This window comes from Magnolia sinica, chromosome 1 (assembly GCF_029962835.1).
Source record: "Magnolia sinica isolate HGM2019 chromosome 1, MsV1, whole genome shotgun sequence".
Classification (NCBI taxonomy): Eukaryota; Viridiplantae; Streptophyta; class Magnoliopsida; order Magnoliales; family Magnoliaceae; genus Magnolia; species Magnolia sinica.
This window is the reverse complement of record NC_080573.1, coordinates 127660485-127732573: the sequence shown is the minus strand read 5'-3', so window position 1 is coordinate 127732573 and position 72089 is coordinate 127660485. Positions and strand designations below refer to the sequence as shown.

At 40.3% G+C, this 72089-nt stretch overlaps 2 protein-coding genes and 1 long non-coding RNA gene across 11 annotated transcripts; 1 reads left to right on the top strand and 2 right to left on the bottom strand.

Moving 5' to 3' along the window:
* The first annotated feature begins 15291 nt into the window (after positions 1 to 15291).
* Positions 15292 to 54485, top strand: LOC131258044 (pentatricopeptide repeat-containing protein At3g06920). 6 transcript variants are annotated; one of them, XR_009177823.1, is made up of 4 exons: positions 15303 to 15592; positions 31729 to 34621; positions 53913 to 53987; positions 54081 to 54485. XR_009177823.1 is itself a non-coding variant. In XM_058259110.1 (2 exons), the coding sequence occupies exons 1-2, from the start codon at positions 15461 to 15463 to the stop codon at positions 34404 to 34406; spliced, it is 2706 nt and encodes a 901-aa protein (XP_058115093.1). In that variant the 5' UTR covers positions 15292 to 15460; the 3' UTR covers positions 34407 to 34822. The 6 variants fall into 6 exon arrangements, 3 of the variants coding, with proteins under 3 accessions (XP_058115093.1, XP_058115073.1, XP_058115096.1); XR_009177824.1 differs by lacking the exon at positions 53913 to 53987; XR_009177825.1 differs by lacking the exons at positions 53913 to 53987; positions 54081 to 54485 and adding an exon at positions 34652 to 34822 and having other exon boundaries at positions 31729 to 34563.
* LOC131258068 (uncharacterized) lies at positions 35857 to 42514 on the bottom strand. 3 transcript variants are annotated; one of them, XR_009177847.1, is made up of 5 exons: positions 42276 to 42514; positions 42112 to 42177; positions 41945 to 41999; positions 37276 to 37328; positions 35857 to 36372 (listed from the first exon to the last, which is right to left on the bottom strand). It is a non-coding gene; the product is annotated as an uncharacterized LOC131258068 (long non-coding RNA). The 3 variants fall into 3 exon arrangements; XR_009177854.1 differs by having other exon boundaries at positions 41945 to 41989; XR_009177851.1 differs by lacking the exon at positions 37276 to 37328.
* A 3769-nt stretch (positions 54486 to 58254) lies between the features above and the next one.
* Positions 58255 to 68363, bottom strand: LOC131258039 (homeobox-leucine zipper protein ATHB-15-like). 2 transcript variants are annotated; one of them, XM_058259080.1, is made up of 19 exons: positions 67644 to 68363; positions 66572 to 67559; positions 66303 to 66462; positions 66106 to 66206; positions 65926 to 66016; positions 64793 to 64888; positions 64576 to 64689; positions 64410 to 64493; positions 64103 to 64258; positions 63922 to 63996; positions 63536 to 63642; positions 63266 to 63458; positions 62598 to 62783; positions 62364 to 62444; positions 61329 to 61463; positions 60777 to 61102; positions 60120 to 60225; positions 59786 to 59935; positions 58255 to 58552 (listed from the first exon to the last, which is right to left on the bottom strand). In XM_058259080.1, exons 2-19 carry the CDS (start codon positions 66781 to 66783, stop codon positions 58406 to 58408), a joined length of 2520 nt encoding a protein of 839 aa, XP_058115063.1. In that variant the 5' UTR covers positions 66784 to 67559; positions 67644 to 68363; the 3' UTR covers positions 58255 to 58405. The 2 variants fall into 2 exon arrangements, with proteins under 2 accessions (XP_058115063.1, XP_058115057.1); XM_058259074.1 differs by having other exon boundaries at positions 66572 to 66834.
* Positions 68364 to 72089: the final 3726 nt, after the last annotated feature.

Below are 72089 nucleotides of genomic sequence, written 5' to 3'. Positions count from 1 at the left end.
AGAAAAGTATTTTTTCAAAACAACTTTTTATATTATATATTATTTTATTATTAAAATATTTTTTATTAAAATCAATATTTTTTTGCAACAATCCCCCACTTGATTTTATAAAATTATTTTCTCAGTTAAACAATACTGACAGAATAATCAGCTTATATGCATAAAGAAAGATATCTTTCGATTTTAATCTTTCCTTAGTGTAAGTATTTCAAAACTCTGTCGAAATGACTGGTAGCCACAGCTTTGAACTAGTTATTCCTAGATAACAAAATTGAAAATACCACACACATATTCGCTATGTGTTTGTTAGAGTTCCCACAATTTTACTCAGCACAATTAATGGTCATGTGCTTATCCTAATTCATGAACGATCCCGAGAGAAAACTCCTAACTCTCATGAGAGACGGCACCATCTCTACGTTCATATATGTGAAATCCTTCCAGTGTCTCCATTACTATAAGATACTTGTCTTTATAGACTGGATTTCATTAAGACTCAACCCTCTATCGTAACGCTCAGCACTTATCTATTATGGATAAGGTTTTATAATTTAGTGCTGAAAACTTTCCACATATCAGTGACTTGTTCTTACCCATTAAATCTAAAATTAGAGATTTTTCTAACTTTAGGTTGGGTTACCATCACTGGTGGAACTTTGGTTGAAGAGTTTCAACCCCATCCCTCTAGATGTAGCCTTTACTACCTCTCTCGGTAGAGGTTTAGTGAAAAGATCTGCTAGGTTATTGCTTAATTTAACATAAGAAATAGCAATGATTCCATCTCAAATCAATTGTCTGACATAATCATGTCAAAGACTAATATATCTAGACTTACCATTATAAGTGTCGCTATAGGCTCTAGCTAATGTGGCTTCACTATCACAATATAGTGACACAGCCGATATAGGCTTTACACAGAAATGAATTTCTAATATAAGATCCCTTAGCCACTCAGCCTCTTTGCCTGTTGCAGCCAGGGCTATAAATTCAGACTCCATAGTCAAATGCGTTATGCAAGTTTGTTTCTTAGATCCCCAAGATACAGCTGCACCTCTTAGGGTGAATACCCACCCTGTAGTAGACTTGTTATCCCCTGTACTCGATATCCAGCTCGCATCGATATATCCTTCCAATATGGCAGGAAACTCTGAATAAAATAGTCCTAAGTCTTTGGTTGCTTTTAAGTAACTAAGGACTCTACTTATTGCATTTCAGTGTTCAGTACTGGGGTTACTAGTAAACCTACTAAGTTTACTCACAGCATATGCGATATCAGGTCTAGTGCATTGCATAACATACATAAGACTCCCTATAACACTCGCATATTCTAATTGTGCAACTATTCTTCTAGTATTTTCTTTTAGCTTGATACTTGGATCAAATGAGGTCTTTGCTTCTTTTATATTTAGATGATTAAACTTGTTTAGTATCTTTTCAATATAATGAGATTGACACAAAGCATAACCCCCACAATGTTTTTTTAACTTTGATACCAAGAATGATATCAACTTGTCCAAGATCCTTCATTTTAAATACGGAAGATAGAAACTTTTTTGTTTCAGTTACACCTTCCATTTTATTACTTATTATTAACATGTCATCAACATACAGATAAATAATAACAATGTAATTACCATCTACTTTAGAATATATGCATTTGTCAGCTACATTATGCATGAAACCATGAGAAAATATTTTAGAATCAAACTTCTCATGCCACTATTTTGGTGCTTGTTTTAATCCATACAATGATTTGACTAATCTACATACTTTGTTTTCATTTCCTGGTAGAACGAATCCTTCAGGTTGTTCCATATATACCTCCTCGTTGAGGTCACCATTCAGGAATGCAGTCTTTACATCCATTTGGTGGATGTAAAAATGATGTATGGAAGCTAGCGCAAATAATATCCTAATGGATGTTATCCTAGCTACAGGAGAGTATGTGTCAAAGTAATCTATCCTTTCTTTTTGTCTAAAACTCTTAGCTACTAGTCGAGCTTTAAAGGTTTGGATAGTCCCATCAATGTGATATTTCTTCCTAAATACCCACTTACAACCTATGAGTCTAGAACCTGGAGGTAAGTTAACTAGTTCTTATGTTTGATTTGATAGTATAGATTCCATTTCATCGTTTATAGCTTCTTTTCAGAAAGCTGAGTATCTAGAGGATATGGCCTCTTTATATATTTTAGGATCATCTTCTATAGTCATTACTATATGTATTTTTCTTATAACATTTTCTCTATCTCCTTCTATAAGATGGAAAATGACACATTGTGAGTCTATATAGTCATCTCCTAGATTCTTCTCTATTCTTGTCCTTTGACTTCTACGAGGCTCAATAGGAGCTTCCACCATCTGTGGAGCTGTGCTATCTGGTTCTCTATTAGGAGTTTGGATTTCATTATCCTTTGACTCCAAGGATAGTATGTTTTCAAAGAACTCAACATCTCTTGATTCTATTATTGTATTAGACTCTATGTTTAAAAGTCTATAAGCTTTACTATTTTGTGCATACCCTACGAAGACTCACTTAATAGCTCTTGGTCCTAAATTAGTTCTTTTTGGATCAGGGGTTCTGCAATATGCAAGACACCCCCACACTTTTAGATATCCTAGGTTAGGTTTTCTACCTCTCCATGTTTCATATGGAGATATTTTATATTTTTTAGATGGAATTCTGTTTATTATATGGCATACTGCAAGCAGTGCCTCTCCCCATAGACTTAGTGGCAACTTTGCTCTTATCAGCATTGAGTTGACCATTTCTACTAATGTTCTATTCTTCCTTTCAGATATTCCATTTTGTTGAGGTGTGTATGGCACACGTACATTGATGTATCAATCCATGTTCTTCACAGAAGTTATCGAATTCATTGGAGAAGTATTCTCCTCCTTTATCGCTACGGAAAATTTTTATTTTCTTATTCAGTTGATTCTCAACTTTTGCTTTATATATTTTAAACATGTTTAATGCTTCCTCTTTGCTCTTTAATAGGTACACATACACATACCTAGAGCAATCATCTATAAAGGTTTTGAAGTACCATTTACCTCCACGAGTAAGAATGTCATTTAACTCACAGATATCACTGTGCACAAGATCCAATACTTGAGACAATCTTTCAACACTTGGAAAAGGTTTCTTTGTCATTTTGGATCTTATGCACACTTCACATTTTTCGATTTCATTATCTGTGTATAAGATTAAACCATTCTTAGTCATGAACTTCAAGGTACTATACCCTATATGGGCTAGTCTATCATGCCACAGTCCAGCGGATTCAACCATATACGCAGAAGTGCTACTTTCATTCAGAGAAAACTTAATCATTCCGTTACAAGTATATCCATTTCCGACAAAATTTTCATTTTTGGACAGAATTAGTTTACCTGACTCATACACCACCCGTATGCCTGGTTTTCCCAGAAGATCTTCAGAAACTAAGTTTCGCCTCATGTCTGAGACGTGCAGTACATTAGTTAGAATCACTTTCTTTCCAGAGGTGAATATCAGTTTGACAGTTCTTTTGTCGACGACCTTCGATCGGACTTCATTACCCATTTGGACTTCTTGACCATCGGTCAATTCCTCATAGGTTTTGAAGGCTGATTTGTCGTAGCACACATGTACAGTAGCAGAAGTATCATACCACCAACCTGAAACTTTGCCTTGGATGGTATTCACCTCAGTGATCATAGCCATGATATCGCCTTCTTTTACTGCACTTGCCTCTTTTTTAAATTTGCGATAGCGGCATACTCGAGCATAGTGTCCGGTTTTTCCACAGAGAGGCATGGGCTCTTGAACTTTCCGTTCTTCTTTTGGGTGTTCTTCTTAAATTTTCCTTTATTAGGTTTCAGGGAATCGTCCTTCTTGGGATGTTTGTTATTAGTGTTTTTTACAGCATATACCTTAGACGAGGTATTCCCGTTATCATTTTTTCTATCACAGTTACGGGATTCTTCCTCAATCCTGAGGTGTTTTTGGATTTGTTCCAGTGTATAGTCCTCGGTTTTATGCAGCAACTTCTTTCTATAGTGTTTCTATATCGATGGTAATTTGGCGATTATAGCCCCGACTTGGAATGATTCAGGAAGATCGATTTTTATCGCTTTGATTTTGTTTACTATTAGCTGCAGTTCTTAGATTTGGGGCAGTAGCGGTTTATTATCTACCATGCTGAAGTCAAAATAACTGGCGATGAGAAACTTGTTAGTACCTTCTTCTTCAGCCTTGTATTTGAATTCCAGAGCGGCCCAGATCTCCTTTGCTGATGACTTCTGTTGGTTCAGATCGTACAGGCGGTCGGAGAGTGTTCAGAATGTGTCCTCGACACAAGAGTTCGTCTTCGGCTCTTTTGGTGCGGGCAGCTACTTGTTCAGGTATGTTGTTGTCAGATGCTTCAGGTAGTGCTTGCAAATTTGGATCTAATATGTAATAGATCTTCAGCGCCGTCAGGAGAAATTTCAGCTTGTCTTGCCATCTTGTAAAATTGGTTCCATCGAACCGATCAAGACGTATCAAGTCCTGATTCATCAACTTGATGGATGAGACACCGTCGGCTTCCATCAGAAAAATAACGTTTTAAGATTGTTGGAAATTATACAGATTAATGTATTTCTATATAATGTGGAAACCGAAAACTGTAAAATAATAAGAAATCAGGACAGGCTGAAGCACGTCTGAAACGTTGTCCTTAAAGCGTTATTTGCCCCTACTCAAGTGAATTGAGTATGCTGATAGGTTACAGACAAATAGCTTCTAGGATACGACAAGTCTGGTGTGGGTCTACCTTCAGTAAACACGAAGGCCCACAAAATGGAACTCAATTACACGCTTTCTGGTAGTATTACAGTATAAAGGAAAAAATTCCAAAAGAAGAAGAAAAAAAGAGAAAAAGAGTTTTGACTTCTGCACAGGTCAGTTCAAATCATCAGCCACACGATTCAGTTGAACCGTTCTAGACCACACCGCTGGTCTGTTCTTCAAGCTAAGGTTTAAGCCTTGCTATGTTCCTAGAAACACTAGAATATATGAGTGGAGAGGAGCTGGCTGTCTCAGTTCGTATGGGTTTGCTAGAGTGAGTTGAGATGGTTTGGAAACTCATCCAGGTCCTCCTTTTATAGGATATGGTGGCTAGGGGGTTATGGTCCAGAGACTTAAATTCCATCAAGTCATTTCTGGCTGTTGGAAACCTAGCCATTTTATGGCCGTTTTCTGACTATTGTCCATGAACCATTAAGCTGCTGCATGCTGACTGTTGTGAGACAATAACTAGCCATTTTCTAGCTGTTGGGCTAGCCATGCAGCAGTTACAGCTGTACAAAGTGCGCCACTAGCGCCTCTACAGCCACACTGCCTCACATGCCCACCCCCTCGCACCGAGCCCGAGCCCGAGCTCGTGACCGAGACCGAGACCGAGACCGAGTTCGAGTTTGAGTTCGAGTCCGAGTCCGAGACCGAGCTCGAGCCCGTGCCCGAGCCCAAGCGTGAGCATGCGCGCGGGTGTATAGCACTGGAACATGCAAGGTCCATAGTCCACGGACTAGGTAAGTAAATATTATAATACTCCACATCCTTCATATAAACCACAGGTTGTTCTCTTCTCTTTTCCATGTGGGACTATTCCCAAAAACCCGCAGAAAAGTATTTTTTCAAAACAACTTTTTATATTATATATTATTTTATTATTAAAATATTTTTTATTAAAATCAATATTTTTTTGCAACATATAACACAGTTATTAATATTATGGTTAATTATATAAAGTAAAATTACTGACTTTTCTTCTAGTGATAAGTCAAATGTGCCAAGCAAATCATTATTTTCTTGTATCATGTCGCAAAGGTGAAAGAATATATCTTTGTGCATATGAATGTAGTTGAAGCACGCTGACCCTGGTGCATTAATAATCACATTCTCATCCTTTGTGCCTGTTCAGCTTTGTTGATATTATTGGGATTCTTCTAACATATTGTTTTTATTAATTCAAATATTCAGTAATGTACAAGCTGTAATCATTATAGACATCATATAAAAATTTATCTCAGAATCTGAATTCATTTCACAAATATATATATAAATTAAAAATTTATTAAGTCAAGAAATATAAAAACTAAATAAAATAACATAATTTCATTAAGCAATAAACATACAAAATATATAAATAGTTATTAATCCTTTATTATTTAATATGCTAAGTGCATAGAAACCTTTCCATATATGTAGGTATGATTAGATTTGTTGGATAGTTTAGATCATTGGATCTCAAGGCAACTTACTTATGCAAAGTGCATTAGACTTAATTGACAGTCCAAATAGATAATGTGGATGCCACATAATCCAAATAGAACCATCTGCATGGATAGTTTCCATACATTCATAGGCTGATCAGTTCAACATTTTCCTTTGAATTCAATGTAGCAATGTAGCAATGGTCATATAATCACCTGATTAGTTCAGCGTTTGAGAAGAGATAATGCCCTCTTGTTAATTGCTCTACATTATATGGCACGCATGTGGTATCTTGTCCATCCACACCTTAGCACACATTCTAATATGTCGCACATGTATGATATCAGAGGTTTTTTCAGGTGGGCCATATCGTTGAGATCTTTTGATTTTAAAAAAAGGCATTTTGCTCCTCAGGGGACCACAATTATAAAATCAATGGTATGAATCACTCAGTCTTGATGCTCGCTTATCCATTGCTGGAAGACTTTTCTTTCCTACTTCCTCTCGTGGAAAGACCCTTACCTCACGTAACTTGATCATGCAAAGTGGATATAACTGGTGATGAATGTCCTAGCGCGGATGGTCCATATACATAAGAAAATATTGTGAGACCGTCGTGATCAGGAGCAACGTGGCAAGTGTGTGCGAAATCTATGTCATTCATTTGGTGAGCCAACTGGTTTGAATTTTCAACTCACGGGACAAACAAAGTGGGACCCACTAGATGAGGGCACCGAAAATCTCCCAAGTGGAAAAATTCTAAAGGCCCATCATGAGATATATATCAATGTTTATACCACTATGGAAAAATGGTAGATATAAAATTCTCAAATACATATGATAAAAAGAGAAAAATAATAATAGCAACATTATAAACATAATACTTATAAAAGAATGCATGCAATTTTTACTGACTATTAGAATTATCCTTACGTTTATTTTTTTAGAATCCAAATGCATGAAAATAATTAATTAAAAAATTAAAAATATAAATGCATTAAAAAGAGAAATTTACAACTGTGGACCCCACCTTTTATCCAGTGGTTTTTACGAAGCAATACAAACTTAACATACGCACTTGGACTTCCTCGTATGGACACCGAATTTGAGGACGAAAATACCCCTGCCTTCCTCTGGCTGGCATGCAGAGAAGAGCGCTGACGGACGGTCCGGCGATGGGAACTCAGGTGGGGCCCACTGTGATGTTTGTGAGAAATCCTCTCCGTCTAAGTTCATTCATAGGGTCACAAAGACCTGGATGAAGAGGAAAAACAAATTTCATAATGATCCAAAACTTCTGTAACCCCTAAAAGGGTTCCAATGGTAGACGTTCAATTCCCCACTACCTTTTACAGTGTGGTCCACTTGATTGTTAGATCTATCTTATTTTTCGTCTCAAGCCTTAATATGAGCTTTCAAAATAGATGGACGGTTTGGATATAACACAGACCTCATGATGGGACCCACAAAAGTAATATAGCAAAAAAATAAAATAAAATCTATAGACTGCTGCGGCACTACCGCTGAACCTACCGCCGAACCGGCGGTAGTGCCGCGGCAGTCTGACAATTTTACTTTTTTTTATTTTTCTTTTTTACAAGGAGAACTTTTTCCTCCTTACATTTTTCTCTAATACATAATTATGTAAATATGTATATATAAGTATATAAAAATATTTTTCTATCTTTTAATTCATTTCTTTGTCTATTTATTTAAAAAGCATATCTCCTAAACTAAAATGATTTACTTAACGTACCACATATGATTTTGGGGCAGGAGAAGCTAATCTAGCCAACCAACCTAGTTATTTTCCAAGATTCCATCGGGTCGATGGTCGAAAACCCATTTCATTCAGTTCGTGGTCAATTTCAATCACTTCGCGGTCAAACTAGAAATTGAGCGGGGAAAACTAGAAATTTAGTGGGGAAAACATGAAATTGAACAAGGCAAACATGAAATTAGGGCTGAAAGTCGGGCGGGTTGGTTCGGGTTGGTGCTCAACCTTAACCCAACCCAAGGTTCCTATACCTAAACCTTGACCCAAACTAACTCAATCTTGGGTTGGGAATTCTCAACCCAAGCCCAACCTAAGAGGGCTCGACGGGTTGATTGGGCTGGTTGGGTGTATACGTGCTAATATTTTCGTTATTACATTAGTTTATTATATTTCAATATAGGACTTATTTTTTGTATCTATGATTTTATTAATTATATACGTGATTATTCATCATAAAGAACTTCATTTTTTTCTTTAAAAAACCAAGCTAAAACATAGGACTACTCCTTTAAAAAGTCATGTAGCATAGCACTCAATCTATTTGGGAGAAAGAAATCCGGCATATCTTGTTAGCTTGAGTCCTTGGAAATGACGTGGACAAATGAGACCCGACATCACTAGTGTACCTTCTACACAAACAATCCACACTCAATTATAATTTATAAGTAACTAATATATTGATCGGGTTCGGGTTGGGTCAAGCAACTTGAGATCTCAACCCAAGCCCAACCTAAGTTTTATCGGGTTGGTGTTTCTATAGTCCAAGCTTGAGATCGGACTCGATATATCCTGCCCGAGCCCAACCCAATGTCAGGTTGGTCACGGGTTGGTCGGGTTGAACCCGCCCAACTTTCAGCTGTACATGAAATTGAGCGGGGCAAACTAGAAATTGAGCGGGGCAACACATGAAATTGAGCGGGGCAAACATGAAAATCAACGGGGCAAACATGAAATTGAGCGGGGCAAACTAGGAAATAGGAAATCAGCAGGGCAAACTAAGAAATCAACAGCGGGGCAAACATGAAATTGAGCGGGGGACAGCGGGGTAAACTAGAAAATCAGCAGGGTAAACTAGGAAATCAGCGGGACAAACTAGAAAATCAACGGGGCAAACTAGGAAATCAACAGGACAAACTAGAAATCAGCGGGGCAAGCATGAAATTGAGCGGGGGAAACTAGAAAATCGGCGCTGCAAACTAGAAAATCGGCGGGGCAAACTAGAAAATCAGCAGGGCAAACTAGGAAATCAGCGAGGCTAACATGAAATTGAGCAGGGCAAACTAGACAATCAGCGGGGCAAACTTAACAGATAATTTCATGGCTTGAGCCGATAAATCTAAAAGTATCCAATGTTCAAATGGACCATACCAAATGAAATTTAGAATTGAACTTCTATTGTTAATCATTTCTTAGGGGCTACAGAAGTTTTGGATCAAGTTATAATTGTTTTTTCTATTAATCCATGTTTGTATGATCTTATGAATAGGTTTGATAACAAACAAACATCACTGTGGGCCCACTATGGTTTCAACGGTGGAAATTATTATGCCCACTGTTTCCCTTGGTATGATCCACTTGATCTTTTGATATGCTTTAATTTGGGGCTAAACCGCTAAAATTAGATGGAAAAATGGATGGAATGCGTGGATATACTACATACATTCAATGTGGGCCTAATTGAGTTTACTTAGTACAATGGGAGTATACTGACTAACTCAGTACGCAATCCGATTACGCTTGCTACGCTCCACAATGATGTTTTATTTGTAAGACATCATGTTTAATACCCCTCTATTTTCATCGGAATATGTATACACCAAAACCACGTATGTGGGAGGGAACCTAGACATTGAAGGAGGGAACCTTGACATTGAGCGGGACAAAGATGAAATTGAACGGGCCAAACATGAAATTCAGCGGGGGAAACATTAAATTCAGCGGGAAAAATAAGAAATTGATCGGGAGAAACATGAAATATGGAGTCCCGCTCAGTTTGCCTCACTAAATTTCATGTTTGCCCCGCTGATTTCCTAGTTTACCCCGCTGATTTTCTAATTTCCCCCACTGATTTCTTAGTTTGTCCCGTTGATTTTCTAGTTTGCCCCACTGATTTTCTAGTTTACCTCGCTGATTTTCTAGTTTACCCTGCTGATTTTCCTAGTTTACCCTGCTGATTTCCTAGTTTGCGCCTCTCATTTTCATGCTTGTCCCGCTCATTTTCATGCTTGCCCCGCTCTTTTTCATGTTCGTCCCACTTAATTTCATGTTTGCCCCTCTCAATTTCTAGTTTGCCCCGCTCAATTTCTTGTTTACCCCATTGAAATGGATTTTCGACCATTGACCCAATGAAATCTTGGAAAATAACTAGGTTGGTTGGCTAAATTAGCTTCTCTTACCCCAAAATCATATGTGGTATGTTAAGTAAATCATTCTAGTTTGGATCCTTACTCTTGCTCGGTGGTAGACTCTTAGGAGTTTCAACACCCGGATGCACTCACACTAGTGGAATTTCACCACATATGGATACTCGAATGCTTGACCGAGTGTTGAAACTCATAAGAGTCAACCACCCGAGCAAGAGTAAGAATCCTAAACTAGAATGATTTACTTACGGAGAAAATTTTGGAAAAAATTTGGTTCATGGTACAACCCATTAAATGACTGGCCTGGATCACCAAACCATGCATCACAGTTGAATAAACTCAAGACCCGAGACTACTATTCATATTATCTTGTCAACGATCATATCATTCCTCTCCAAGTTTTACTGTTGGCTTTGATTTTCATATTTATTTGAATAGGTAGGAAACCATTATGAACTCACAATCATACGGTTGATTGAAAATGTGAAAGCAATGGAGAAAATTAAAGAACACAATTATTTATGCAGTTTGTCATGAAAGTGACTATGAGATTATCAAGTAGAGTTAACCATATGAAGATTACGAGTAAGAGTTAACTCACAATTCATTTCTTTGTCTATTTATTTAACAAGCATATCTCCTATAGAATGATATACTTAACATACCACATATGATTTTGGGGTAGGCGAAGCTAATTTAGCCAACCAACCTCCTCAAGCACTATTACACTACCATAAAGAGAAATATCAGTACAGAGTATACAGCTAATGCAACAGTTACCTAAGGATAGCCTATCATGCTTAAAAGGCTAAATAGATTACCATACATGTTAAAAAGGCTTATATGACATAGTCTCAAATGTATCCTCAGACATGTTTATAGAATGAAAGTTCCATGGAAGCTTTATTCATGTATTCTCAACCCTGCATTTGGCCCTTCAGTTATATTTTCAAAAATTGATATTCTAATGGATTCTACAATTGGTTAAAACAATTAGAACAATGGGATATTTGTGGTGTAAACTCAGGTAATAAAAAGCTTCTCAGTTGGGTTTCTTTCTCAAGGTCCTTCCAAACACCGAGTGAATTTGGAAAGTGAGTACAACTACATATTCAACCAAATGCCAAGATTTGCACATAAATAGCCTTTTCAAGTTAGGTTTGTGTAGTTCAAACGCCAGCTAATGACATGAACGATTTGTGGCATTCGAGCTACAACGAAGGAATCCATACCAGTTTCAAGCTCTTTGAAAAAGAGTGGGGCAAGCATGGAAATGAGCGGGGCAAGCATGAAAATGAGCAAGGCAAGCATGAAATTCAGCGAGGCAAACATGAAAATGAATAGGGTAAGCAGGAAAAAGAGCGGGGCAAACATGGAAAAGAGTGGGGCAAACATGAAAAAGAGCGGGGCAAGCATAAAATTCAGTGGGCAAGCATGAAATTCAGTGGGGCAAACATGAAATTAAAGATCTAGAGCAATTGTCAAGCATTAAGTTCTATGTGCATTGAACTTGATCGACGAGCATAACAAGACAAACTGAAAATACAGTGGGACAAAGTATAAAGTTCATTTTATCATCCACCAAAATTATAAAGTATGTTATACATCATAACTTACAATTCCGGTGATTATGTAGAAAAATTTCAAAGTATGCTATTTAGTTTTCCTCGCTCCCTCTTATGCTAAGCTCGCATTAATTTCAGTTTTCCTTGCTCCCTCTCATGCTAGGCTCGCTCAATTTTTATTTTCCTTCGCTCAATTTCAAGCTACTTAGATAATATTGATACTATTTGATCCTCTTTGACACAATAGATCCTCATTACATCATAAAAGCATGAATGCTCGCTAAGGTACCTATGAAACAATTTCTATGTATTGTAAATTCTTTTCATTTGGCTTGGCGTATCCCTTCTTTCACTTCTAATGAAATTGTTACGTTGTATACCTACAGTAGTAGATAAGTAGCTTATTTGAGATAAGTAAGCTTGGTAAGCTTGGTTTAAGATCAATTACAAGTAACTTTTTTACTTAAAGTTACATAATCACTTCAGCTAGGTAAGCTTGGTTTAAGATACAAGTATCGACATATATCGAGAGTGTCTCGATAATATCGAGATTTAATCTTCGATATATAAAGTGTTGCTCGATGATATCGACTTTGCCTTTGAAATGCTCAGCATCCAACACTGAAATTTCAATAATTTCTCGATATATCGAGTATGTCCTGATAATATCAACATTTAAATCTCGATATATCATTCAATTTCGTGTTTGCCCCGCTTAAATTTCAGTTTTCCTCAGTTAATTTCAAGTTTGCCCCGCTGAATTTTTAGTTTGCCCCGCTGAATTTCATGTTTGCCCCGCTCATTTTCTCGATAAATTGTTTGAAGCTCTTTGAAAATGAGTGGGGCAAACATAAAAGTGAGCAGGGCAAGCATTAAGAAGAACGGGGCAAGCATGAAAATGAGCTGGGCAAACATGAAAATGAGTGGGCCAAACATGAAAATGAGCTAGGCAAGCATGAAAAAGAGCGGGACAAATATGAAAAAAAGTGGGGCAAGCATGAAAAGAGTGGGTCAAGCATGAAATTCAGCGGGGTAAGCATGAAAATGAGCAGGGCAAACATGAAAATGAGCAGGGCAAGCATGAAATTCAGCGGGGCAAACATGAAAAATGAGCGGGGCAAACATGAAAATTGGAACCCCAAAACTGAAGAGATTCTCAAAGAGCTGAATTCCAATACCTCAGTATATGATTGATCCCACAGTTACCATTTGTTAAATTCTGTGGTTCTTTCTTGTTGCTTTGTCTTATGAAGTAAGTTTAGCGAAGTGTTGCTCCTTTTGGACTCATGTACTTGAAAATAACCAAGCTACCCTCCTAGACTGCCTCTGGCAATGGAATTTGGTTAGTAGAAAAGGATAAACTCTTTATACCAGATGACATACAACTAAGGAAAATATTTATGAGTACATGGAAGCACACCATTAGCATCTCTAATTTAAACTTTCTGTTTTTTCATGCACAATGGCCTAGTTTTTTTACCAAATGATTCTTCAAGGTGAGTCCCTCCTTTAGCATGGCCTTCATGTCCCAGGCAGATGATAGGTTTACAAGTTAGATAGACTGTATTGTAAGCTATCCAACAACCAGTTGTAGGAAACATTACTCTCAAAGAAAAGATGTTCAAAGTTTCAAATTTATCAGCAAAATCAGATAGTTTGCCCCTCTCATATTTCAGTTTGCCCCGCTCATATTTCAGTTTGCCCCGCTGTTTTCCTTGTTTGTCCCCGCTATTTTTCTAGTTTGCCCCGCTCATATTTCAGTTTGCCTCACTGTTTTTCTAGTTTGCCCCGCTCATATTTCAGTTTGCCCCACTGTTTTTCTAGTTTGCCTCACTCATATTTCAGTTTGCCCTGCTGTTTTTCTAGTTTGCCCTGCTCATATTTCAGTTTACCCCACTATTTTTCTTATTTGCCCCGCTCAATTTTATGTTTGCCCCACTCGGGTGGTAGACTATTAGGAGTTTCAACACCCGGTCAAGCGTTCGAGTATCCATAAGTGGTGAAATTCCATTAGTGTGAGTGTGTGGGGGTGTGTGTGCATGTGTAAAAAAAAAAAAAATCATTCTAGTTTAGGAGATATGCTTCTTAAATACATAGACAAAAAAATGAATCAAAAGATAGGAAAATATTTTTATATACTTATATATACATATTTACATAATTATGTATTAGAGAAAAATGTAAGGGAGAAAAAGTTCTCCCTGTAAAAAATAAAAAAATAAATAAAAATTAAAAAAATTCTACAAACTGCCGCGGCACCGCCGCCGAACCGATGGTAGTACCGTGGCAATATGTAGATTTTTTTTTTGCTATATTGCTTTTGTGGGTCCCATCATGAGGTTTTTGTTATATCCAAACTGTCCATCTATTTGGCGAGCTCATATTAAGGCTTGAGACGAAAAATAAGATAGATCTAATTATCAAGTGGACCACACTATAAAAGGCAGTGGGGAATTGAACGTCTACCATTGAAACCCTTTTAGCAGTTTCAGTTTTGAATCATTATGAAATTTGTTTTTCTTCTTCATCCATGTCTTTGTGACCCTATGAATGAACTTAGATGGGAAGGATTTCTCACAAACATCACAGTGGGCTCCACCTGAGTTTCTAATGGTTGACGCTCATTCAACACTGTTTCCTGTAATGTGGTACACTTGAGATTTGGATATACCTCATTTTTGGTCTCATACCATAAAATGATCTAGAAAAATATATGGACGGCATGGATGAAAAAGATACATCATTGTGGGTCCCACAGACCACCCACGATACGCCATTAGCAGGTGGCAGGAGGAGTACCCAATCCGTTTCCATGAAAAGGAGGGGTATTTTCGTCCTGGAATCTATCGTCCTTACGAGGAGGTCTAAGTGCCTATGTTAAGTTTGTATTGCTTCAAGAATATCCAATGGATAATAGGTAGGGTCCACAGTCGTAAATTTCTCTTAAAAAAATTCAAGGAAGTAGATTAGTTGTTACCTGGGTATTCCCTAACCATGTGCGGCCCACTTTAATATATGTTTTGTATATCCAGGCCGACCATCTGTTTTTTCACCTCATTTTAGACTATGGTCCCAAAATTAAGCATATCCAATTCTAAGGCGGACCACACCATTAGAAGCAGCCTATGGCTCCTTTAAGCTAGTCACAACTGTTTCCTGTGGTGGGATCCACATGAGATTTGGATCTTCTTAATTTCTGGTATTCTGGTACAATTTCGTAAAATGAGCTGGAGAAACGGATGGACGGAGTGGATATATAACAAATCATCAATGTGGGCCCCACGGCAGGGGTATCACCCACTAAAGTGTTACCCGAGTAACAACCGATCCACTCCCGTCTTCGAAGAAAGATTTCTGGGGGAGGAGGAGAGAGGGAGGGCGGTAGTTGCAGAGAGAGAGAGAGAGAGAGAGAGAGAGAGGGGTAATAGTATTGTAGGATGTGGATTGGCTGCACTGCTGCAAGGCCTGCTGGAGTTTCTTCAATGGCTGGTGCTTCTTCATTGGCTGGAGCTTCATGGCTGTTAATGGTGGTTGGTGGGTTGGTGCGTTTCTCCCTCCTCCCCTCTTTTTAAACATCCGAAAGATTTCTGTTTCTTCACTTCTACTGGGATGTTGATGCTGAGACGCTTTGGCCATCTTTCTTCGGGTAGGGTTGTCTTTTCACGATTTTCCTTTGATTTGGGACTGCCATGTTGATTTTCCCATCTTGGTCTTGTTTGATTCCTGGCTAGATCTTGTCTTGCAAGTTCCAGGGAAATGGATTCCCACCCACAGGTCGCTTTTTTAACTTTTTTTTTTTTTAAAAAATTAAATTTATTATTATTATTTTGAATTTTAATTTTTATAAATAGACACATCACATCATAGCCCCCTTCTTACCCGGTACCCAAAATACAATTTTCTGGGTTTCATAGTAACATGATTTTCAGAATCTCTTTCTCAGGGAATTTGTTTCCTGGAAAGAAAATGTCCAGGCTTTAGCAGGTAGATCAAAACCTGTTGCGGATTGATTGAGGGACACAACATCAAAACAATTGCTTAGCTATTACAACGTTACGGTCAAATACAATGTCTTAAAAAGGTAGTATGAAGCCAGGTGGGTGGGGGCCTTCTTTGTTTGGTTGTCCCAGATATGGGATTCTTATTATGTATTCAGTGCTCTGTATTCTAATTAGCCCATTCCAGATGGAACTGTGTGGTAATCTACAAAAGACTATTAGCCTTCTTGAGCAATGGCCTTTGCAGAACATCACAACAGAAACCGAAAATTGCTCCTTTCTAGTTCCATTTTGAGGATTTGCGAGATGTTCGTGATCTTTCATGTGTCCACTTGTGTTGCGCAGCACGCCAACAACGCAGTGAGCCTAGATCCAATCTCAGGCCTCACCCACAAACGATAAACAAGAAGAATTATAAACTAGAAATAGATCAAAACAATCCAAACAAACCACAAGACAAGATATACATGGAAAAACCCCAAATTAGGGTAAAATACCGCGGATGCAAACTTCCACTATGAAGAACGAAGATTACAAGGCAATATACTAACTTCTCCCTTGGAAGAACATAGAAAATCCCTTGCCCACACCTTAGAAATCTTTCCGTCTATTCACCTTTTTTTAACCCTACAATAGCCTTAGGAATACCTATTTATAGTTTAAGCAACTTCCCTTTCGCACCCTTGCGAAAGGGAACACCAAAATCCACAGTCCGCATCAGATTTAGAAACGAATCTATGTAACTATGATTGGTCGTGCAGCCTATACGACCGGTCGAGCGAACCCTACGACCGGTCGTAAATGGGCCACGACCGGTCGAGCACCTCGGAACCAAAAACTAATGCTCGCTGGACTTTGAGTCGAGCTTGTCCACGATTGGTCGAGCAGGGGGCCACGACCGGTCGAGCAGGTCCCACAACAGGTTGTGCACGGCCCTAGATGTGGCTCCACTTCTCAACAATCTCTCACTTAGAGACACATCGCCATAAACCTTGTCTTCTTCATCCAGAGTGCACCACCTCCCCTTCTTCAAGCCTGAAGACCAATCAAAGCTGAACAGAGCTTCAGTTTCTCCCGTGTGACCGCCTTGGTCAGCATATCCACAGGATTCTCACTTGTATGAATCTTCTCCAGAGCAATCGATCCATCTTCCAGTAACGAACGTATGAAGTGATATCTGATGACAATATGCTTGGTCCTTGAATGAAAGGCTGAATTCTTAGCCAAGTGTATTGCACTCTAACTGTCACTGTACAACTTGTAATCTACTTGCTTCTTACCCAACTCTTCCATGAAACCTTGCATCCACACCATCTCCTTGCACGCTTCTGTAGCTGCAACATATTCTGCTTCTGTCGTACTGATAGATACTATCTTCTGTAACTGAGAGACCCAACTGACTGCAGCACTACCCAGAGTAAAGACATAACCTGTAGTGCTTCTTCTGTTGTCGATATCTCCTGCCAAATCTGAATCCACGTAGCCCTGTAGTTTGATTTCCGATCCACCAGCACAGCCCTACATCCTTAGTGCCTACCAGGTATCTAAGAATCCACTTCACAGCTTCCCAATGTTCCTTCCTAGGGTTGTTCATGAACCTGCTAATAACTCCCACTGCTTGAGCAATGTCTAGTCTCGTGCTCACCATAACATACATGAGACTCCCAATAGTTGAGGCATATGGGACTTTAGCCATGTAGTCCCGTTCCTCTTGCATCTTTGCACCTTGTTCCTTGGATAGCTTGAAGTGGTTGGCTAATGGAGTGCTAACCGGCTTAGCACCTCCTACATTGAATCGATCAAGTACCTTGGCTATGTACTCTGCCTGTGACAAAACCAGTTTCTTGTTTTCCCTATCACGCTTTATCCTCATGCCTAGGATTTGTTTTGCAGCTCCTAATTCCTTCATGGCAAATTCTCTACACAGTTGTCTTTTGAGATCTGAGATGTCCTTCATGCTTGAACCAGCCACAAGCATGTCATCAACGTACAGAAGAACGATGATGTATGACGTATCAAACTTCTTCAAATAGCAACAATGGTCAGCACGACATCTCCTATAACCGTTTCCCGACATAAAACTGTCGAACTTCTTATACCACTGCCTTGGGGCCTGCTTCAGGCTATATAGACTCTTCTTGAGTCTGCGCACCTTATTCTCCTTTCTTGGTGCCATGTATCCTGTCGGCTGATGCATATATCTCTTCTTCAAGGTCTCCGTGAAAAAAGGTTGTCTTAACATCTAACTGCTCTAGATGTAAGTCCTCTATAGCCACTATACTTAAGACGATGGAATCGTAGACATTTTTACCACAGGTGAAAATATTTCAGTGAAATCGATACTTGCCTTTTGTTGAAACCCTTTCACAACCAATCTGGCCCTGTATCGTTTCGAACCATCGTGCTCTTCCTTTAGTCTGTAAACCCACTTGTTATGAAGAGTTTTCTTACCCTTAGGTAGAGTGACTAGCTCTCATGTACGATTAGACTCAAGAGAGTCTATCTCCTTATCCATAGCCTGCTCTTACTTAACCCGTGTATCTGACTGTAATGCCTCTTTAAAACACTTTGGCTCACCATTATCTGTCAGCAGTAGATTATATAAGGAGGGTGAGTATCGGACCGTGGGTCTCCTCTCCCGAGTAGATCTTCTCACAACCGGTGTATGCGGCTCTGCCTCATAATGCTCCTGTGCATGATCATCCTGTGGCGCTGTAACACTTGTGTCCTGTAACTCTTTTATCTCTACGAATTCTTTCTCCTCGGCCTTATTTTCCTGCACACTGTCCTTACGCATCACTTTTTCATTAAAGACTACATCCTTGCTTCTGATGATTTTTCTGTTTTCTACATCCCAAAATCTGTAGCCAAAATCATGCTACCCGTAGCCTATAAACGTGCACCTCCTGGACTTCGCATCCAGCTTGTTTCTGTGCTCTGCATCAATGTCAACATATGAAGTGCAACCGAACACTCTGAGATGTGCAATGTTCACTTCTTTCCTAGTCCACTCTTCTTTTGGTAGCCCACCGTCCAATGGTGCTGAGGGACTTTTATTGATGAGATATGCGGCAGTATTCACAGCATCTGCCCAAAAGGTCTTGGCCAACCTTGCATGTAACCTCATGCTCCTAGCGCGCTCAAGGATGGTCCTGTTAATGCGCTCAGCCACACCATTCTGCTGCGGTGTCCCTGGAATCGTTTTCTGATGTTTGATTCCATTTGCTGCACAATACTCCTCAAATCTCTTATCACAGTACTCTCCCCCATTATTAGATCTGAGACATTTTACTGTTTTACCTGTCTCATTTTCTACCATAACTTTCCACTTCTCAAATACATCAAATACATCAGATTTATGCTTTAAGAAATAGACCCACATTTTTCTACTAGCATCATCAATAAAAGAAACAAAATAACGTGAGCCACCAAGAGATAATACCTGTGCCGGTCCCCACACATCAGTGTGTACAAGATCCAACAGATGCGTCTTTGGAGCGCGTCCCGTCTTCTTGAAACTTATCCTCTTCTGCTTACCATACACGCGGTCCTCACAGAACTCCAAGTCAATAGACTTCAGCCCTGGTAGCTTTCCTTTTGACAATAGCACTTTCATTCCTTTCTCACTCATGTCCCAATCTCTGATGCCATAACTGGCCATTCACTCCAGTTGATGCGAGTGCGAGTGAACTATACGATCCTGAAGTCACATACAAAGTACCTTCCTTTTTGCCTCGAGATATCACCAAGGCACCTTTTGTGATCTTCCAGGAATCACTGGTGAATGTCGTCACATAATCGGTATCGGCCAACTGCCCCACTGAGATCAGATTTCTTCTCAAACTCGGTACATGTCTGATATCCTTTAATTTCAACGTCGTTCCGTCTTTCTGATTCATATGAACGTCTCTCTTTCCAACAATACTGCACGGCTCATCATCACCCAGGTAGACTCTCCCGAAGTCACCTGATACATAGTTACGCAGAACTTCCTTACACGAAGTGGCATGAAACGAAGTACCTGAGTTTATAATCCAAGACTCATTCCTTGCATCAAGAGACAAGATCAATGCCTCTGTGTCACTCTCCTCAGATAGATTCACTGAATCCTTCCCGCCTTGAGAGCTTCCTTCTTGTTTCTTGAGCGCCCTGCAATCACGTTTCATGTGCCCCTTTTTGCCGCAATGCTAACACCCGTCTTTGTCTTTCGGTCCCTTGGACTTCTTCCTCGACTTAGAACGCCCGTGTTTATTGCCTCCTTTGTTCAGCTATCTTCCTCTTTCTTCAACGTTTAAAGCATTCCCTGAATCCCCTGAAACTCCCGATGCCTTTCTTTTAGATTCTTCGCTGAGAATTAGACCGGCCACATCATCAAATTTCAGCTTTGTTGACCCTGAGGAATTGCTCATAGCAATCATCAAACCATCCCAACTGTCTGGCAAACTGGATAAGATCAATAGCGCTCTGACCTCATCCTCAAAAACAATGCCAACGGATTCTAACTGGCTCGTGACTGTATTGAACTTGTTTAGATGTTCAGCTACACTCCCACCATCTGACATCTTCATGTTGAATGGCTGTTTCATAAGATGAACCTTGTTAGATGCTGAGGGCTTTTCATACATAGTAGTTAGGGCTTCCATTAATTCTTTTGCAGTTTTCACCTTGGATATATTGAAGGCGACGCTCTTAGACAAAGAGAGTCGGTTCGTTCCTAAAGCCTTCCTATCCAGTAAAAATCATTTATCATCTGTCATCTTTTTTGGTTTCTTCTTTTTTCCTTCTAGAGGAATATAGAGGTCCTTCTGATATAGATAATCCTCCATCTACATCTTACAGAAGGCAAAGTTTGAACTATCAAACTTCTCAATTCTAGTTTTCCCTTCTTCCGTCATCGCTCCCAATAGAACTAAAACCAATAGCTTTGATACAAGTTGTTGCGCAGCACGCCAACAACGTAGTGAGCCTAGATCCAATATCAGGCCTCACCCACAAACAATAAACAAGAAGAAATATAAATTAGAAATAGATCAAAGCAATCCAAACAAACCACAAGACAAGATATACGTGGAAAAATCCCAAACTAGGATAAAAAACCACGGATGCAAACTTCCACTATGAAGAACGAAGATTACAAGGCAATAGACTAACCTCTCCCTTGGAAGAACATAGAAAATCCCTCGCCCACACCTTAGAAATCTTTCCGTCTATTTACCTTTTTTAAACCCTAGAATAGCTCTAAGAACACCTATTTATAGTTTAGGCAACTTCCCTTTCGCACCCTTGCGAAAGGTGACACAAAAATCCGCAGTCCGCATCGGATTCGGAAATGAATCTGCGTAACTACGACTGGTCGTGCAGCCTGCACGACCGGTCGAGCGAACCCTACGACCGGTCGTAAATGGGCGACGACCGGTCGAGCACCTCGGAACCAAAAACTAATGCTCGCTGGACTTTGAGTCGAGCAGGGGGCCACGACCGGTCGTGCGCGGCCCTGGATGTGGCTCCACTTCTCAACACACTTGTGCGGGCTACTATTTTGTATGAGTCTTATATAACTGTTATGAGGGTCAACACAGGCAAAATGCATGCCGATCCTATAACAATTGAACAAAGATTTTAGGATCAAATACATATGCATATTTGATTTTTAGGATCGGACTGTATCTCATTAATGGACATTATTGGCTACCAAGAGGCGGCTTTTCAAATATGGGTCTTGGACAAAGAACTATCCAAGAGGTGGTCGTTAGAATGGATGGTCCACTAGACTATTTAGCATGAATACACACGATCAAATTCCAGTTTGCATTTCTATTTGAGGCAGGTAGTTGCATGAGAATGAAACAAAAGAATGTAAGAAAGCTAATAAATTTTGCAGTTACCTTTAAAAAATAAATAAATAAATAAATAATGTAAGAAAGATAGGGAAAAGGAACACTAACCAGACACTATCTGCAGCTTCCCTCATGTTAATCAGTCCTTTGGCTTCAGCTTCCTCATGTGAGGTTCAAACCCATAGCTCTATGGGAGACATGATGCATTTCAACATTGAGGTCTCGGGTTCGAGCACATCCAATCTGCTTACCTCTTGTCCGTCAGTCCTTGGCATTTAGTTTCTTTTCCACATGACATATCTACCCAAGCATTATTTACGTGTTATTAACCACAGGAAAATACATGTAAAACATATTAAAAAGACTTTAGGATCATTTTCAGGATCATATTGAAAGATTTTAATTGAAACATTAACAATATGAATTTGTAGCCAAATAAATACCAATGACTGAAGTTTGTATAGCTTGGCTTAATAGTCTTCTGTATAAATGTGGATGAGAAGAATTTGAAAAAACAGAAGGAAAAACGTAGGAAGCAGGCTATGTTGATCACCACTTGATATTATTGTCCAGTTTTTGTGTGAGATATGCATATTGTCAGATGAGATAATGAAAAGACATCCTGCAAATACTGGAGTAATGGCATGTCCTGAATGCTCACAGCATATTGACCACCACTTGATATTGTTGTCCAGTTTGTTGTGTGAGATATGCATATTGTCAGATGAGATAATGAAAAGATATCCTGCAAATACTGGAGTAATGGCATGTCCTGAATGCTCACAGCATAGTCAAGATAGGATGAAGAAAAGACATCCCACAAATACTACAGTAGTGGCATGTCCTGATTGATTTTGTGTCCTATTGAGGCGATTTTGGGGGAATACTCTATCTACTAAGGATGCGACAGACCAATGTTCAGTTGCATAGCCATATTTATATGAGTTTGCGTGCACAAAACGCAATACAAAATTACAAATGCATATCAACCCGTATAAATCCATTTAGTGGACTGATAATACAATTTATTTGAAAAACTGGGCTATGCGACAGACCAATGTTTAGTTGCATAGCCACTTATATATGAGTTTGCATGCACAAAACCCAATACAAATGCATGTCAATCCACACAAATCCATCAATTGGACTGATAATAGAATTTATTTCAAAAACTATGCTAAGATTGTGTTCAATTTATGGACATTATAAGCTACCAAGAGGTGGCGTTTCCAATACTGGTTTTGGCCAATGGCCTATTTGAGAGGCGAACATTAGAATTGATGGCTTGCAGCAATGAGCATGCATACACATGATGAAGAAATACCATTTTGCATTTCTATTTTAGTTAGGTAGCTACATCAAAGAGAGAAAAAGGAAAGAAACAAAGAAAGAAAACCAAACAACCTTTTCTAATCCATCTTTCTTTGATGTGGTCAGCCTTCCAACCAGAAAGGAAGAAGAAGTATCATATGGGCTCTCATAAATGAGCTCTACTGTTTGTCTTTTCAAACAACTCAAGCCTATTATCAAGCAGCCTTGATTTTTGGTTCATACCACGTGTACTCCTTATACAAGCTTTCTTCTCCTTTGAAAGGTGTTATCTTTCTTCCATTGTATATAGGGCTCAAGTTGGCACATCCCAAACAATGGTGGACTGTTGGATAGGGAGGGGTCCACATGGATTACACATGGCCCCGATATCACCTTGATTGGGTGATCACAACCATTGAGATTGGAGAGACTCTAAAAAGAGTTTTTATGGGAAGGTAAGGGTGAGAAGTGGAATACTGCCTAACGAAGTGGGAAAAAGTCTTGAAGTCAAGAAAAGGAGAGCTTGGGACTGAAGATTAAGAGATCACAAATGGAGGAATGTCATTTCTAGAAAATATGGAGGAGCTAAAGGTGGATGAGACCCTGGTGAAGGTGGTGAGGAAGAAAGGGGTCCTGGCTGTTGAAGAATGCATGCAAAGTCGTCAACACCCAAAATCTTATTCTTCTTTTTAATATGTTTTCAAGACCCAAAATCTGGTGGGAATCATTTTCAATAGGGTTTTATATTCAGGGTCTGGAAAGGGGACATGGGTGAGGTTTTGAGAAAACTCATGGCTTGGAAGCATTACTTTTCTGATCCAATTCCCATCTCTTTTGTAGGGTGACGTCATGTAGGGAGGCTTTATTGCTTGGTGTGGAAAGCTGGTGGGATAGTATTTTTTGGGCGAAATCTCAAAGAGGAAAAGATGGAGGCTTTTGCAAATCTTTTGACCTCTTTTAAATGAGGTCTTTATCTCAACCAATTTAGAGAATTCTATAATATGTTGGAGTTCAACCGGCACATTCTTGTATAAATCATTCATTCAAGAATTCGGATAGTCGTCTCAACGCTGTGCTCACATATGAGGTTTGTTGGTTCCACCTATAGTTGAAGCGCCTGCATGGAGTCCTGGCGGCTACAGCCAACAAGATTCTCACCCTTGACCACCTTCAAAGTAGAAAGCATAGGTTTCCCAACATGTGCTTCAAGTGCAAGAGGGAGGAATCAGTCCATCATATCGTTCTTTGCTGTGGTGCAGCTAGAAGAGTGTGATTTTGGGGTTACTCTCTTAAGCTCTCTAGGGTAGTTTTATTTTTCATCAAAAGCTTAGTGAAGTGGTTAAGAGTTGAGGTGGCGTGCCTTCCAAGGAAAGGGAAGGATTATGGCAGATTGTCTTTTGCTATCTGTTCAGGAATTTGCAAATAATGCAATAATTTATTTTTTGGAATAAGATGGAGCCATTTTGAAAGGTAGTGGAGATAACTAAGAGCAAGGTTACCTGGATCGTGGGTCGCTTTAGCATGTGGTAGAGGAGCAGGTATGTAGTTCACTACTTCTAGTATGTGATACACCAAGGGTAGGGTCATGTGTGTCACTCAAATATATACACAGTGTATGCAATATACTTTTATATACGAACTCATATTGCAATTTATATATATGAAATGAATAATGTTATCATTTTAGGCCTGCATGCTTAGTGTCATATTATAAGTCATCATCATCTTCTAAGCCTTATCCTAATTAATTGGGGTCAGCTGCATGAATTTTGTACTCTCATTCTACTCTATCAAGGCTAGTGTTATATTATAACTAAATAAACAAAAGTATAAATCTTGACATCTGTAAATAAATTTTCATTAACTTAATCAATAGTAATAATATAGATCCATAATTTTGGGTCACTAAAAATATCGATCTAGATCGCAAATGACCCATAATCTGGACTGCTTAGTAGAAGAAGATTCAAGAAAAATCTATAGGAAAAGTAGGAGAGAGAGAGAGAGAGAGAGAGAGAGAGAGAGAGAGAGAGAACTTGTTGTATGTCATACTCCACACAACTCTCATAACATTAAAATAAATGCATAAATGGTGCTTCAACAGAGTATATAAGGTATATACAAAAACACGTAAAAAATACGAAGTATACTGCATACATATATATTTCCAATAGTACTCAATACTCCCCCTCAAGTTGGAGCATAAATGTTAATCATGCCTAACTTGTCGACTAGATGATGCAAGTTGTCCCGACCAAGAGATTTAGTGAACACATCAGCTAGCTCCTTTCCTAAACAAATGAATGGAGTTTCAATTTCTTTAGTGGCCACCATTTCATGGATGAAATGGCAATCTATCTCAATGTGTTTAGTGTGTTCCTGAAACACAGGATTGCTAGCAATATGAATGATGGCTTGATTGTCACAGGACATAGGAATGACACCAAAAGAAGGATAACCAAGTTTTCCATACAATGTGTGGAGCCACATGAGTTCACATGTCGCATACGCCCTGGCTCTATATTCAACATCTGTAGTAGACCGAGCACTCATTGACTTTTTTTACTCTTCCCGGTGATCAAATTGCCACCCATAAAGGTGTAATAGCCAGTGTAGACCACCGATCATGAAGACACCTGACACAGTCAGCATGAGAGTAGCCAAAGAGATGAAGATGACCATATCGCTAAAATTGTAAGCCTTGACCAGGAGCCATCTTCAAATAACGGAGGATTTGATACACAACAGAAAGATGAGCTATACAACGAGCATGCATAAATTGGCTAACAATGCTCATCGTAAAAGGACATGTTAGACCGGATAATAGTCAAATAAATGAGACAACCAACTAAGCGATGATACATACTGGTAGGGTAGTCAACGGGCCGAGCCTGGGGTAGGTCTAGGCCCAGATTTTGAACTATTTTTGGCTGGGCTGTTGGGCCGGTCTTATCCAAAATTTTGATTTTTTAGGCCCGAGCTCAGCCCATTGACACCCCTACATACCGGGATTAGATAATATGTCTCCATCATCAAGACCAAGTTTCCGAGCAACATCCATAGGAGTAGCAATGGGTCAACACCCAAGCATGCTAGGCTTAGACGAGATCGAGAGCATATTTTTGCTACAAGTGAACAATTCCAGACTGGGATCTACCATGAAAGTAGTGAAGTGTATCCAAATCTTTAATAACAAATCATGTTTGAAGAAATGATTTGAGGATAGTAATGTCCGCAACATCATCATCAACCAAGACAATATCATCTACATAAACAAGTAACACCATAATTGTAGTAGTGCGGCGACAGATGAAGAGAATGATCTGAGTGGCTGCAAACAAAGTTAAAGTCTAACAATGCACTACTAAACTTGTCAACCAGGCCTGGGGTGACTTCTTAAGACTGTAGATAGCTTTCTTGAGGTAACAAACTTGATGTAAGCCACTGGTTAGGGAAAAAGCATGGTGGCGGATCCACATAAATTTCACGTCCATCTGGAACAACGGCCAGGACAGATTTACAATTAAGGAGATGATCACACAAATTGAATTAAGTTTAGCCATTAGAGAGGTCTCAAAGTAGTCTACATCATAAGTTTGAGTGTAGCCCTTGGTGACTAACCGAACCTTATACTTATCAATTGATCCATCTGGAAGGTACTCAATAGTATAGACCTAGCAACACCCAACTGTTTGCTTCTCTTAAGGTAAGGGAACTAGCTTCCATGTATCATTTTGCTCAAGTGCATGCATCTCTTCTATCATAGCTTGCTTCCAATCAAGACTATTGAGGACCTCCTTGAGATTGCAATGAATAGAAGAAGAGGAGATTAGGGTAGCAAAGGACCTGAAAGTAGGTGACAATCATTGAAAAGAAACATAGTGATGAATACGATGGTGAGTACATGATCGACTAGGCTTGCACAAAGAAATAGGAAGGCCATCAGAAGATGAAGGGATAGTACCTGGATCTCCACAAGAAGTGGATGGAATGATGGGAGGCTGATTGATGGGGGGATTTCATCCTTCGTTGGTACACAAGTAATGATTTAAGAGGATTAGAGGAATGGGAATCTTCATCGAATGAGGGGATTGAAGGAGGTAAAGGTTGATGCAACAAGGTCTCCCCTTGATTGGTAAAATGATTATGCAGCGAACGCCCTTTAGATGAGAAATATGGAACATTCTCAAAGAAGGTAACATCCACTGACACATACTTTTTGTGAGTCGAATGGTTGTAACATTAATACCCTTTTTGAGAGTGTGAATATAAATAAATTTAAAAAAACACAATTTACAGACTTAGGACTTGTCATTGCTATTGTCAAGTTTATGAACAAAAACATATGCAATAAAAAACTTTGGGAGATAAGGAAAATGCTTTATCATGAGGATGTAAAATTTCAAAGATTTATTCTATAGTATTCTACATGGGATGTCATCAATAAGAAAGACAATTGTAAGGGATCATCCAAAAAGTTCAGGAACATGCATACCAAGGAGAAATGCACGTGTAACTTTGAGAAGGTGACGATTCTTCCTTTCGCCTACACCATTTTGTTGAGGAGTGCGAGGACAAGAAGTTTGAGATAGAATACCATGATCTTGCCAAAAAAAAAAAAAAAACCAAAAAAAAAAAAAAACCAAAATAATAATAATAATAATAATAATAATAATAATAATAATAAAAAATAAGGGCGGGCTTAGAAATATTCGACCCGATTGTTAGAGCGAAGAACTTTAATGATGCGTTTGAATTAAGTAGCAATTTCATTGTAAAAGGCCTTAAACATATAAAAAAAACTTTATTTTTGAAAAAAAAAAATCCATGTCATGCGCAAATGATCATCAATGAAAGATACCCTAAGACATAATCAACATGAGCAAGGCCCCAAACATCAGAGTGAATCAATTCAAAAGGCTTAGGCTTCCTCTCAGTTGAACTAGGAGGAAACATAATTCTATGGTGCTTGGAGAACTCAAAAGTGTCATAGCATAAAGGTTTAATGGCAGTAATAGAAGGGAAAACAAGTTTCAGTCTTGATAAAGATAGATGCCCATGTAGATACAAAAACTCTATCTAATGACAACACTCATAGGACTAGTAGGGGTATCATCAAAGAAGTAAGTCCCACCATGTTCACTGCCCCCACCAATCGTCTGCTTCGTCTGGAGATCCTGAAAGACACAATAGGAAGGAAAGAATGTTATGAAACATTATAATGATTTAGTAAGGGAACTAACTGACAACAAATTCAAGGAAAAGGAAGGAACATGGAGAACAAAAGATAACTAACTGCATGTTATGAGAGACAGTAATGGATCAAGCCTCAGATATGGGAAATTGGTTACCATCGACAAGCATAACAAAACTAGGCTAAGTTCATAGGATTGAAAAAGATGAAGTTTACAAATCGTATGAGATGTGGCTTCAGAGCCAATGACCTAGGAGGGAGATGAGGACACATGGAATGTAGTACCTAACTAGGCTAAGCTCGCACTGGAAGAAGAGATCGGGTCACAAGAATGGCGGTACATTAATGTGTCGTATGCTTGACGAGGGATGGTAATCAAGTCACCTGAAGCAGTCATCCCATGGGGGAAAGCTGAAGGTACTTGTGTCTTCTCATAATCCGATGACATGACACTGACCATATAAATTTCTGCGAATGAAGGGCCCCCAACAATATCCTAGCATCGACCAATCATATGATTATTGCCATCGCAGTGAACACTAGTACGAGGGGATCCATCACAACCATGTTCACGTCCACATCCACCAAAAACACGATTACCATGACTGCCTCTGTCAAGAGCTTGACCTCTGGCTCGACTACCATAACCAGGAGCACGAATGGTACTCGAAGTGGTCCAAACTAGAACCAAAAGCAATAACAATAGGCACAATAGAAGAAGGACGATCACTAGCCATGAATACAGATTTATCAGTAGTAATAGGTGCAACAAAAGACGAGGCATTAACTCTTTGAACAAGAGAATAAACAACTAATAGAGAGGGAAAGGGCTCCATAACTATGATATGATCACTAACATTGATATTCTGAATTGAGGCCAGAATGAAATTGCATGATCTGAGTCTCACGTTATTGTTGGATGAGTTGATGACCTTGAGTACAATGAGATGGGAGAGGGTGGTACATATTCAACTCATCATCCTACATAGCACGTAAGATAGTGAAGTACTCTTTCAAGCTTCTAGATTCTTGTTAAAACTTACATATGCCTGTAATCAACTTTACACCCCGGATATGTTGCAATCTTCAGAATGCATGTCTCGAATAGTATCCCATATTTTCTTAGCCAATGTTAAAAACATAACACAATTGGTAATGGTACTTTACATACTGTTTAGAAGCCATGATCTGGTAATTTTCCTTTGTCAAGGTTTTAGATACTTCATCTGTTGAATCAGGAGGATCATCTAAAATATAAGAAAGTCGCTCCCTTCGTCCCAAAAAAAGTTTGATGGATTGCGCCTATTGCAAGGAATTGTTCCTATTCAATTTGAGAGTCGTAATCAACAAGGGATATGAATCGGAAAGTCCCATAAGAGATCTAGAAGTGAGCTCATCTTTCATGCTAGGTCGAAAAAAGAGGGCAGAGAATGGCCAGATATATAGAACACAACAACTACTCAAAGAACACACCGAGATGGCTAATACACCAAACTTTCAGTGTACAGATAATGGTCCACATAATCCAAATATAGCGAACTCCCCACATAACAAACCCAAAGATGAGAGGAATAGTCAGAAATATGTTAAAAAAAATTATTGAACGTCAACCCTCCACGAAATTAGTTGATTTCACTCGGAAAAAAAACCCAAAAACAGTTGAACCCAATCTTTAAGCAATACACTCCTATGGGTGGTCAACACTAGCCAAACTGACCAGTCATATGCTACCCTTTCTCAGAAAAAAACATTCGATTTGAAAAAAAATCTCAAAAAAACTCGAAATGGGCAATTTTCGAAAAGTTCCTTGGGGGGCTCAAAACACACTTTAAACGTGCTAAAAAAAAAAACCACAAAAAATCACCATAAACCTTCTAAAATCAAGATATATCAAACCATACTTTCATTTACCACATGGCAAATGCTGACATCAACCATATGGTAGCTGACGTCAGCAAACTGCGGTGGCTAAGAACAAACCAACATGAAGAATCTCGGTCTCTAATACCAAGTAGAAGTAGATTCAAGAAGAAATCTGTAGGAAAAGTAGAAGAGGGTAGAGAGAGAGAGAGAGAGAGGAGGAGCAAAAAGAAGTCAGGGCAACTTGTTGTATGTCATACTCCACACAACTCTCATCACATTAAAATAAAAGCACAAATGGTGCTCCAACAGAGTATCTAAGGTATATATACACACATACACACAAAAAAGTATACATATGTTCCCAATAATACTCAATATACTTGATCCAGAATGGAAAACATGGGGGGTTTTGTGTTCTAGGTAACATGATTACGAGCAACATAATGAAGTAGGTTGCTATTAGGCCCAAATTTTGGGAGGTTGGCATAAGGCCTAAGGGTGGGACCCATGAAAGGTGAGGAATGGGCCCCATGATCTGTCCAATCACAGAACTAGGCCCCACAATCAGCCCAGAAAATTGTGTGCCCTGATAAGGATCACAATGCAGAAGCGGCCATTAGAATCAAAGTCAAGAGCTTCCTTCAATTTCTCTGTGTTTCTTTTCTATAATCTCCAGACAGTCCAACAATTCTATTCAAAAGAGTATATAGTAATTAGTAAATGTTAATCACATCACGTGACATACTTCACACTGGAGTCATCCTTTCAGGGCATTTGATTCTTCCCACTTAAGATGGTAGAACTTATAGAGCTTAACTGTAAATGTTTTTAGAGCTTTGCTAGATACACGCATGTGCAATAAAGCTCATGCACGCACCACAGGTGCGAGCATGGCGCAATAGGTCCAAGATCCAATCCATTCATCAGAAAGGAACCACTATGTTGATACCCTAGGTTAAGAATCAGGTTAATCCAATGATCAGGTGGACCACAGTTTGCAAAACAAATGTATGACTTTGCATAAAACTCGGCTGAAGTTTTCTAACACATCCACCTGTTTCCAATATTGGGCCCACACGCTGAGTGGACCAGATTTATTTTTGGGAAAAGATGTAGAAGGTTGGACCAATGGATTAGACTCGCTCCTATCTGCCAATGCGAGTGGAGTGTGCGTGAGCTTTATTTTATTTTTTGAGAATTGATGATTTTATTAATATTCTACTAATAGAAGGTACATGAGCTTTATTGCACATGCATGTGTGCTTAGCAAAGCTTTTTTTTTTTTTTTTTAACGGTGAAATTTATCAGGTGAATGGAAAATTCATGCAATCCTTCATTTTCATTTAACCGGATGCACCTTCTTCCCTAGCAAACTCTTTCATTACTTATGTTTGAACATCATGTTCTGTTTCATTCAGCACATATTTTTGAGATGTGACCTTTTTAAATACTCACGTTTAGCCTTTAAAACTGCACGGCTATACATTCTACAATTTCGAAGAAGTCCAAATGGTTGCTTTGTTCTTATGATTTATGAGATCATTGGCCTTACTAAATGATATTTATATGGGCACTGCAGGAATGACCTTTTGTTCTGGTCAGAGGTGGTGTAACTTCTACACCATATATCAGGAATACTCATCATGTCGAGATGGTTCTTTGGATACCGGGCTGGCCAGAAAGGCTACTGTACCCATGGATGGAGGGCCCCACATTGGCCAGATTGAAGAGGGTGCTAAACAAGGTGTGGATGGCATCTGTCGTATTTTAAACAGCAGTCCTTGGGGTCCTAACTTGGAAAATGCTCTATCTGAAATTGACCACAAATCCCAACCCAAACTTTTTGCCAGTGTCTTAAAGAGGCAGAAGGATTTGCACTTAGCAATGAACTATTTTCGATGGGCAGAGAGGAAGAGCGGTCAACCACACAGTCCAGAAGCATACAATACACTCCTCATGATAATGGCTCGGAATAGGAATTTTGATAGTCTGGAGCAGATTCTGGAGGAAATGAGTCTTGCTGGATTTGGACCATTAAATGACACATGCGTGGAGTTGGTTACTAGCTTTGTCAAGTCCAGGATGCTGATGGAAGCTGTTGATATGATACATGCCATGCGGAAGTTCAAATTCCGTCCAGCATTTTCAGCATACACAACTCTGATCGGCGCTCTCGCTGAGGCCCATGAACCCGATCTGGCACTGACCATGTTCCATCAGATGCAGGAAATAGGATATGAAGTGAACGTGCACTTATTTACAACTCTCATCCGTGTGTTTGCCCGGGAAGGCAGGCTCGACGCGGCTCTTTCTCTGTTGGACGAGATGAAAAGCAATGCGTTCGATGCAGACATTGTTCTGTACAATGTCTGCATTGACTGTTTTGGCAAGGTGGGTAAGGTGGATATGGCTTGGAAATTCTTCCATGAGATGAAAGCACAAGGCCTCATGCCCGATGATGTAACGTATACAAGCATGATCGGGGTTCTTTGCAAAGCTAATAGACTTGATGAAGCCATTGAGCTGTTTGAGCAGATGGAGCTTAACAAAAAAGTCCCATGTGCATATGCATATAACACCATGATAATGGGCTATGGCTCAGCCGGTAGGTTTGATGATGCTTATAAGTTACTTGAGAGGCAGAAAGAAAAAGGGTGCATTCCCAGTGTGATCGCATATAATTCCATCCTTACATGCCTTGGGAAGAAGGGGAAAGTAGATGAGGCTTACAAGTTGTTCGATGAAATGAAGAAAGACGCAGAGCCCAATCCTTCGACATATAATATTCTCATGGACATGCTTTGCAAGGCTGGGATGTTGGAGGATGCTTATCAAGTTCGGGATGCCATGGAAGCTGCCGGGTTGTTTCCAAATGTGTTGACGGTCAATATAATGGTTGATAGGCTATGTAAGGCAAACAAGCTTGATGAAGCATGTCGTATCTTTGAAGGCATGGATAAGAAGGGATGCACACCCAATGCAGTCACGTTTGGTTCTTTGATAGATGGATTAGGCCGGCGTGGCCGGGTTGATGAGGCGTACAGATTGTTTGAAAGGATGTTAGATGCAGGTCAGGTCCCGAATGCTGTTGTTTACACATCCTTGATTAGAAATTTTTTCAGGTGTGGGAGAAAGGATGATGGGCATAAGATCTATAAAGAAATGGTCCGCAGAGGCGGTTGCCCTGATCTGACTCTTCTTAATACGTACATGGATTGCGTCTTTAAGGGTGGTGAGGTCGAGAAAGGACGGGCTTTGTTTGAGGAAATTAAGGCTCATGGGTTTGTCCCAGATGTGCGGAGCTATTCAATCCTTATTCATGGTCTCATCAAAGCCGGCTGTGCTAGAGAGACCTATGAGCTCTTTTATGCCATGAAGGAACAAGGTTGTGTGCTTGACACGCTCGCTTACAACACAGTCATTGATGGTTTTTGCAAGTCGGGCAAGGTGAATAAAGCTTATCAGCTTCTTGAGGAAATGAAAGGTAAGGGACACCCACCCACCGTGGTTACATATGGGTCTGTCATCGATGGGCTCGCTAAGATCGACAGGCTAGATGAGGCGTATATGCTCTTTGAAGAAGCGAAGTCCAAAGGCATTGAATTGAATGTTGTAATCTATAGCAGCCTGATAGACGGGTTTGGGAAGGTGGGAAGGATAGATGAAGCATATCTCATCATGGAAGAGATGATGCAGAAGGATTTGACTTTGAACGTGTACACATGGAACTGTCTGCTCGATGCATTGGTGAAGGCTGAGGAAATCAACGAAGCTTTGGTCTGCTTTCAGTCAATGAAAGATTTGAAATGCCCACCTAACACTATCACCTACAGCATCCTCATAAACGGCCTCTGTCGGGCAAGGAAGTTCAGTAAGGCTTTTGTGTTTTGGCAAGAAATGCAAAAGCAAGGGTTGTGTCCTAATGTGGTCACCTACACCACGATGATCTCGGGGCTTGCGAAGGTCGGAAACATATCGGAGGCCAGTGGGCTGTTTGAAAGGTTCAAGGCGAGTGGTGGTATACCTGACTCAGCTAGTTATAATGCTCTTATAGAGGGATTAAGCAATGCTAGTAGAGCAATGGAGGCATACCGAGTTTTTGAGGAAACTCGGCTAAGGGGCCGTAGCATACATGCTAAAACTTGCATTGTTCTTTTAGATGCATTGCATAAGGCTGAATGCCTCGAGCAGGCAGCGGTTGTAGGCGCCATCTTGAGGGAGATGGCAAAGTCTCAGCATGCTGCAAAATCTTTTTGACATATATTATGGATTGAAATTCAAGTTACCAGAGGTATGGGCGGACCTTTGCAAAGGCACTTGAATGTCTGTTTTCCCTGACCGGTGTTCGAAGTTGTTATGGTTTTCATCTCATTGATAGAGGTTTTTGAGGAGGGTCCATTTGGTTCCTGCTTGGGTTATCTTTTCATCAATATATTTTCAAGTTTCAACAGTTGTGAATGCTCCCTTCAAAGGTATTTCCTTTCCTGATTATGAAAGCTTAGCTGAAATTATATGTAGGCACACATACAAAAGTAGAGGTTGAATATCTAATACTTTCCAACCAAAATGCATGTATTTGTTTTGGCTGTTAATGCTGCTGTCTGGTATGAAAACTTTTGTATTGTTGTTGAAAGCAATAAAATCACACTACCAAATATGGTAGATCATACTCATGCACACATCTAAAATACATGTGCTTACATGTACTTCAATCCTGACTGTCAAATTCTGGGCCCTACTATGGATGGTGCATGGCTTAAACTCACATTGATTGGGCGCTCCTAATGTTTTAGCAATAGATATCTGCCCAAGGATATGTACTTTTTAGTAAGACCATAGAAAGTTTTCTTTTCAACTGTCCATTCCTTGTGAATAAGCCCCACATCATGATTACACAAAACAAAACACTTTCAAATCATGGGATGAGTTAGTCAACCCTCTTGTTACCAACTGGCGCCTCGTTTACATATGCACCAAAGAGAGGTTATCAAGAAGACAAGCACTTTGGATTGACATTTAGGGCATGTTTCGATCGCTGGTTAGGCTTGTATTATACTGCATTGTATGGAAGACCCCATCAAATCAAGTGTTTTGGGTGGTTTGCCGGAACCGACAGCTGGAATCACAAGCGTTTGGACAGCCGTGTTTAACCCATGGGAAAACCCAGATGCTGCCGAACCACCATTTGGCATGGAATGCAAAACCTATTTGAGATGGACGTTGGGGCATATGGTACTCAAGCACCCATTTATGAAAGGTGGATTAAATTAAATGAAGAATCATCATTGACGTGGGTGGGACATCTGATTGTGGGGCTTACTGTGATGTGTGATACTACATCCACTCTGTTGAACCGTATTGGTAGCTCACTTTCTGACATGAACCAAAGTAAGAAGCAGGTCTCTACATTTTATTTATTGATTACGTGGGTCATACTGATACATTATATCCATTATGGAAAATTACGTCAATTCTGAGTGGTTATGATAGTCATTGTAGTCTCAGATGAAGTCAGAAATGCTATATTCCCTAGAACTAGTCAGTTGTGGAGTTTTGTTCTCCAGTGGGTCCTATGCAATCCAACGGGGCATATCTGATTCAACCCAAAAGTTGTTGTGGATTTGTCCACCTGAGCCATGGATATGAGTCAGATTTTCGACATAGCCTGCTTATAAACACATTTCATTTCAAAGGGTACACCTAACCATTATAGAGAAAACACAAAATACTAGTGAAAAGGTAACACCCTGCACATCACTGTTCTGGTATCTACTTTACCTGTACTGAAGCGTGTAAAAAAAGTATTGGGCAAACTATGATGTCCAAAATTATCACAAAATAGGAGCACCAATTGATACTATTTAATTACAGTATCATATGAAAGGACTGAAGACGTTATATCAAACCACATTTAACCAAAGAACACCATGTAAAAGGCCAACAAACGATAATAGCCGCCAAGTGCCAACTGCATGAAGCGATGAAAATCTCCATATGGAGGAATCAAACCAATGTTTCTTACAAAGCCACACAACAGGCAGCTTATGACTAATTCCTCCATCTGGTCGATGTGCCTGGCTTCGGAGGCCACGTGTGGAGACACTTGCTGATGGTCTGGGTTGTGCACGTTGCTGTTAAGGGGAATGATAAGCCCTCATTGTTGATTCTGTCCCTTGCAGTGCTTACGAAGTCCTCAAGGTCAAGATGATTCCGGTCTGGCGGCCTGCAGTGATAACGTAATATTTGCAACCCATGTCGTAATTGTTGTATAAAAAAACAGAAAGAGGAGAACATGTTGTCAAACAACCACTTGATCTAAAAGGAACTCCATATAAGAACATACTGGGCAAGGGTAGAGGGACATTCACAACTCGCACCATAAACGCTCCCCGTGAGAGAATATATTAGGGAGGCATAATTGCTACTCCTAGGATTTGAACACTTGACCATCCGCTCTGATACTATGTCAAACAGCCACTTGCTCTAAAGCTCGAGTCATTAGAGGAGGGCATATTAATGTATATCAAGGGACTTTAACACATGTCACACTCTATATTATAATTAAAATTCATATAGTTGGGATACACACACACACACACAGAGACAGAAATGCTCACCTGCGAACCAGTTCGTACGTACTACGTACGAACTTTTTTGAGAACCCATCATACGTGATGTGGATCCAAAATCTGAACCGTTCGTGTGAAGCAGCACCTCATGAAACCCCCCGGGACCAAGTTTTACTTTGATCTAAAACTTTAATGGGCCATGAAAAATTAAAACAGTTTCCTCCCTTGATTTGCATTTCTCTTTGCTATGGCCCACCAGAATTTTAGATCAGGGTGAAAATTTGTCACAGGGGGTTTCATGGGATTCTGCATCACATGGACCGTTCAGATTAGACACCCATGACACGTGTGCAAAGGTGCGCACATGCGTAGGTGCGCAGGGGAGCATGACTCTCTCTCTCTCTCTCTCTCTCTCTCTCTCTCTCTATATATATATATATATATATATATATATATATATCCCAACTGTTATAAGTAGAATGATGTAAACATAACCGAAAAATAATCAACTGTGTATGCCTGTTTCAGTTGGAACAATAAAGCTTATTGAAACGCACCATCGTCCCCAAACTCGCACTTAACCAAAACCTGCTCATATCAGATCTGCAAGCTAAATAACAATAGAAAATGGCAGAGGATAAGGTGTTTTCTATGACAAAATCCCATATCAAAATACTAGCTAACTCTGTAAACAACCTCCTTGTGAAATGCGTCAAAATGAACCTGTAAATGACAGTGAAAGAAACACACTAACACCACAGACAGCACATATTACTAAAATATAAGGATTTTTCAGCATACTATATTAGCGGGGCACGATGGAGAAGTGCCTCCCACATATCAATATCTGAAAATTTTGACCCTGCCAAAAACCTGTTTATGTACAACACCCAACATATCATTATCACAAAACAGAAACTGAAACCACACTTCAGCAGATGTATTGTCCAAAAAATATTCCTAAACCCTAACTGTTTCTATATTCTATTTGAGGTCATCAGATTGCCTTGACGATGTGTGACTGGATCAGCCAACAGATCCATGTCATCCTGTGGTGTGGGGCCATTGTAAGGAAATTAATTGCCGCAGAGTCATCCCAAGACATAATTGACCCTGCATTCATTACGTCTTTGTCTGCCAACCCCTTCATTTCGTCGAGCAATGCATTAACTCGACACATTCGGGTCATCTCTTTCCCATCCGCAGCCGCCATAGCTAGACAATCCAAAGTTGCAAACATTCCATCTATGCTGGAATGCAGGACATCAGTGCTAGAACCAACTCTAGCTTTCTTCCTGGATCTAACTACCTGGAGCTAATTGTGCTCTGCGTATTAACTGAAGTAGGTGTTCTATGTGCGGGTGTTCGCAAACCATCATTCGCACCAAACGTAGTATCAAATGAAAAATGATGTTCCGGACCACCATCATCATAATCTTCAAAGTCCAAGTGAATTGTCTCTTCGGATTCCTTCTCCAAATTAATCCCATCTTCCATATCATCTCGCACACGTCTATTACTTGAATTTACATTGCAGTAACCAATAACCAACTTGTCCGTTGTAGCCTGGTCAAACCCAAAAATGATTGCAAGATCATCAAATCTTGGTTGGGATTTTCCTCATAACTTCCCTGCTTTTTTTGTGGCACTGCACGTGCGCAAAAAAGAAAATTCTTTTAAGTTATTTGCAGTATGAGATTGACATTTGTAAGGGAAAGGTAACAGAAATACTGATTAGACATTATATAGAGATGCACCTTACAATACTTCTCCCAAACTTCGTCAGGAGCTACCACTACCATCTTATCTGGATTCCATCCGAATTTGGAAGTATTTCACATATTCTTGATGATATTGTAATTCTTTTTTAAAACATGCATGTGATTTTGAATTTGCTCCTTTGTCAAGCACATACCAAGCCTCTTTTTCATTTCATATACAACCGCATTATAAGCATCATGCCTAAATCCATTTTTAGCTTCCGTCCGAATTCTACTTGCTCCAATAGAATGTTTATAAGGACGCTGTTCATCCTACCCTTCCAGAATATTTTACCCTTGAACGTCCCACTTTCTGACATTGATTTACGATCATATTTCCGCGGAGATTGTTGTGCGGGTGTTTCCAAAGGCACTTTTCCTTTTTCTTTCGATAGTGTGGAGGGCCCTCGTCGCTGTGACATGTTCATTTCAACTTGACAAAAAACTTACACAAGTTTTTTTTTTCTACTGCAACATGATAACAACCCTACCATCTATATTCATACTAACATATTACACCACACATAAAAGCATATAATTATACTGAAGTAGAAAAAGTTATTGCAGAGCGTATAAGACACCTCCTAAAAGATGTTAAACGTGAAAGTAAATTTATTACATCACCGCCAAAATTCAAAATATTTAATTGCTCATATCGACATTAGGATGGCTATCTATCCACATCCTATCCGCAGTTGAGTTGCACTTTCGTGCCCATGCATCCCTCCTTGCTTGGGACACGTTCACCAACAAAATTCCCTTGTCTGTGACATTCAACTCAACTGGTGTAGGGTTTATCTCTTCAACTCTGACAATATCTGCATCTGACTCTTCCAACTCACTCTCACCTATGGCGCTAATGAAGTTGTGTAGGATACAACAAGCGATTAAAATTTTAGCTTGTGTCTCGAACTTAAACTGGGGTGCAATTTTGAGTATTGAGAATCTTCCCTTTAAGATTCCAAACACACGTTCGATGACGTTACACACTTGTACATGCCTTTTTTTTTTTTTTGGGTTAGCTTGTTGGTACAAACCCATGTCAGTACACACACTCCATGTTAGCCACCCCCGCTAGGGATTGATACCAAGATGAAATGAGGTTGTACATGCCTGTAATTGAATAATTCCTTCTTGTTGGATGGATTCTTACCAGTACAATACTCATTTAAATGGTATCGTACACCTCTGTAGGGTGCCATAAATTCAAGAGTGTGAGCATATCCAGCGTCCACCATGTAGTACTTTCCCACAAGTCGTCGACAAATTATTATAAGGATAATATCATTATTTCGAAGATGATGCTTACTATTTTTTTTTGTCAGCTTGTTAGTACACCCACTGTCAGTTGACACTTCACTGTTAGCCACCCCCACTAGGGATTGATACCAAGACCTCAGTGTTGAAACGTGGTATCTTTCACTCAGTCTACCACTTGAGATATGGATCTGGTGATGCTTACTTGATATTATACATAAAATTATATTGTGGGACCAATAAATTGTCTGGTCAACAAGTCAATGCGTTATGCAATACCCTTGCATTGGACGTCGATCCCTCCCATCCAGCAAGCACGTAGGCAAATTTCATATCGAATCTGCAGACTACCATAACATTCTGTGAAATTATGTCTTTCCTACTCCCGAATGCTACGACTCTTGTTTGAGACATGTAAGCAGGAATGTGAGTTCCGTCTGTTGTTCCTATGCAATCCTAAGTAGAGAAGGACTGTAAGTATTTGTGCTTGTGCCAAGCGTATTATGATGAGACGAATATTTACGAAGATAAAAGAGGATGGTTTTATACCTGGATGTAAGTGCTCCAGTTGGGGTTTGTGGATATTTCTGTGGGAGTTTCAAGGCGAGGGAACTTCACATAGTCGGGATAGAGATCGACAATGACGTTGAGTACTCGGTTAAAATGTCTACTTACAGTCTCACTTGATTGTACAAACCTGTGCCCTATGACACAGTTATGTACATTATGGCCAATTGTGTGTAGAAAGAGAACAACCCGTTCCTCCAGACTCCAAAGTAACACGTCTTGTGTCGTGAAGCAAGTCTGTCTCTCAACATGGCTCAAAGACGGAAGAAAGATTCCCTCGTCATTCTCAGTTGCGACAAACAATCTGTCGCTTTTAAGGACAATCCCACTTATAAACAGGTTCCTCATCCGATTTCCTTGGTGGTTCTTTGCAAATGCACTGACGATAATAATCGGCAACTGTCATTACTGTAACAGATGCGGCCAAGGTAGCAGCTACTGCAACCATTTCATCTTCACGGTCCCTAGATTTAGTCATATTAAATGAACGAGCATGTGGCTGAAAATTTAGGCGGACATGAATAACCTAAATAAGGAAAACTGTCCACCTCTTCCTACAGGTAGTTATCAACATCCCATTGCATGTACAAATGCCCCAAAGCGAATTTATATTTTCTACGACCTAAAACTACGACATTATTTTTGTGAGTTCAGTACTTTTGAAAGTAGATCTACTCTTTAACACATTATATTTACAGGTCAGTTAATTTTTATTTTTATTTTGTATTATGGTTTTACAGGTCGGTATAATACTCTTAAATTGGATTTAGGAAAATTACGATTTGTCATCGAAGAGAATGAGTTAAAATAGAAACAACTGACATTGGATTACACCGTGGATGGTTGTTCTGGTTGACGCATCAAACAAATATTGGGGTCGAAGCAGCATGAAATTCTAGGAAATGGTCGAATTTTAAACAAATATAGGGACTGTAAAGTTCAATCCATTCTAACCCGCCTTTGATTCTGCCCAAATGGAAATGAGCGGTATAGAAATTGCATGTCTCAGTCAGTGGTAGGCGTCATCTTCACCCCCATAGATGTCGGAGCGGGCCCATTTATAGGACCCACACTAGGTCGTTGAAATCTTCGCGCACCACTGCATAAGGACTAATGAAGACATATGGAAGGCGAATCTAATGATACATGGAGCATGTTGGGGAGTTTTATTCACAGACCAATGAGGATGATGTTTGTCATGAACAAGTCTACTGATTATGAAGAAAGATTAAACATTGGCAACAAAATATCCTTGGGAGATTGCTGGTTTGCATAAACAAGTGCAGTTAATTTGAAAGATAATTCAGCCATAAGTACTAATTCCAAAAATCGATTCCTAAATGTAGCATATGAATTACAGAAGCACACATGCAACCCAGAAATGGTGGAAATCCACAAATAACCCACATGCACGAATGAGAATCACAATCTGCCGGCATAAACAACTGCCCTACTGTTAAAGAAAGATATATCATACATACGAATTAGAGAAGCGTGGCAAAAAACCTACAAAGGGGAGAAAACCACAAACAACAAACATGCAATCAGACATTTTAGAGAAGAACCACAAACATGCAACCTCTGTTGGCAGAAAACCCACAAAGGGGGAAAACCACAAACAGCAAACATTCTGTGATCTTACCACTTGCAGCGTGTGGATGACTTCCTCTGCTTCCAAATGCTTCTTCTTCTCGGCACTGCGCCATCAAAGGTGAATAACAAGTCTCAATATATGTAAAAAAATCTATTGGTGCAGAGAAGATGAGAGGAGATGAGTTGAGATGGACTATTCTTAAATTCCGGTCTTACTGTGTTCTTGGTCGACGTTTTGGCCACGCAATTGTCTAATTCCTCCAAATCACTCTATCACCGGCCCTGTTACAGGTGTTGGAATGAGAAAACTTATCGGTGAAGGAACCTAGATGAAAAATGAAGACTAAATCTGTGAGGTAGCAAGTCAGTGATCTTTCTACTGCCGTGGAACATTTTGATTTCTCTGTAGCCACTTCATCCCTCGTCCGGTGGAACGAGGATTCAATCGACTTCCATAGAAAGACACCGATTCCGGAGAGGAGGAGAAGTTAATGATGGAAGTCATTTGTTGTGTACAAATGCTCTCATGCACCGTTGCTTACCAAAATATGATAGATGTGACTTTCATATCCGGGTGAATCTGCCCGGAATTAACACCTGCAGACTGGCGTAAACACGCCATCTGCGTTTCGCGGTTTACCGAGACGAGGAGATACAAAGGGCCACACGCAAACAGTAGATTGTTCTGCGTGTGAGTTCACCGCAGTACAAGCACGTGTAAACCATACCATCCAAACACGCCCTAGTATGGATTTAGCAAGATTGTACCAGCATAAATGGATAGAAAACAGTGGGATCTCCTCCCGAAGCGGTCACAGATGCCATTATTAAATTTGAATAAACTAAAAAAAGTAGATTTTTTAATGACGAATCCACTAATCAATGCTTAGACCTAGTATACTCAACATGGACCATCAATTTCCAAAACCATTAACTTGATCATCCGATCAAAGTGATTTGAGAGGGATGGGCAATCAAGGAGGGGACCCACTTGATGTACATTCTATATAAATGGTCAGACTTTTTCTAGTATAATCAATAAGATTTATCCATTTCTATATCCATTGATCAGATGGCTAGGAGCGTTTGATCAAAGTGATTTGAGAGGGATGGGCCAGCAATGGTGGTCCCCACATGATGGGTGACTTTGTGAGGGATGTCCAAATAGATTAATATCTATATTTTGGATACATACTACGAACGTAAATGGATTTTCACAGAAGTGTGTAATATATAGCTCAAACAAACGTAAGAAAATGACTTGCATAGGAAAAATAGACCAAAAACACAAATGTCGTAAACTGCTTACATGGTGAAGCATCTACCTATGCAAGTGGATTCCTGGTAAAATACTTTTACCGCGTAAAGTATTCACATTAGTTTGCAGACAAACGCACCCTTATGGATTGCTAAAACTACAGAGTATTTAAGGACATGGGAATGATTTTAAACTAAACATCAGGTCATCTAGGTAATTTGGGGTTGGATCAGCATGCTTTCTGCCGAAGATAACTTTTTTTTGGACAGAAAAACTTTGATACTATGGCAAAACAAGGCGATCAATAGACAGTAGTTCTACACTTGGCATACGAGTATATGCCATGGGTAGAAGCTCTAAATGCGTTCATATTAAGCACCATGCTCTGTCCTATAAAAAAAAAAAAACCCAAAAAACAAAAAAGCACCATAGTCTGTCAGAGTTTCAAATAACTCTCCTTTTACGCTTCTCCACCTGTGACCCACATCTTCCAAACCGCTTCCACTATTCGCATGCATTTCATGGGTCATATGTATTAGTATATCTTGGATACATATAATGAAATAAACCAGGGAAAAGGTCTACACACCATTAGTTTTATGGATTGCTAAAATTATGCATTATTTAAGGACATAGGAAGGCTTTTAAACTAAATGTAAGGGCATTTATGTAATTTGGAGGTGCATCCATGTGTTGTCCCTCAAAAGTACTTTGTTTATAGATTGGACAAAACATAACTGCTTCCTCTCACCATGTTATGCACTGATCAAATGTTCCAACCGTCCAAAATCAAATATATGCCTGTAAAGGTGCGTTTAGGCAAGGAATCTCTTTGTATGCTATTGCATGCTAATATGGAGATGTTGATAATTGGGTAGTGTGTGTTTAGGTTTTCTAAATGCATTTTGGAAAAGAGTTATATGAAGGGGAAAAAAAACCTCTTGAACTCTAGCAAACTTGCAAACATCTTCATATCTCCATGTGCATTTCATGTCCGTGTTTAATATCTGTATATCTATCCATATTGCTGTTAGAAGTCAAAATCATTGTTGAATTTTCATTTTTGTAAATAATTTACTTTTTAAAAAACTTTTAATTGACTAAAATGCCCCTTGAATCTATAACAAAACTACCCATAAATACCATCATATGATCCTCTCACGTGTGCAAGGTAATTTATCTATAACTAGAATTTTAACCGGATAAGTTATGATTCTTCCATGAGATTTAGGAAGTTTGCTAATCGATGACCCCTGCATATCCAGTTTGTGTTCATGCACTAACATGCTATGTAGGCACGAGATCCAAGACCTCCATCTGGATGGAAAAGTACTTTGATCATCTTGCCTAAAAAATATTTTTTTGAAGACAAAGGATGTCCCCGCCCCTTTTGAGGTGAGACTATTCTCTGGCATCTCTACTGATAATCTGCCTAAACAATATAATCACCTACAAGTTAAAACAATCTTTTTCTGGCTGCTTGTTATATATATCGTGGCCCATCTTTGGTGTCTAAGCCATCCATCAGGTGGTTTGTTTAGTCCACATACCTATATTGTTTATATCTTAGGTGTATGTTACCAACGGCCGATAGGTCCCACTATTCGTTCGGTTAGGATTTGAATTACATGCCATGGTGTGGAGGAAGGGAGGTTGTGTAGGGAGGTGATTGCTAGCAAATATGGCACTCAAGAAGGGGGTTGGTGGTTGAAGGATTCGTCGGTTTAAAGGACTTTTGGGCTGTGGAAGGCGGTTTGCAGAGTGGTGATTAAGTTTAAGGAGTGTGTTCGGTTCTCTTGTAGAGATGGGTAGAGAATCTAGTTTTGCGTAGACTTTTTGAGAGAGATCACTTCAGGAGTTGTTTCCAGGGTTACCCTGCCTCGCTTCGGGTTGGAATGTCACGCCCTAAACTCGAAAAACGGGCTCACAAAATTTTCGATCGTCGAATCCGGAGCCGACAACCTCCGTAGTGCCCCATTCTCGAATCCCGGCACTCACATGCCAGATTCCAATCCTGGGATTCTACAAGGAGGATTTTCAGTATGATTTTTTTGGTAATGGAGCATAACCACAAACATAACCAAGTCACAAAACAACATCACCACATATCTACTATATCAAAAACTTTTTAAGTACAATGCGGAAAGGAAAATACAAGGTGATCAAAAAGCTCCAAAATGATCAGATGTGCACTCCTACCTCAACGCTGCTGCTGTCCAACGACACCTGCACGCAACGGTCGTGCATAAGCTTACAAAAGCTTAGAGGGTGGTGTAAGTGTGTGCGCAAGGCAAGCGCTAAGTGTACAATATCAGAGTAATGCGGAAATATGCGGGTAAGTCCATGAATGCAATCGGCTATACCAAAACGATGTGATGCAAGACATGAATGCTATCGGCTATACCCAGGTCATGCGATGCGAGGCCTATGTAGTCAAATGTCATATGCGAGATGCAAAACAAGCATGCTAGTCCTCATCAAGTACACATATCAATACAGTTCCTCTTTGGATATCATCGGGGTCTAATACACCTCACACTGACTGCCTCCTCCCTAGCTGCATAGTCAAGCAAGTGGAAGAGACCACACTATCCGCCTGATAGCCCCCTCACTCGGACTGATAAGGTCACACCCCCTTCCAACCGACCACAACATAGTGGGAGACGCGGCCTACTGGTATTCGGCACTCGGACGCTCATGCATCCACTCGGTCTAGACGTTGGAGCATTTCCTGGTACTAAAAAGGTTCTGAAATTTTCACCCAAGGACATCCTAAGTGCTCACAATGCTAGAGCCAATATTTTCGGTATCTGATACGACCATCCACGATGTGTCTGTGGAGGCCACGGCCCTGATGTCGCTAAGGCATGCAGTGATCAAGTCACACATATGCGAGATGCATGAGTCACACCGTACAATCATGCAGCAATCTTGCGCGTACTACGCGATTATGTGGGGCACTGTCTCATAAGGAGTCCCGTAAATGTTTCAGCCCAACGGCTTATGCTATGGTCAAACATTCCTCATATTAAGCATACATATGATGCGTATGGGCATGAATCATAGAGCTACACTACGGATGTTATAAAGTGATGAATTATCAACAAGTATGGGCTTATCAATGAGCCCTAAGAAGAGTTACAACGCAGACATTTAACTAACATTGTACTTACAATGTGGACGTCAAACTAACATTGTTCCCAAGGCATGGCCCGCCATAAAATATCATTACATAAACCGTAGGGAATCACACATTGCAATGGGCCTACATACATCTCATTGGGCCTCGACCCATAGGCCTTAGATACATCAAATGGGCCGTCTCATATGGGCCTTATATAAATCAAGTGGGCCGCATCAATGGGCCTTATATAAATCAAGTGGGCCGCATCAATGGGCCTTATGTAAATTGCAATGGGCCATAACCCTTGGGCCTTGAATATATCAAAATGGACCTTATAACATGGGCCTTACATTTATATCAAGGTGGCCCTCAACAACAGCCACAAATACATCGAATGGGCCTAATCACATGGGCCTTATGTACATCAGATGGGCCACACCAATTGAGCCCCATGTCTATACTCAAGTGGGCCCCAACAATGGGCCATAATACATCAAGATGGGCCTAATCCTATGGCCTTATATATATACCAAGGTGGGGTCCACTTGGACTAAGATCTGTCTTATTTTTAGTCTCAAGTCTGTAAAATGAGCTTTCAAAATGGTTGGACAATTTGAATGCAACACAAGCATCATGGTAGGGGTCCACATGAAGGCCCACCATCATATATATATATATATATAATTTATATACAGTATATATATACAATATTACATACAATATATATACAATATTACATACAATATAATATATGTATGTATATATATATATATATATATATATATATATATATATAAAATATTATAATATATATATCTACACACATGCGCACACACACGCGCGCGCGCGCGCAGAGATGCTGTGGATAGAACACGGGGATTGGTTTCATCGTCCACTGTCGGTGGATAGTGAGAATGAACACATACATAACTGTGGGTCCCATGTGGGGCCCACCATAATGTTTATTTGCAATCTAACCTGTTGGTAAGGTCACACGACCCTGGATGAAAGGGAAAAACAAATTTCATCTTGATCCAAAACTTCAGTGGGCCCAAAAATGGGTTTCAATGGCAGACAGTTCAACCCCACTGTTTCCCCTGATGTGGGCCATCTGAGACTTGGATTGGCCTGATTTTTGGAGGGGGCCCACTGCTGGAAGTGGCCCACCCAATGAACGGGTTGGATGACAAATATACATCGTGGTGGGGCCCACAGCTGGAGCCGTGGGTCCTGCCTATAGACTGCCCGCCCCCCTGGCGCAGGCGCGGTCTGCGCCTCTGACAGCAGCAGCAGCAATGCTGCTGTTGTATATTTTGTTTTTTTTTTTGTAAAAGGGGTTTTTCTGAGGTTTTTCTCAGGTGGGGCCCACACCGGCAAAATCTACTCCGCCCACTGGCTTCCATGGTTCAAAACAAGCCGAACAAGCCCAATATCTGATATTTTTCGGTGTATAGAGACGGCGGGGTAGTTTTCAATGGTAGAAACCACTGTTTCATATGCTATGGCCCACCAGAAGATCGGATTGACCCCATTTTTCGACTCAACGCCTAGAATGGTATGAGGAAAAGGGTGGACGGTGTGGATTGAATACATACATCAAGGAGGGGCCTATATGAGTGGGCCACCCAAAAAGCTTGGAAACAAGCTAATATTTGTGTTTTCCCAATCCATGTCACGTAACACATACATTCAAGGTGGGCCCGGCTTAGGTGGGCCACCACATGGAGGATGGTGTGGGTGCAACACATATAAGGTGGGCCCTATTTATAAATGGCTTGGGTAAAAGTCATGACTCATGGTAGGGTCCATCCAAGCGGGCCACACAACCATATCATCACAAAAAGGAAAAGAGAGAGAGAGAGAGAGAGAGAGAGAGAGAGAGAGAAATAGAGTGGGACACGCGTGATGGAGGGACCCCGACACTATGGGCCCTCCCTTGAAATCGATCATACATCAAGTGGGTCTCATTGCACGTGGGCCCATCAAATTGAAAATCAACGGTGGAGATCCTTTCTCCACCAAAATGAAAGGTCTAGATGACCCTATTTATGCAAGAAAATAAACATCATGATGGGGTCCATGGAGAATGGCCCCATCATGGAATGATCATGAGCATCAAGGTAGGTCATCGGTCACACCTAGGGTCCAAAGTGAGATCCATACCATCAATCGGTAAGCCTCACTTGGCCCTTCATCAAAAAAAAAGGAAATCTAGGCCTAATAGAGCACCCACCGTTCGATCTTCTTGGTCCGTTGGAACATCGATCTCCTTGTGTCTCACTTGATGAAGAGGATGAGAAATGAAGGGCTAGGATGATGGATTTTTGGAATGGAAAGGTAGGCCACCAAAAATCATTTTTTTCTCTCCATGGGAAGGCTTGGATGTGGGTTTTTTTTTGCTTGCTTGGGATAGAGTGTTGAGAAAGAGAGAGAGAAGAGGTTGTAAGGAGAGAGAGTGATGGATGTGAGTGATGGGTGAGGTGATGGTGTACTTGACATATATGGGTGTGTAAGAGAGAGGGTGAGAGAGAGTTGACTTGGTGGTTGCTTGGGGATGGGGTGAAAGGTGATGTGTACTTGACATGAAGTGATTGATTGATGGATTGATTGATTGATTGATGGGACATGTCGTAGAGATTCTCTTGGGATTGCAAACATGCGGTATTTTCTCGAACTGAATGCCGGCCCACATCTCCCTGCCAGGGTATCGGATCGGTGCACGAGTCGCGGCGTTGGAACCGCGGCGACGGTGCAGTCGCAATGGTACAAGTCTCGGATAAAGTCAACTCGATTTTACAGGATACGACTTAGGGTCATGCGCAAACATTGATTATCGGTCGCAGGTTGTTAGAATTCGACGGGAATGATCGCGGGATTCGACGAAACAGTACGGACTAGGATACAGATCTTACATGGAACGTACTCGTTGCTCGTATTTCTCCTTCTCCGCAAATGTAGTTGTTTGGTCACCTCCTTGCAAGAGGAACCTGATGGACGTGGAAGCGAAGTTCATTCGACTATTGGCAATGCTCCATTGTGTCAGGCCATCTTTGGGTGAGAGGGACTCGATGCTATGGATTGAGGTCAAATCCGCCCGGTTCTCAATTCCCTTTTTATATAGGATGTTGACTATTTGCTCTTTAGGTGTGAGGCGTGGTCAGACTTCATACATCTGGTCTTATAGGCTCCTCCTTAGGTCGAGACTTTTGCTTGGTTATTGGGAAGAAACAAGGTGCTCACTATAGACAATTTGCAAAGAAGAGTGATGGTGATTCCTAATGGTTGCATCATGTGTATGAGGGATGTAGTTTCAGTGAGCCAATTGTTAACCATTAGGCGTTCGCTCAGAAGATGTGATAGATAAATTCTTCAACGCCTCTTGGGTGATGCATGGGTCTATCAACACTCTCTTCCTTGCGTGGCATGGGGGAGTAGGGAGTAAAGACCATAGTGTGTCTGTTACATAATGGTAACGACCGTTACGTAATGGTAACGGTGGCAACCATTACATGTTATGGGGTCTTCATAATCGTGCATGTCAACATCTTTTTTTTCTTTTCCTGCAAGTGTCTAATGGCCCCCAAAGTGGATGGACCTTTCTTTTATAATATCTTCAAATGGGATGATCCTGACCTTTTGATTGTTGTTCACAACCCCAAGTGTAGGGTTGCGATGTAGTAATAACTCGTGAGAACAAGGTCGAATCCACAGGGACTAAACTTGTACGTATTCTGGAAAGAACTAGAACTAGAACTAGAAGAAAATCTAAATCTAAATTCTGGAATAAAAGAGAGTAATTGTGAATAATGTTTAAACTATCAATTAAAAGTGGGAACTAGGGTGCCAATGATTCACTTGTAGCTATTAAGATGCTACCTTGCTTGATTCAATAAACACAATTGGAATTGGAATCTTATCCTATCCAATTGGAAGATAAAACAATTTAAATCAAATTTGAACTTTTTATTGACTTAATTCTCAATGAAGGAGAATTGTGAAGATTGGAAGGGATTCCATCACCCTACCATGCCCAGGAGACGATGGTGAACAATGAGATTTACCAATCTCACCATCTCAAAACAAAAAAAGAAGATATCCAATGATATCACAACATCTATTGTAATTTGAGTCACAATAAATAATAAAAAACTGAAAATATTCCTTTAATATCAAACTAGAAATCAATGAAGTTCAATAAGAACAAGAATCACAACATAATAAACATCCCAACACACTACAAGCTTCACCTCTTAGCCCTAGCGAAGAGGTTTAGCCAATTATAGACATGATTGAAACCAAATCTCTTAAACATAGTATGAAAAATAAACTGGGGAAGAAGAAAAACTTTTTGACGGGTGCTCCACCCTTGTGCTATGCTCCTTAAGACTTTTTCAAACCCTAGAAGACCCTTTGGAGCATCCTAGGGAGTCCTATTTATAATTGTGAAACTCCAACTTTCGCACCTAGTTGGAAAAATCTAGAAACCGCCTTAAATTTACGCACTCTCCACAGTTTGCTAAATTAAACTTCACTCTGTATAGTTTTCCAAAATATACTTCACTCTGCACAGCTAAAATAGACTCTGAGTTTCAGAATATATATTTTTAAGATAATTTTAGGAATATGTTTGTTTTCAGAATAATTTCAAGATTCTTTTTCTTCACTTCAAATCTTTGATTCTCTTCATTCCTTATTTGATTTTCTTGGATCTTTGGCATGTGAATTCTTCATTAATGACTTTCAAATATCAAAATCTTCATTTAGTAATCTTTTGAGTATAAATCTTCATTTTGGCATCAATTTCACCTTAAGCTCTCAAAATCATATTACACATGAAAATATGCATGATTAAATCAATTAAGCACTATCATGTTTATAAAACCAAGGTATAAATAGGGAGAAATATGCAATATTTCACACTCAACAATTGTGCACGTACAGATAAGACAGTAGAGAAAAGGAAATAGAACACCCATCTATGTTCAACTGTAAACAGGCCCCAGATTGGGTGGCTATGAATTTTCCTTGTACAGGAGGTTTTTGTGCCATGTTCCATCCATAGTGGTGCACATTGCCTTAATCTTTTTTATTATTATTGTTTTTGTTTTTGTTTTGTTTTGTTTTGTTTTTTTGTTTTTTTTTTTTTTTTTTTCTAACTCTAGTTTCAATGCCATCAATCAAGGGAGTGTAAACCTTTGACTTCTTTCTTTTGCCAACCACAGTTTGAATGCCATAGATCGAGGGTCCGTATTGTCTGCTCAATGCAATTTTTGGATGTTGTTCATCGAAAGTAGTGCCAGCAGATGGAATCACTTGTTTTCATTATTCGCCTTGAACTTTTCTTCCATTGTCTCTTGTCCTAGTCAAGATATCCCATTTAGGGAAGGTAAATAGGCAGCTTGACTCTCTGATTTTTAGTTTGTAAAAGTGTAGCCCACATCGATATCTTGGGTCAATAATTCACGAGAGATTAAGAAGGATGTTGTTCTGGAGTATTTTGTGATTGGTGTGTATCAATCAAACTGAAGGGAAACTTTTATACGATAGTCAATGGCTATAAGACTAGCCATGCTTTATAGGACCGAATGTTGGGTAGTTAAGGAACAACATGTTCATAGGATGAGTGTAGATGAAATGAGGATGTTGAGATGGATGAGTAGGTAGGCAAGGAAGGATAAAATTAATAATGAATGCACTCAAGGGAACTTAGGAATAGTACCAATAGGTAATAAGATGAATGTAAGTAGATAGATGGTTTCGTCATGTGTAATAGAGATCAAGAACTGCGCCGTTTAAGAGTGAGTTGGTACAAGTTAAAAGCCTAAAATGGCAAGTGGAAGGTCTAAAGGATGTGGGTAAGGGTAGTAAGAAACAAGGTATTCAATAATGGTAACAGTGGCTGTAACAGGCAACACCATACCATTACTATACGGGCCGTAATGGCGATCATGGCCATTAAAAAAAACTGATCAGCCATGTTGCGGGGCCATAATGGCCATTATGGGCCATTTTTTTTTCCCTAACGGCCGATAGGGCCCTGTAATGTGGAACACTTCCAACCATTACCATTATGTAATGGCCATGACGGTCATTATGTAACCGTTTTTTTGATACCCTGGTAAGAAAAGACTTGATGACCTATGGTCAAATTGCAGTTATGGCCCTTGATAAAGTGGATTGGCTGAACAGGATCTGTGTAGCCAATCCCAATTAGTTGGTATGAGGCTTAGACGGCGACAATGACGACAAGTGTGGCTCACATTTAGAGATCCAAATTGTTGTTGTTATGAGCCCCATTGTATGTTAGTCATGCTCCAAAAATCCCCAAGGGTAAATGCCAACGCTTCAATGGCAAGGATCTTCAAATCTGGGGCACTTGTATCTGCTGGCCATCCACCTTGAGGTCTACCCTATCAATGGTTTGGATCACTGGACCTTGGACTCTTACAAACTGAAAACATGAGCAAACTGTATTTTCCTTATTGATCGTGCATCTTGTCTTTCTTTTATCCTCGATTATATGATATCACAAACCATGATTGATGTAAAGAGTTTTTTTTTTCCTGCTCTATGAAACGAACTGTGCTAAAGAAAACATTCTATTTCCAACAGGAAAACACCATTTTGTTACATATGGCACACATGTTTGGGATATCCAAACAAATCACCTTTTGGCTCTGACTGTAGATGGACCCTAGCTCAAAAGTTCAAACTGTTTGGGTAATCCTAGCCTCAGATGGGAGAACTTTTCTCCCATTGAGATTTGATCCGTGGTTGGTTGAATGTGAACCATAGTAATTTCTCTTCTAACCATCTATTTTTCCACCACCGATTGAAGTTTTACGATTCCTCGAATCAAGGGGATTTTTGCCTCGTGGAACATCTGCAGTGGGCCTGACAATAGAACTACTTAGACCACTGGATCCAGGCCCCATTCATCCCCCACTTACACTTACACTAAAAAACCAACCTGTATTGGACAACCTTTCTGCCCAAAGCCTTGTATACTATGAGGTTTGCTACACAAGCCTCTGCAGGTTAGTCTGTCTCTATGCCACCACATCTGTCAAGGTGGCATACAGATGATGTCCACTTGGTTCTGCCATATGGATGCCGTGACTCTATAATTGGGCCATTTCACCAATAAAGCGAGCTGCATTTTAGGAAAGTATAAAAATGAAATTAGTAGGTATTGCCAATCAGTTGTCATTTGGGAAGTGCCATCTCTCAAAAAAAAGAAAAGAAAAGGGGAAGTGCTTCCATGTGCATTCAAGACCATTTGGGGTCAGCTTGCAAAAGCTCTATCTCTCTTTTGAATTTCAAAAGCTCCATATCTGACCATTGTGGAAGGCCTATTGTTGAAATTAACCGAACCTTTCATATGAATGAATAGCCCTCAAACACTTCTTTTGAATAAATGAAAATTTGTGATTTGTGAGACACCCACATGCACCTTTTCATGCTCTATACGCACCAACCTAATAGGTACATTGGACATCTAATGTGTCTTATTTATTTATTTATTTATTGTTTCTGGCATAGTGCGCATCCTTATCTTTTATTTTCTTATTTGAGTATTCATTGTTTTTTTTTTAAAAAAAAAATATAATTAATTAATTATTTAATTTATTGCAGAATGATAGAAAAAACAAATGAGAAGCTTGAATGAGTGCAAGGAAAAAAATAAAATGAAAGAAATAACAAGAGACGGTACTCTCCTCTCTTAGAAATCATAAATAGTAGCATCACTTGCATCAAATATTTTTATTTGATATACGTTATAACCCTACATTGCTGTTGCAGGTATTGAGTTGGATTTTGCCCTATACTTGGATGAAATAACTTCAACAATATCAAATATCAAAGCAGTTAAGTATCATTATCACCATTTAAGCCTTACCCCAACTAATTGGGGTCCGCTAATTCATGTTGGTTGTGAGAATGATCAAATGAACTTACATGAGCCGCCACAGAGAGAGAGAGAGAGAGAGAGAGAGAGATTATTATGATGATACCATTCGGGAAGTCAGTGTTGATGTCAGGTAGGTTCACTCATCTGGTGGGGCCCACTTCAAATTGAAGTACCGCTTGCGCAAATGCACACTCATTTTACTAACTATGAGGTCTTGTAAAATGAAGTAAGAAATAGTTGTACTATTTTTTCTGAATTAATTTGATCAAATATCTGTTATTGAACTTGTATTGCCATGATTCAAAAGTGTTTTCCACCTCACATTTGACTAAGTATATATAAAGGGTGTTTAGCATCTCTTTCCCTAAAAATTTAAGCAAGCCAGGCTTCGGTTTAAATATCAATGATTGCCCGTGATTTGGGCTAGTGTGGGATCCACCGAAGAATGTGATGGTCCTGGCCCACCAAGCCCTCTGCATAAAATATTCAAAAGAACTTTAAATCCATCGAACTTAAGTTCCCAAATTCATATGCAAAATAGGTAATGGCCCAAAAACAGGATAAGGTTACACGCACGTGAAATGGTTAGAATGGTACCTACTTACTATCCTAACGAAAGCATAACCCTATAGTAGTTGCAGAGTCTAAGAAAGCATGTGAGTTACACACGTGTAACCCACCTTTAGGGCTTGAAAGTTGAAAGCGTGGATGGTGGACCACCTTATCACGTAAACTTGAAAACCATGTCACACCATGTCGTTTGCAAGCTTTCGATGTGTTATGGTACGAGGCCCGGTCCATGTGGAATGGACTCTATCAATGCTCTATGAGGTGATCTAAGCCATTGAATGGAATGAAGATAGTGCTTTTGTTTAAAATGGAGTATGAATGGTTAGCAAGCTCTGCACGCACCATTACACTGTACGTGTGGGACATCATGTTGAATGTGGATGATTGGCAAGTATTTGTATACTGTCCTCTGTTCACACGAGGGGCATTGCTACTATTGATTGTCAGATCAACCATATGGACGACTGAGATATTCGATTAAGTGTGGCATTAGTTAGCCATAGCAGGTTAATGCAATGGGATAGTGTCACTGACCAAAGGAGTGGATGTTTAAGGGTTTGGAGAAGAATCAATGGCTTTGAGAGGTTTTGTGAATTGGCCCATGTAGCGTATAGGTGAGATTGTATTGGGGTATAAGAAGTTTGAGTGAATGGACCCGTCATGTTCTTTGGTCGGGTGAGGAAGCTTGTAAATGGGCTGGGTGGGCACGCCCAAGTATTCTCCAGGTCCAGCCAGTGAACTTAGTAGTCGGACCCAGAACTTCTCCAACTGGTTTAAAATTCGCGAGCCATGTTCCTAGCACATCAGGGTCGCAGGCTGGACAGGGCTTTCCTGTAGGGCATTTTGGCATGCTTAGCCCCAGGGGCAGCTCAATTAGTTAAAAGGCCTCATAATACGGGCGTACGGCCAGTTCATGCACCTTTAACCTGAACCTGATGCAGCCCAATGATGACTCACTTTTATGTGTCATCAGTAGATAAAAAAAGGTCAAGGAATCGATCCCTTTAAGGATATGCAGACAGACAGGTACCTGTCTTATTCACAATATATATTTATATTTTTCAAAGATAGAACGAGGTCTGCTGCACAGGCAGGCTCATCAGATTGCTGATAACGGCCTTGTAAGGGTTGGACCGGGCATGGGTCAGATTTTGTCTATTAGGACCTAACACATGTCCAAGAATAAGTCTATTTAGGATGTGGGTATCATCCATTGGCTTAGTGGTAGACAAATTGCATCTTAGAGCTCCACCTGACCTGCTGACCCAGCCCAGAGGCCTCAGATCTTTCCCATTGGCGCTCATATTCCCTGCTGCGGCTTGCATGAGAATGTCAATAGCCTATATCCAGCATCTCTGCTGTACACAAGCCACTCGTTGTCTAGCACTGAGGATAAACGTACAGCTTGTGGCTAAAAAATTAGACTGTTTAACGGTACATGCAAGTGGACGGTTTACAAGAAATTGAGTAAATAAAAAAGATTGTTCAATGACTGTTAGTGACCGTCCAAAAGCAAAGATCGAGATGATTTTCATGTACGGCCTAGTCCTTGTAAAGGATCATGCCATGGCTAAGATCACAATAACCATCAAGACTGTTCGACAATCGGTGTGTGATCTTTGAACAATCCATTACATGGGGTGGTCCCACAAATCTCCCTCTAGATGAATGCTCGACCATAGCGAGCCATCAACGCTGGCAACTGGCAAACCTGAGTTAAAAGAAGAGTAATGTGATATGGGGGTGATCTTTGCAGTTTACACATAGACTTGGACAAGTAGGTACAGTGGTTCGGTAATCCAGACCATCACTGCTATCCCACCATAGATGGAGTATGCCGAAGAACCAGCTCGGTCCGTGGTGCAAACATGCAGATCAACAGTACCTTCTTTTCCATCCACATGATGCTTAATTCATGTGGGACATCAACACCAAGAGAATGGTGGGACCCACGAGGATCAGCTAGCACATAAATTCAGGCCTATCCTCTCATTAGGTGGGCCACAGTAAAAAAAAAAAAAAAACAATGAACAACCAATGGTCTATCTTAACATATAGAAGTGGCCCACCTAGTGAGTGGATCGGCCTGATAATCTAGAATGGCGATCTTCATCTTCACATGATGGCCTACGGTATTCATGGTACTGATGTCTCAATTAAGTGCCATATTGACGGAAAAGATGGTAGGTACCACAAGTAGCGGTACCGTTGCCTGTAGGCGATCAGTTCCCATAACCTCCTTGGAGTTGGAGACATTGGCAAATCCCGTACCGCAACGGCACCGTGGGCCCACATTTCAAGAAGGCACGAAAAGAGAGGAGTGGATGGCTTCGCCGTCTATTTTGCTTCCGGCAGAAGTGAAAGCTTACCAAACCTCACTCACGCGCCCCTTTCCAGTGTCGGCCATGTGAGACGACTCCACGCCCTTTTTGCTTTCTTTTCTTTTTGTTTCTTTTTCCTCAAAAGGAACACGCCACCTAGCGTCTGACGGAACCTCCAACGACCAATCCCATCCTCTGCGTCCCTACCTCCAAACCGCAGGGATATTTGATACGCTGACAGAGCATGACTCGTACACGCACGTAGCTCAATTTCTAAACCATTCAATGGGTCAAAGGAGCACGCCAGCTGGACGATCCTAACCGTAGGATCGGATTGGTGGATTCAAAACGCACACAAGTCCAAATTCCACTGATCAAAGGGTAAGAACCGTGCCCCATCTGGGGTGGGGCCCATGATTTGAAGGAAAAGATGGGCGCACATGGGTGCGAGTATCCGTGGAGCATCATATATGTGGACCATGGCTCATTTACGGCGGTGCGCAAAAGGAAGTCAAACCATTTAAACTGCAGCTGCTTGTGGACCCCTCCATCGGGCAACACATGCTGGGACGCGGATTTCCTGCGAAAGCCTTTAGCAGGAAGTTCCTGCGCAAGGATTCTGGATGGGGCCCATTGTGATGTTTGTTAGAAATCCAACCCGTCCATCCGTTTTTTGAGATCATTTTAGGACATGAGACCTAAAATGATTAGGATCCAAAACTCAAGTGGGCCATACCAGATGAAACAGTGGGGAAAGGAATTCCTAACGTTGAAACCTTCCCAGGATCCACCTTGATGTTTATATTCCATCCAAACCGTTTATAAGGTCATTTTCACTGAGATGAAGTGAAAAAGTTTAGAAATTAAACTGATACAAAACTTTTGTAGCCATATAAATGTTTCAACGGTGCTCACTAAATCCCCACTATTTCCTCTCGTGTGGCTCACTTGAGTTTTTGATCATCCCCATTTTTGGTCACGTCCTGAAATGAACTCGAAAAACGGATGGATGGAGTTGCTTTCTCACAAACATCGTAGTGGGCCCCACACAGAATCTTGCGCAGGAACTTCCTGCGAAAGGCTTTCGCACGGAAATCCGCGTCCCACATGCTGGATGGGCTTGCGGTGTTGCGGATGCAATCAAATGAACTGGAAATGGCACACATGATCAAGGTGAGAAAACAAAATGCAACCCATATTTTAACCCAGTGACAATCCAAGGGGTTAGGCAAAACCAGGTTCTTAACCACATGAAAGCAAAAGAAAAGGTTGTTAAGGTTTGAAAAAAAAAAAAAAACTAGGTTTCTGTTTCGAGGGAGAGAGCTTCAGACAAAAGACCAGTTGATGAACATGAAAGCAATGCAGTGAGCGTTCTCTTCCTCGTTCAAAACCTTCCACGCCACCGCTCTTTCATATGAGATGGGCCTGCCCATGCTTGATACGCAGATACCTCCTTGAAGGCATGTAAATCCCTGCCATTATATTATTACATAAAGGAAATAAGGTATATTTAAAAATAGAATAAAAGGTGCTCCAAATAAGAGGCTCGGAAACTGGCAGAATTCTAAGTGAAGCCATAACAATCTCTCTGAGAAATATTACTCTTTAACACAGTTAAACCTGACAAGGCATGGGAGAAATGATTTAAAAGTTTGAAATACCCATATCAGAGGCACAATCCCCCTGCCATAATTCCATTGTGGCGTTTCTCTGCCATCATGATTTTACGACTCAGACGTGTCCAGATATTGACTTGGCTCCAGTACCACCCTATACAGATTGGATAGGAACCCCAAGTCACCCCTGACACAGGCAAGGCAGAGGCTGAACTTGTCAATCCGTGTCACCATGTCATTCGACCCTGTCCACCATATAATTTCTCAAAGAGTCTGTTTGACCTTTATATCAGGATCACCAGCATGAGTCATATGCCATGGGACTCATCTTAGATGTTCTTCGGAACTGTCCATCTTCAAGACACCATTGTCAATGGGTTATGGCCCAATAACCACACTGAAAGGGTGATCCTGATCATGATTTGCGTAATGTGCACCCATTGAAAATTTCCCAGCGGTCAACAATGAGCTACCTTGGAGATGGACAGAATCATACATTTCAGCACTAGTAACTTGGCTGTATGGCTGTAGAATATCACTGGGAACATTAATGGGTATTGGTCATCAGACCATCTTTTCATGGTGATGATCCTGATCCCCAACACGGGCGGAACAAATGCCATTTTGCTGTCTAAAACAATAACTAAAATGGCAATTTCAGGCGATAAATGCCATACTTCTGTCAACCATTAAAAAAGCCGACTAAGTACATTCTATGTTTTGTAGTAAAAGAACTCAATAAAATTGTATATTCTATGATTTGTAGTTAAAGAACTCAATAAAATTGTATAATCTATGATTTGTAGTTAAAGAACTAAATAAAATCTCATCCTAGGCTTAGACTGGGTTACCGTAAATGACAGAAACACCCTTTGAATACACTTTCAAGAGAGAAAACAGAGGAACCCTTCTTGAAAGGGAACCTCATCATTTAAAACCAGGTATTAAGTAAGAAATCTTTGAAATGAGGGTGGCTTGGCAGTCGGCTACCATCACCAGAGAAAACAATGTCGTTTTTTGTAAAATTGAGGAACGCATCAAGTCATTGACCATTTTCCTATCTTTTTCTGCAAGGACAAATTGACAGACCTGCTGCATTATCTGTGGGAACTCAGTGTAAAGAGCCTTCCGTCCATGGTCATCGAATATCTTCTCCAGAGTTATGTCTTGCAGTGCAACCAAGGTCGTCTCCAGCATGTCAAGACCTGCCTGATTTGCAAAGTTGAAAATTGGTACTGCCTGCTTACATTATGAAGGAATGAAGATTATTAGTGTGCAAAAATCAACGCTCTAAATTAGAACAAAAATTATCTAACAGAATGAGAATAATCCTGCAAAAGGAGAAAATTTGCAATTGAACTGAAAATCCAAAACAGTCTTCATTCTCCCATAACAAAATTACAGTGAAAACAGGCATGCGAACCTTCAAAGAGCAGCACATGATTGCATCTGAGTGATGCCAAAGTGTTTTCAGAACAGATTCGCTGCCATCAGTAGCTTGTTTGAGTAGCTCCACACCCAAATGGCGCCTGCAAAAAGGAAAATTGCTATCAAGCAGAATCCTTTCTAATTAGGCTTTCCACCTTTTCTAGCTGTAGAAAAATTGGATTTCCAAGAGCATTTTTGTCAAAATTTAGATCTCATTACTAAGCCACTAGTGACATAAGGCGCAGATTACAGAGCATGAGGAATTATATGATCCTCAACCTCAGGATATGCATAGCATCCCTGCATGTGGAGTCTACACAGGTGGGTCTGTTGTTTGCGGATCCAAGACCAGTGATGATGTGAGGAGCCCCAGCTGGACACGATTAAAAAAAAAAACCCAGTGATCAGAAGGTTCTAGACATCCAATCTTTGGCCTTCCTTTTCCATTCAATGTGTAACCTCGCTGTAATTTTATCTCATCCATCCACTTGCAGGCCACTGATCAAAGGATTAGCCATCAGGGAGGTTCTCTCTGTTCTTCTTTACATTATCATTTCCATATGACATATTATAAAACAGTCAAGAACAGTTCATACAAGGTTAGGTGGAAAAAAAATAAAAATTGTGAGGTTCATATGACAATATGACATACCTGTAGCTGTGACAGATCCAACGAGCAAGTGTAAGTGCTTCAGGAGTGCCAGGTGGCGGGCGGAGCCCCCCATGAGAACCAAGGCGAGATGGTGAGAGGGCAAGTGCAACTCTTTGGACAGAAGATATAATGCTGCGAACATACTGTCGTGCCATGGCAGCCACACTTTCCTGAAGGTGACTTTCAAATGCAAATTGAAACGCTATCGTCATCACAGACCTGGTGCTGCTACGATTGCCAGAATAATCTCCCGATGGCCTATTGCCAGTGGGCCCTACTTCAAGAGCCGAAGCAAGATCCAATGTTCGATTTGGACTGGAGGCATCCTGCATTGTTTAAAAGCAACAAGATTCAGGAAAGCAACCTCTAATGGAACAAAGGAACTTGAACTAGAGCATTTTCTTGACAAATCATCTAAAAATACCAACGTCTAACACCTTCCTGTATGTTTGTGTACTATAACCAAACATTATTCTGATAAACCAAGATTTGCAACTAACTAAATAATACTTATAAATGCAAAAAAAATAAAAAATAAAAAAAATAACTCACCACCCTAGTATCAAGAGGAATTATGCGAAAACCAGAAGGTAGCAATGGCAGGTCATCAGCTAAAGATGCGTCAATGGGAGCAAAAATGAGTTCAGCACAGGTTCCCACAGCATTCTCATCCACTCCGCTACAGAGCTGTCAAACAGTACACATGACCACATGCCATTCAGATGAGAATCATAATCACAAGTTAATCTCTTGAAAGTTAATATAGCTAGTTAAACCCTGACCATCAGCATATGTAACAGTCAGAAATAGAAATTTGCCTTGTTTCAACCAAGATCTAGTGGCTTAAAATATGTAGTAAAAAGAAACCTTCAGTGTTTTGATCACTAAGAAAAAAGACTTACTTCAGATATCCTTGATGGCTTGATCACTAATAAAAATGACTTCAGAGTTCAGATCAAGGATATCAATTTGTCAAATATTATATAATTTCATCTTTCAATTTTCAAGTTAAAAAGAATTTTCATTGTAAAGTGGTCTATTGCAAAAAAAGGGCATCATCTAGTTTTCAACTGTTCCACACATATTGGCACATTTATGGATTCTGCTTATCTATTTCTTACGAGTAAGCTTCAGCGGATGAGAGATCATTGATGTGCCCAATCAAGAGAGCAGAACACCAAGAGTATGCTGTTTCAGTTCATCAGTCCTGTCACCACACCTATTGTGGATTGAAATACCCTAGATTTTTTTCTCCATCCCAGAGAGATTTATCCTTTCAAAAGGTAAATTCTGTTACATATAACTGGATAAAAGAAGATCAATATATAAATATATCAATCTTTTTAATTTATTAAATCAGGAAAAGGTTTATGAATTTGAAATTGAACTCATACTCAACGAAGGGCTGAGCGCTATGTTAGTGTGATCTTTCAAGGTCTGCAAGAATTTGATTGTCACTCTCTAGTTACCCCCCTTCCACCTCACTAGAATCCTGATTGAGTCAAGTTGACTTTTAACACGGACCAATGAGTTTTCTAGCTGGGCTTTTGAAAAGCATTTTACAACTAGAGAAGAAAAATTACTCACTTGCAAGAGAAACGTGTCTCGAGGCATCATGGTATCCTCATGATTGTGGCTGATATTTTCCAACCTAATTACCTCCAAGAACTGTTTGGAATGTTAAAAAAAAAAAATCATTAATGGGAATAATAGTGAACTTTTTGTGTGTGTGTGTGTGTGTGTGTGTGTGTGTGTGTGTGTGTAACGAGGAACCAATAATAATGCTAGTGACCATAATTGGTAATGAGAAACATTACTTACCTCTTCATGCTCAATTGTATGAGCCAGTGGAAGGATGATCTGACCACCGAAGCCTCCCATACGAGACCCTGGTAAACTACAAGGACCAGCTTTAACAGCTGCAGCTGAATAAGCATCAATGTTACTATCAGCCCATTCTGATCGGTGTTCCCGCAAGAATCTTAGGAGCACAGCTGGAGGCACATTCTGCAAGACCGAAATGGGGAATATCAAATAGAAGAGCATACATATGTCACTAGGAAAAGAAAAGAAAAAGAAAGTGAAACCACAACTTGGATTAAATACACAATCACAAGGTTGTTGCCATCATTTGAAAAGACATGTACATTAACTTTTGCAGTTCTAGGAGGTCATACAATTACAGTATGAAGCATCATTTCCCAGACATTCCATCAAGGAAAAGAAGGTAAATGTTCCATCTTAAAGAGTCATCTTTAACTTTTCACTTAACGAAATTATCACTTCAAATAACTAAGATCCCTGCACATGTTTATCAATATATGAATAACAACAATCTGGTCATTCTCAGTTGTCTATTGTAGATTAAAAAATCCATTATTTGCTTGATAAGGGTTTTAATTAGTTTCCTCTTACATAGTTACTCCTAGAGTACTTTCAAGAAAAATACAAATAAAAATAAAAATAAATAAAAAAATCAATAATCTGACCTGTAAAAGCATGGATGCCTTGGCACACAGAACAGCATTGCTCATGGCTGGAAACCCATTTGCAAAAGCAACATTTACACCGAGCATCTTTCCAGGAGATGAGTTTACAAGGATGGTAACATCATCCATGCCGTCATTTCCCATCACAGACCAACCCTCGTCAGTAAACCCATTAAGTGCTTCATTAAAGCCCCTGTAACAGGTTCTGTCTATGAGCCATCCAATACAGGAGATACATGAAACAGAAGCATATAATACCAAAACACTCACCTGCTCAGCCTCTGACTAAGTCCTCGTAGAGCTGCAGGTCGTCTGCCCCAGCCAGTGACTGTTGAAGGAGACACATCCTGTGCAATTTGCCTTAACTGCCGCAAAGCCTGAATAAAAGAATCACAAACATAGAGTTGGATAATGAGAATTTAAACTAGCTTTTTTCTTCCACTCCTCTCCTCTCCATTATCAATCTGCTAGTTGTAGTTGAGAAAATGATGTAATTCCACTGGCTCTTTTACTAATACATCCACGTGATGTTGTGAAGAGAGAGAGAGACCCCCACAGAATTTGTGCATCTTCAACCAAAGGTGGTGTTTCAGATAATTATCAGAAAAAAAATCTGCTTTTATGTAAAGATGGAAAATGTAAGGTAAGATCCTAACCGCCATTGTTGTCTTTTGAGCAAGCACTGTTGATGATTCATACAATGGCCGTAGGACTTCAGGTACACTCCATGGCTGGTTTGAGGCAACAGCAGTTACAATTAGAAGACGTCATCAGGTAGAATGTTTAATAATGATTTGAAAAAAATGAAAAATGACCAACTGAAAAAACCAAGCATACCTCCAAATCCATATGATCGACAATGTGTATAATGGATCCACCACCTTCACAGGGCCTTATCAGGTACCCACTTGGCAGCATTTCTGCTCTCACAAAATGCTGCAGAGGTGGCATGCTCGGACCTCCCTGACTGCTGCTTAATGATCTTTCACAGACCTAAGTATTCCATAATAAACACAAGTAAACAAGTCTATTAGAATAGTTCATAAAGAATGTCACCAGCATAAGAACTTGGCAGTAGAAGGGCGACCAAAGGGAACCAATTGCTCAATCTCATTTGTATGAAAAAGATTCGCAAAAGACATACCACAAGACTACCATCTTCCAACACTGACGTATAGCGTAACAACCAGAAGTCACGAGCTGGTGCCAAAGTTGTTGGGGCATACAGCTACAGTTCACCAAATTACAAGCACATCACACTAACATGTTAAAGGCATTCAACTAGACAAATGCACAGAGTAATTAAATACCTGCATATAGAGGAGCTCGATAGTTCCACTGTTACCAGTGGGCAGCACATTTATAACTTCCACAGAACGGCAATCGCGGAACCACGAAGGTCGATCTTTGAGGATTTCTGCAACCTGAAAGAAGCTCGCGAATTAACTCTTTTTACAAGTTCAATCATAAGCAATTCAGAATACCATAAAGGAAGAAATAAAGAGAGGACATAAGAAGAAAACTTACCCTTGTGGGTTCTAGACCCACTAGGCCACAAGCTCGTGCTGCAACTCCAGTGCAACCATGAGAAATAGCAACGATTCCAATGGAATCCGGACCAGGCTGATAGACAGATCAGAAAGATATAATGAAGGCATGAATCAGTCAAGCTTTTACCCAACAAAAAATAGTAAGTGTAAACACTGCAGTCGGACAAAACTGCAAATGAAAAATATAAAAAGGAAAAAACATTTTCTCGTGTTATAAATATCATAAGAGAAAGGTTTGAAACACAGGTGGGAGTCCAACAGGAGAATGAAAAACAGATCAGTGTCTGTGCTTCCGAAAGAATGATTGGCAACAGGTCTTCCCCAAGGAATGACCCAGTGCAGAGTCTTCCCACTACATTATGATATGAAGTCCTTAGCACCAGGCAGCTTTGATGAACAGTTGGACAGGGGATGATAGATCGCATGAGGACCTTGTCACCCTGATTGGATGATCCTAACCATCCCTATTAAGTTCATTCCGTCAAACAATCCATTTTGCATGCACTTGACCAGACAGCTAATGTCATCTGATCAGTGTGATTGCAGCAGCTTAGTACAAGTTCGCGGGGGGCTCCCCTATTCAGGTCCATAATATTGAAAGGTGGGTCCACTGTCAAGCGCAGAGAACTTTCGAAGCTAGCATTGTCCAAAGTTTTCCAACTGGATCATTGACACCGTGGATTGCCGTGGAGGCACCAGACCCCCACATCACCCTGACCAGATTACTCTAAAAAAATGGGGCCCACTGTCCTCTCTTGATAGAAGGCTAGGATTGCATAATAAGGGCAACAGACAGGGGGCCTACTGCAACAGAATGGGGAGCCCACTGCCCTCTCTTGATGGATGGCTAGGATTGCCTACTAAATGTAACCGGGGAGGGAGGGGGGCCACTATCCAACAGTCCATGGCACACAGGTAGATGGTACCCACTGTTCAGTACAAAGGACTTCACACCATCATAGAAGGTCTTTGTAATGTAACATTAGTGCAAGATCTTGGCATTGGACCATTCCCATTCCCATTCTTTGTTCTATTCTGCATTTTCAAATAAAAAATAAATGTCAGGTTGTCAACACATTGATTAACATGAAAGAAACAGCGATGTATAACCTTCATCCCAGGCATTTGGACCCACTCCACGGCAGTTCCAGTGGCCTTCGATAGAAACTCTGTTAAAGTCTCCTCTGCAATGGACAGAAGTCTAGAAAAACCACGACAGGAACTTATCAACTATTAGATAGAACACAACATAAGGGAAAAGAAAAAGACCAAGAAGCCATTTTCAATTACCCTGCAGGGCTAGCATCCCTTGGCGGATGCTGTGGCGTCAAGTGGTGCTGAGTGCTCGTCACCACAGACTCACAGCTGGTGTCTGTGGTAGCTAGCGCCGTCTGCAAGTCAAAGAAAGTTTTATAATAATAATAATAATAAAAAACCAAAATACATAAGAAACTGAGACAACAAAAATTAAGAAGAAGTCCTATTACGTTTTGATTCTGCTGGCGAAAATAGCCGTTCTCATACACCAGCTGCGACACCTGCTTCTGCAACCTATCATTCTCCTCCATCAAAAGCTTATTCATTGCTGTCAGCTTCCGATTCACTGCCTGGAGGCGTGAAGCCTCCTTCCGCTGCTTCTCTCTACATCTGAAGAACGAAACGAAGCATATATTTTTAAGAGCACGAACATAAAAGTAATCAGATTAGCTTACGCCAGAACCTGCTAAAGTTACATCCTTTTTTCTTTTCATAATACCTTCGGTTCTGAAACCAGACTTTTATCTGCTTCGGCTCAATGTTGGAGAGAATCGGGCATTCTCTGATCAGCTGCTGCCGGCGAATCGAGCTTGGTTTCGGGCACTCGTGGTAAAGCCTCTCAAGGGCTTCGACCTGCTCGGGTGTGTAACGGACGTACTTTCCAGGGTCCAAACAAGTTTTCACGTCCTTACATGTTGTCACCGCCATCATCCCGTCAGATCAAAGAAGCTCCAATGACCGGATAAATAATGACCGATTTCCCTTCAAAATCGAGGACGCTTTAGATCTCAATATAAAAAACCTCAACTTGCAACAGCTATGAACTTTGTTACATTTCCTCCATCAGAAAAAAAAAACATAAAGAGGGGGCGATTTTTCTCATCAGGGCTTAAGGTGTTTTTTAATATTTTGACGCAGAAACAAAACGCCTCAAATCACTTATTTTTCTGCTCTTTCAGTTGAGAAAAACTAGAAACTGAGAATTTTATCATATATATTTTTAAAATTTCGAAGCTTTCTCTTTCTTTCTTTCTTTCTTTTTTTTTTTTTAACTTTTTTTTAATACAGAAGATTCTCAGCTTCAGGCCTGAAATGGCAGAATCGGCGACTCTTTTCCTCCTTTAACCCAAAAAACGAAGCCGAAAAAGCATCGGCAGCTGCAATTTCCCGAACTCCAAAGCGATGCGGGTATAGAGAAAGAAAAAGAAAAGAGGTAAAGGTGAGGAGAGGATTTTGATTTTTAGATCAAAGGTTATTCTCTTGATTTGAAGGTTTTCTCTCCTCTAACACGGACGAATCGAACGATTCCACTCGGCGATTCACCAGTTCTTGAAAAACTCAAACCAGAACTCGGAAATCCAATCTCGCACGAATTTCTCGATAAGCGAAGCTCGAGAAAAGGGGTGCTCGCATCAGATTTTGGCCTTGTCGAGATTTGGAGCTCTCGGGTCTCTGTACGGACGATTCGACTCGGGATTCTCCGATTCCTTGAAAAATCAAACCAGACACTAGATATACTTCTCTCAGGAATTTCTCGATAAATGTAAAAAGGTTGAGAAAAGGATCCGCACCAGAGGTTTTGCCTTTTTTAGAGATAGGATGCGTTTTCTTCTCTGAGACGAATCGGACGACTCGACTCGGTGATCCTCCTATGCCTTCAAATGCCTCAGACCAGAGAAGGAACTCATTCACTAATCGTCCGATACGACTCGGCAACCCAACGATTCCCTCGATGCATGAAAACAAGAGCCGAGAAACGACTTCTCCCCTCCGCAGAAGATATTCCTCTCAAGAACCGCAGAGCTTATCCTTCCTCCAGTTCCATCCACGGAAGAAAACCGATGGCTGAGATCTCGTCCGTAACGGCTATTCCTTGATGGAAAACAAACGTCCCTTTCTCAGCTCAGAACAGCGACGCAAGAGTCTGTACAAGCAATATTCGTCTTTACGGAGGCTTTTGAGCGTATCGTTCCTAGCCTCTGGAACATGTTAGTTTTTTCAGGAACGAAGAGTACAAGATTCCCGTGAGAGGACGAGAGCGGAGGAATCGAAACGAGAAATGCATGGAATCAAAGGGGAGACTGCCCGATTCAAGACCAGGTTTCGACCATGGCGATTCTCTGCAACTCGAATCGATCCAAGAACGGAAAATCTACGCACACTAATCGAAATCACCGCCAAAAACCCTAATTTTGGACGGAAGCAGGCCCTTTTTAATTTTCTTCTTCGTCTTCTTCTTCTTATCTCTGCTTTTGTCGCTGTGGGTTTTCTGCTCTCTCCACCGTGTTTGAAAACAGGAGGTAGGGACAGGGTTTATATAGAAAGGACTGTAAGACGAAAATGCCCTCACCTGGCATCGTTATTTCCATAACCTGGGAAGAGTTCGGTCCTCCCATGTCGCATCTCAACGTAACCAGCGTATCCCCATGTCGTGGCCCACATGCTGAGGTGATCTGATGATCTGAACCGTTCATGTTTATAAAACATTGCACCAACCATGTAATCATGACTACTCCTATCGACCGTTTGAATGCATGCAAAGTTGTCTCCAGCTCAACGAAATAAATCAGTTGATCATCATCAAGGATAAAATTCATTAATTAATTAATTTTATACACACACGCTCTACTCACGTTCAGCTCTAACTCCATAGCTACCGTTGCTGAAGGGGCTGCATATGCGACGGTCCAAATTCACGTTGGAGGTACAATGAACACTTCGTGGGAAGAAGGTGGATCTAATATCAACATTTTCTGGACAAGTTTAAGGGATAAATTGATGTGTAGGGCCCATAGGTGATGTTTTAAGGACATCCAATCTGATTATTACGTGGGCCTCTAATATTCTGCTTGGGTACTGGAAGATTTCTAGCAATCCCAACTTCAAGTGGGCCGCACATGTAAAATCATGTTTAAAACATTTAAGATCATGTGTTTGTGGCCAGCTTGAGTGTTAGATTTGCCTGATTTTTTATTATGTCCGTTAATCCTAACTAAATGCATCTTCTGAATGGATTAGATGGCATAAGCATATACAAAACATAATAGCCACACATACAATTTGAAAAGAAGTTAATGGTGATCTTCTTCCCAAACATGTGAGGTGGTCTCAGTTTTAGATCCGCCAGCTTGCTGGGTATAAGGACAACATTCGTATGGGATCGCTAGAAATGTGGTGCAAGGGTTTATAAAATAGGGAGTGGATTAAGTGAGGCATGGACTCACCCAAAGATGGTGCAGCCCCTACAGTGGGGACCACCTTGATGCATGTGTTTTATATCCATGCCATTCATCCGTTTTATAAGATTATTTTAGGGCACGAATCAAAAAACCAATAAGATCCAACTATCAGGTGGACCATTCCATAGAAAACAGTGGTGGTTAACTATTAACAACCTATAATGGGTGATAAAAGTTTTGAATCAAGCTGATATTTGTTTCTACCCTTCATCCAGGTTTATGTGACCTTATTAATAGTTTGGATGGAAAATAAACCTTACAAAAACATTAGGGTGGGCCTAGGATGTTTTTGATGGTGGAATGTTCAACCACCACTGTTTCCTATTGTATGGTCTAACTGAGATTTAGATCTATTTTATTTTAGGTTCATGCCCAAAATGATTTGATAAAGCCGTTGGATGGTGTAGATATAGAATATATGCATCAATGTTGGTCCCACACTGAGGGCCACACTATCCTGACTGCGGCCTGGGCCGCACGTAATCCGCTCGTTAATAGCCGGTTGGTGGGTTACCGTGGAACTGTTATAATCAGTTCAGGCTTGTACTGTTGACAGTGGATATTAACCTGTCGGATGACGTGGATTGCGTCCTACCCCGCCCGTATCCAGCTGGGAACGGGCAGGAAATTTGAGTGGCCACCGTGATTTATGGGTCATATCCACCGTGATTTATGAGTCATATCCATACCGTTCATTCATTTTTTCGTATCATTTAGAACATAGGCCAAACTAAAGAAGATCCAAGACATATGTGAACTACACCATGCGGATTAAACTCTTACCATTGAAAACTTCTTGGGAGCCACAGAAGTTTTGGATGGTGTTGATATTTGTATTTTCTCCTCATCCAAATCTATGTAACTTTATGAATAGTTTAGATGGCAAATAAACATTACTGTGAGCCCTAAAAATGTTTCAACGGTGAGAATCATTATCACCATTACTTCCTGTGGTGTGGCCCACTTTAGCCATTTATCTATTCAGTTCTGGGTTTACATATTAAAATGATAGGAAAAAAATGAATGGAAAGTATTTATAAGACCCATACATCACGGTGGCCACTCAAAGCTCGTGCCCGTTCTCAGCTGGAAACGGGCCGGGTAGGACGCAATCCGCATCCGGATCATGCCTGTCTTGGATGTGAACTGCGGCTGTATTTGTTTCCACCGTTCATTTGTTCAGCACGATCAGAAGATTATGATCAGCCTATCACCATGGTTTCAACCCATGGTCCACACCATATATGCCAGATGTTCGATAAATATTTCTTGGAGTCACAAGACAGAACCTGCTTCTAAAATGGACGTACGTGACTGCATGCAATCTGGACCGTCCAATTTGCACCTGTTGATCATAATGATTTGACAATCTAAACCATCAGATTTGCCCACCGAATTTGGGCAGATGACTTTTTTCCTCACTGCCGACTGAATGATTTGTATCATCCCATCAGTGCTATCTTCCAACAGCCGTAGATATGCCTGCCGCATGAATCACGACCTTTCAAAAAGCAAAGGACGGTTCATTGCCGTAGCTTGTCCACAAAGGCACATCAAAAGCGTGCTAGTCATTTGGTACTCTGGCATCGCATGTCGCTTGCTATACGAGAATTCAGAAATTGTACGCATGCCGTATGCAAAATAAACCGACTAAGTTGAACGGTGGAAAGCACTGTCCTGGATTCATAGACCCAAAATCGGATCGGTTAAAGAATCCCAAGCTCAGATCAATGAACGCTTGTTGATTGAAATATGACCGTTGGATTTATTTTGTTTTTAACCGTACAATAAATGGCCATCATCTGATAGTCAAATAATCAAATAAGCCAATCTAATCCAATTCCTATAATTTGAACATTTTAGTTTGAATTTCTGCTGTGCCATGTAGTAATTTATAAGAGCAACGCATATCATCCATCACACTCTGCCAGAGTACCAAATTTTTTCTCTTAAAAAATAACGGTGAGTAACAGTCGGACTTCGCAGCGAACTCGGTACTGGTCGGTGTTGTGGGCCATCATGATTTATGTGTGTATCCACTCCGTCCATACACTTTAACAGATCATTATAGTGCATAATTAAAAAAATTAGGCATCTATAAATCTTAAGTGGACCACACCACAAGAAAATATTGATGATTAAACATTCACCATTGAAAACCTACTAGGGCCCATTGCATTGTTTATTTGCCATCCCACCTGTTGATTAGCTCAAAAAGACTTGTGTGAAGGGAAAACACTAAGATCGGCTTGATCCAAGACTTTTGTGGCCCCAAGAGTTTTTAATGGTGAACGTTCAATCAACATTGCTTCCTGTGGTGTGGTCCACCCGAGACTTGTATCTATCTCATTTTTTTAAATTATGCCCTGAAATAAGTTGGAAAAATTGATGGACGGCATGGATAAATCAAATAAATCATGTTAAGGTCTACAAAGCTTTTCCAACACCGACCAGTACCGACATAGATACTGTTGGGGTGACTACCGATTCCGAATCCAGTTACCACAGGTTGCGCATCAGACGTGTGTGGACCTCTCAGGGGGAAGGATATTCTGGTCCGAAGGGAACAAAAGGCTCGAGTGAATGGCGTGTTCGTAAATAAACTAAAAAGCAGGGCATTTTGAAGAGCCGAGCAAATCGAGGATACGAGAAACTGAAAAGAGAGAAGGCGTGGAGGGTTGCGTGGGTGAAAGAGGACAGAATTATGAGGGCTTTGCATGCGCCTCGATTTCTCGTTTTTAATTTTAACATCATCATCTTCGTCATGTCATCATCATC

Coding starts and splice junctions, on each gene's coding strand:
- LOC131258044 (XM_058259090.1), top strand. CDS start 15,556: ATGTTGATGCTGAGACGCTTTGGCCATCTTTCTTCGG. Junction 15,593..31,728: donor CTTTGGCCATCTTTCTTCGG/GTAGGGTTGTCT, acceptor TGGGCACTGCAG/GAATGACCTTTTGTTCTGGT.
- LOC131258039 (XM_058259080.1), bottom strand. CDS start 66,783: ATGATGGCGGTGACAACATGTAAGGACGTGAAAACTTGTTTGGACCCT. Junction 66,463..66,571: donor GTCTGGTTTCAGAACCGAAG/GTATTATGAAAA, acceptor TTCGTTCTTCAG/ATGTAGAGAGAAGCAGCGGA. Junction 66,017..66,105: donor AGGGATGCTAGCCCTGCAGG/GTAATTGAAAAT, acceptor TGGTTTTTCTAG/ACTTCTGTCCATTGCAGAGG.